General features: G+C 43.0%; 2 protein-coding genes across 2 annotated transcripts; both read right to left on the bottom strand.

Moving 5' to 3' along the window:
* Positions 1-3,599: 3,599 nt before the first annotated feature.
* LOC127015795 (alpha-fetoprotein-like) lies at positions 3,600-17,305 on the bottom strand. Its single transcript, XM_050895957.1, is given in 17 exon segments — positions 3,600-3,644; positions 4,629-4,761; positions 6,273-6,496; positions 7,285-7,423; positions 8,622-8,719; positions 9,357-9,489; positions 10,413-10,627; positions 11,262-11,391; positions 11,971-12,068; positions 12,939-13,086; positions 13,631-13,833; positions 14,793-14,928; positions 15,156-15,216; positions 16,660-16,786; positions 17,079-17,252; positions 17,254-17,277; positions 17,279-17,305. Coding segments are annotated over 17 exon segments (2,115 nt in total).
* An 11,614-nt stretch (positions 17,306-28,919) lies between these two features.
* ALB (albumin) lies at positions 28,920-41,446 on the bottom strand. The gene is made up of 15 exons (XM_050895956.1): positions 41,362-41,446; positions 39,757-39,817; positions 38,802-38,934; positions 37,654-37,868; positions 36,790-36,922; positions 36,123-36,220; positions 34,930-35,059; positions 33,792-34,006; positions 33,114-33,246; positions 32,161-32,258; positions 31,863-32,001; positions 31,122-31,345; positions 30,462-30,594; positions 29,361-29,417; positions 28,920-29,114 (listed from the first exon to the last, which is right to left on the bottom strand). The coding sequence occupies exons 1-14, from the start codon at positions 41,444-41,446 to the stop codon at positions 29,367-29,369; spliced, it is 1,848 nt and encodes a 615-aa protein (XP_050751913.1). The 3' UTR covers positions 28,920-29,114; positions 29,361-29,366.
* Between the last annotated feature and the right edge of the window lie 18,244 nt (positions 41,447-59,690).

The raw sequence follows: 59,690 nt of genomic DNA, 5'->3' as shown, positions 1-59,690 counted from the left end.
AATGGAAAGTCTGTGTGCTAATTGAAGCTGTTGTGGTTGGGGCAAGGGGTTTATTTTAATGTACAGTCTATCATAATCCTGCCCAGGAAAATAATTACGGGCAAGGGAGCACAGAGGGGAGAAATAAAAACAATTCAGCAGTTAAGATGCATGGTATTAAATAACAGTTGCCTTGCAGGTGCAAATATAAGTTCCTTGAAGCAACAGAAGTATGCACACAAGCGTCACTGAAATTTCCCCGGGACCCATTCAAATACACGTTAGCCAAGTTTTAGGAGGTCTGAAACTCACCCCAAAGCATCACAGGTTATGCTTGCAAGGTAAGGTCAAATTTCAGTGAAGCCTGAAGTAGACCACAGTCACGTTCTTAGCCAAACCGAAGCAGAAGCTGGCAGTTTCAGCGGTGTCATGGATGGAGTTTTGCCTTCCTCGGAAGCCAGGCCTGTTGGAAGCACCAGCTGGTCTGTCGAAGCACTATGGGAATGGTGCTAGAGTCAGAAGAGCAACAAAGCTCTTTGTCTGGGTTTCTGGCTTTGTTCTGCTTAAATAGCTCTAAGGAACAAATCAGAACCCATTTGCAAAGGAATTTTCAGATCGCTTATTTCCCTGCTCATGAGTTTGAGCTAAGTCTGCACTCATTAGAAAACAGCAAGTGCTACAGCGATCTGTGCCTGCACTGCGGTGCCTGTTTTTCATTTGAACCAGGAAAAAGTATTTAAGTATTCTTATGCAGAATAGGCTATTGCTGTTACATGTTCCATTGCGTAAATGCGTGAGGAGTTGTATGAAGGTGCAGTACGAAAATACTGGAACACGAAATACTCATAATTCCTTGGTCTGAGATTAAAAGAGAAATGAATGCACAGACCATGTGGAAAAAAGAAAGTGTTTTCAAGCAGGTTTTCCAATCCTCTGTGTATGTACACAATTCCGAAATTGAGCCATTTTTGCCATTGTCTGATGTTAAATACTTGAATCCTTTTTATTTTACTTGTCCTGCTGAATTGGGACTGAAAGATGCTGGGAAAATAAGTATGGAACATAGCACAGACCATCTACTTTGGGTTTTAAGGGCCAGTGAAATAAAGCTGCGACTTCGCTGTGGTGTTAGTTCTTCGTGAATACTGTGCTCGTTTAAATGAATCGTTTCTGACAACTACAGACAAGAACAGGGGAAGAATTTATTCCAAAGCATTATTGGATATTCAAGGTAACAGCAATGAAAAACAGAGGTGACAGAGGAAATGGGGGTTGCTTTTGAATTCAGAGCCTAAGTTATTAACCATAAAGACAGCAATGGAGTATATATCTTACTTGAATTTGTACTGCCAGGCTACCCCATGAGAAAGATCTAAAGTCATCACTGGATTTCAAAAAAAAAAAAAAGCTGAAAACCCAAACGACCCCCCACATTCCAGAAGACTGATCTTCATCAGAACCTGAAATCTTAAGAAAACACAGTGCTAAGAGAAGCCCCAGATGGCCATCTAATCATTGTTTTGGTATTGAAAACATGGCTGATATGCAGGTAAAAACTGTTAAGTATTTGTGTGTGTCTCACGGCTCCCCACCTTTCCCAGACAGTCGCTCCGGGTGCTTTGTTCCCCTTTCCGGGCACTGACTGGCTGCTTTTTGTCCTGGGATCAGTCGTCTTTGGTAGACAAAGATTTCCAAGTTCCTGCAGCCTTTCTTATTAAACCAGGCAACCCCAATCTATTTTAGCTTTCCTTTTCGTGTTTTCTGGATCGTTGACTGTTACCGTTGTTCTCTTTTCAGTGAAATGCGTTCTAGAAGTGAGGTACCCAAGATTTGTCCTAATGCTCCAGCAAAGTCCTTACCAGAGGTGAGGAAAATGAAACCGTGATACACGTGTTACGTAGCTTGTTCTTTTATCTGTTGTTCTGCTTACACCCCTGCTATGCAAGCACGGAGTTGGACTTTAATTAGCAGCAAACCATTGGTGACTCTTAGCTTGTGATTTGTTATAACTGCAGTGTTATCTGCTCAACTCCCTAAAGAGTAGTTTTCCTGCACTGAAATGGTGCAGCTGCTTAATCGTACCTACGTCGTATGTTAAATTTGTCCTCATAGAACATAGCTGGTTTCTTCTGGGCTATTGCTGTAAATGTGCCAAGAGGATTTTGACATCTGAAATGTTGTGAAGGGATTTGCAACAGTGTGTCTCCATCTTGCTGTCAGCCACAAATCTAATGAATGGCTTCTCTTCTCGTTATTTATATCCTTAATGGAAATACTGCCTAGTAGTATATACAGGATAGATTCCGGTGGGACTCACTTCGGTCGACCTCTTCAGTCTGACTCTGAAACCTTCTCTCTGGTGGTAATACTTTACGCTGGATTCGTGTTTTATGAGGCATTTGTTTGGGCAATGTTTCTTTATCTTACAGATATTTTGAAATGCTCCTAGGGTAACTACTGCTAGGTACATCCACCGAAAGAATCTGATATCTCGGGTGTCCTCCTTGAGCCAAAGGTTTCCAGAAAAAATATTTCTTTCTTTTAGTACTGTTTTTGACATATGATTTTTAACATGCTTTCTAATTTCTTTTAATGTTAAAAAAAAAAAAAAAAAGTCAAACCCCAAAAGCCGTTTGTGTGTTAAACCACCTGGGGTGGAAATTTGGCAGCCTCCCAGTGCCTTCTCTAAGCATTGGTCTGCTGATCAGGTGTTTCAGCAGTCCACGCTCAGTCCTTTCCGTGACATTTTGCTCACTGCTCTTCTTCCGCACCCTCTTTGGGATGCCCAAGAGAATCTTTTTCTGTGCTTAAAGGCAACTTACAATTCCCCTAGAGCAGCCCATATTAGGGAGCGAATGTGTTGTGTTTCAAGGGCAGAGCTATAAAAATGCAAAAATAATTATTTGGTGACTGAAAAAATAATTTGAAGTGGTTACAGGCAGATTTTCTTAATTTGATCTTATTTGCGTTTATGCTTCGTAAACTTAAGATTTAAAACGCCTTTCCTTTTTTTGGTGTCTGTGACTATTTGGTATAAGGAAAATAATATTCCATAACATAAGACGGTGGCCACATCTAAACCCTGAATTTGCATCCATTTAACTTATTTTTCCGGTGGATTTCTTTAAGGTGATGCACCCTCTCTCTGGACTGAAACTGGCTTGAAGTTACTTGTTTTGGTTTAAAGTTTACGTATCCTTGATCATTTGGAATCAAAGTGGTAGGAGCCAGATACAAAGTTCGCGTACAGGTTTCTCCCCCATCTGAATAAAATGGATATGCACGTTTAATTTTCAGGTAAGCTGAGCTCTGCGAGCAGACCAGGCTTACAGTTCCACAGCTCAGCAGATTCAATGCGGGAATTTGATGTTTTATTCTGAGGCACCTCTTTTACCTTGTTCACAGCAGCAGATGGGAGAGTGGCAGAACTGTAGCTGGTGTAAACCGTCATGGCTTCATTAGATTTGTGAGTAAAGAGCCACAACGTAGTTTTCTCTGCTATGACAAATCATACGCTCCTGTTTATGCTTCATGAACATTTAGAAAAGATACGCTTGCTGTTAAGTTTGTGTGACTTCCTATCATTCGGCAAGTATCTTCCAATATGCTATGCAAGCTCTTTATGCTGACAACATTTTTTCACTTCTTTTTATAAGTTCTGGACCCTGAAAAAAAGCAAAATATCTATGAGCAATAGAGTCAGGAAGGTGATGTACTTGTGAACAAGTTAAATGAGTCCGGCAGCAGTAAGTAATGTTTTATAATCTTTGCAAGTTGTGTACAAACGCTGTATATTCAGAGTGCATATACATATTTCACTATGTTTAATATACATTTTGCTTTTAGTGTTCAGCTCGGATTACCTTAGAAGATTTGGATTTGTTGGAAAAATACCTAAATACACTTCTATTAGGAAGAGTTAGTAGAATGGTTCTTTGCAGGTATGCTGTTTGGGTGTATTCAGAGGTGGAAATTTCTGATTAATAAAAGAGAATTTTCTGTGTTTTATCATTTAAAGCAAAGCAAGGCAAAGACTTGGGAAAAGAGAGAGCAAGGCTCAAGGGTCATGGATGGTTTGTTAAAGGTCAGTTAAGGAATATATGGGAGAGAGAGGAGAAGCAGACAAAAGCAGATTTACTGGAGGGTAAAGAGAAGCCACAGTAGCTCTGCAGTATGAAGTTCAGTGAGCTAAAATAACATAGGAAAGAGAAGAGGAAAAGAGAGGTAGGGAGAATAAACAGGGAAAATGCTTTGACCTAAAATGTGATATATCCTTTCTCTCCCTATTGCAGAGGAACTTTTCAAGAGAAATCCAGTTGAGAACTGTTAGCCAGGGACAGACCTTTGCCCGTATCCTTCAACAGGGCAAGTCCCAGTGACTCCCCCGAAGCAACAGATGTAGCTGAGCTCCGTGTCTATCAACTGCTGCACATAAACACGAGACTAATCAGGTAAGTTCTCTAGTGATCATTCAACTGGTACACATATCTACTTGTGCAGGCCATAAAGGTTGTCTTTGGAAATGTAAATGCAGGAATTCTGGCTAGCCAGGCTTTGTTGTTGCTGCTTAATGGAGAGATTTACACTCTCGCCTGTGCTCCATGTTTCCATTTTGATTCAGAACGTATGGGTGAAAACAGAAACAGTACCTCTTTCACAAAACACGCCTCACGGTTTTCTTCTTTGCAGCACTGTTCCCTCATGGCAGTAAAGGCCGCCGTGACGGAGGTCAGCTGTTCCTGTGTGATCTGGGGCTTGTATTTGATGAGGTTGATGAGCATTCTGCAAGAAAAGCAAAGCAAGCCCTGTGAAGCTGGGAGGTAAGCACACGGATTACGAAGCACTTCTCAAACAAACAGTCCTGCAAAGTCCCTGCTTGGTTACTGCCCGCTTCCTTTCTACAGCTTTCTCATTTTTATTCGCCACCCAGATACGTATTTGCAGCAGGGAGCAAAGATGCGCCCCGTTCTCCTGTGAAACAAAACATCAGTGCTCGTTTTTGGAGTTGCTGCACCACGAATATCCATGAATAAACCGTGCAGTTGGTTTATGTGTTGGGCGCCACTCCAGAGGGTCCAGGACAGTATGGGTTCACCACAGCACAAGTTAACGGCTGGCCTGGTTTCGGCTGGGACAGAGTTAACTCTCTTCTTAGTAGCTGGTACAGGGCTGTGTTTTGGATTTAGTGTGAGAATGATGTTGATAACACGCTGATGGTTTAGTTGTTGCTAAGTAGTGCTTATCTTAAGCCAAGGACTTTTCAGTTTCCCCTGCTCTGCCAGCAAGGAGCTGGGAGGGAGCATGGCCGGGGCAGCTGACCCCAACTAGCTAAAGGGATATTCCATACCATGGAACGTCGTGCCCAGTATATAAACGGGGGGAGTTGGCTGGGAGGTGCGGATCGTGGCTCTGGCATCGGTCAGCGGGTGGTGAGCAACTGTGTTGTGCATCACTGTTTTTTTTCTCCCCCCCCCCCCCCCCTTTTTTAGTTATATTCCTTTTCATTACTATTATTATTATTATATTTCATTATTACTATTGTTAGTATTATATTTACTTTAGTTATTAAGCTGTTCTTATCTCAACCCACGAGTTTTTTTTTTTTTTTTCCTTTCCTCCTCCCCACCCCACTGGCAGGGGGAAGGGGGAAGCGGCTGCGTGGTGCCGAGTTGCCGGCTGGGGTTAAACCACAACAACGGCCAAAGAGTTTGGGATTTTTTTCCCCTTGCAGTGACAGTGGAGGGGGAGGCCAGCACACAAGTTTTCTCTGGCCGAGGCTACCAAACACCACAGCTTTTCAGAGGCTGAAGGAGTGCGTGGGATGAGGAAAAAATATATGGGCTTTCCCGTTCTGGGAAATGAGCCCTCATTAAGCTGTAAAGGCCATGCCGTACTTGAGGCAGTAGCTTCCTTGTTCTTCTGGTATCTTTTCTTGCGGTGCTTTGAGCAGTTCCCATAAAGGACGGTGGGAGGGCATGTTTGTCAGACCTACCTTTGCACGCCTATTGCTTCCATTCCGGTGGGGTGTATGCCAGTGCAGCTGCCCACCTCTGAAAATGACTTTCTTCTAATCAAAGGCAGGTAAACATAGGTTGAACCAGATAGCAGAAGAAACTGGGACTAGTGTGAGAGGAAAAAAAGGAGCTGGGAAGAGGGGTTGAGGGGTGTGTGGCTGTTTTTCCAATGGCGTATTGCAGAACGAGAAGGCCAGACAGCGGACAAGGGAAAGGTGAGCATTGCCAGGATAAGAATAAGAAACAGAGGGGTAACAGAGTAAAACAGGCATGTCTTACTCCTGCTTCTTGTGCTGTAACTTCTCCTCTTCAGTCGTACACAAGTCTTCGTGGAAAGTGAACAGACCAGGAGTCAACGATAAGGGCACATAATTCTCATCAATTTCTAGTTTCCCCATGCATGGCCTCCTGAGAGCATAGGAGCTACTGCAGCAGTGGCAAACTCCCGCGTTTATAGGATCGGTCAGGTGTCTTCTACATATTTCTCCAAGCACGAGATCCAGCTTTACCAAGAGAAGTGAAAAAAACAATTTTACGTTATTTTTTTTCTTTTTCAAAAACCCCTGGAATACATGCTGCTCTTAGTGAAGTTATAAAAAATAACTGAGAATTTTAAATTAAACCTTGTTTGTAAGGTAGATAACAGTTTAGATTTCTACTGAATGCTCACTTTTGTCAGGGTAAAAACGGCTCAGATTTTTCAGAATAAATATGTATATGCAGTGTTAGGGACTGTCCTTTGCGCATAGAAGTGATGCGATTTCTTCATAAAAGCACGCTTGCGTTTGATTTGTTTCAGCAGCAGGCTTTTTGTAGGTATGTTCGGCTGTTCTTGCGAATGTGATGTACAAATGGGTGGCTGGAGGACAGGCTGAAGCTTTTTAAGCACTTTGGCTTACGGGCCTGGAGAATTCTTACAGAAGAGCTATACAAAACTGATCCTTTTCATAGAGCCCTACAGCTTTGGGCATCTAGAAAGGATGAACTCGGACAAGAGATCGTTAGCTTCAGAGGGAACGGGGTCGGACTGCCTGCACTGCGTGACTGTTAACTGCCTAGCGCTAGCCTGACAATTTCCTGATCCTCCTGTAGTTTAATTCAAGCATTAACTTCAGTGATGCTGAGTTATGCTTACTTCAGGCGTGGAAGTACGTCTTCAGGCCAGCTCAGCACCTCAGTGAACACTCTTCTTGTTTACCTTTACTGCAAGCTCTTCGACCCTGCTGGCAGCAGAATTTGTGGCAGAGTTTCAAGAAGAAGTAGGACCAAGATACGGCAGAAAAACACTCACGTTTTCCTCGGCACAAGGCAGTAGCTTGTCCTGGCTTAACTGGCAGCATTTGGAGCCGATTGTAGTCATTTGCTTGGTGAATTTTATCAGCTCTGCGGATGTCAGCTGAGGCATCTTCTTGGTGAAGCTCATGAGCAGCCTGAAATGATAATTTCTTTAATATTGGTGTTTTTGTTCCACCAGGCAGCAGCGAGCAAGCCACTGCCTTCGCGTGTGTGAAGCTCCAGCCAAACCCCACAGAACGCTCATCAGTACAAGGGCAGGACTAAGCCTGGTGTTCATAAACTCACGTAGGCAAGTGTAAGCGTGCTCTGTTTGTTTGAGCTCTCTCCTTTTTCTGACTGGTCTCTTACCAGGTTAAACCAGTAAAATTAACGATAGTGTTGCCAGTTACATGTTGGTGGGCCCTCGTGCCAGATGGTACATATGTTTTTCCTGTGTTACTCATTTCCCTGGGAGTGTAGGGAGCTTGACTAAGAGCAAAATTGAACGCGAGTGACTTCTTGGCAGACTAGATGAGGTCAGAAGATAAGCTCAAAAAAGTTCACTTGTGTTTTCTTTTTAAAAACCTGTGCTTATTAACCGTCATGGCCAGGAAAACCTTAACAACTGATACAATAGGCAAAAGCAGCCCACCAGGTTTGATGGAAACCTCTAGTTCCAAAGGTATTCTAAAGATCAAACGTGCACGGGAGTGCAAAAAGCCCAGTATATCTCCCCGGAGAAGGCTAGCTGAAGCCTAACTTCAAGTATGCAAGCAGTTTTGAGGTTTCATCGAGGTTGCTTACATACTTTAAGTTAGGCATGTGCTTATTAACGTTGCAAATCAGGGCCAAAGTTCCTGCGGGAGGCTTGTGCCTGCACGTTGCATTTAAGCACGGCATATGGTTGAGCTAGTCCTGTTTCGCTCTGTCTACTGTAGTTAGATTTTTGTTACAGTTGTTAATGTTTACATTGCTGCAGGAGCTGGATAGAGCAAAGTCCTTTGCAAAAGACACAGCGACTGTCTTTTGGCCAAATTTATGACTCTTAAGTGACAGCTCACAGCTCAAAATGCAGCTATAAAGCGAGAACATCATAGGAAACGTGGACGGGAGATTGAGCGAGTTATCACTTTGCTGCGTCATGAGTTGGGTTAAGGAGAGAACTCACGAGAGGCCAGAACATTGTCTTGGCAAAGAGGGGAAAAAAAAAAAATCCTAGAAGCTGTTAATATATTGGTCCAAATATTCAAGCGGTGTCTTTTAGCCTAGCTTTTTTGACATGTGTGGCTTTGCTCCAGCCCGGGCTGTGCCCAGCTGGTACAGGAATAACGTAAGCAGATGAAAAAGTAATACTCGTTTTGGAAATAGTAATCTCCTTTCTCCTTGTAAATGTCACAGCTTGTCTTCATGACACTTTCAGTTTCATAAATATGTTTCTTCAGTTCTTCCTCCTGAAAAAAATAAGTTCATTTGAGGAGTCATTGTATCAGGGGGAATGCAGAATGCCCTACTGCCTCATGATAAGGCCTGCATATCTATAGCTACCTCGCACCTGATATATACCACCCGCTTGTAATTGCATTAGAAAGTCTTCCTCTGTCTGAAACCTCTGTAAACTGCCTGGATGTGGTAAATGTCCACCTTCAATCACCTTGAAATATTTCATTTTGCTGGTGGAAGGCCAGGTCAGAGACACAGGGTGGCTCCTAACTTCAGATATTTACAATGCCAATGTCTTTACCTGAGACAATAACCATAAGCTCCTTTAACGTTTACAAGAGGGCACTTGGAACTGCTAGGGAGCCCGAAAGAGAGCAGGGCTCACAGAAATGTTAGCTCCGTCCCTTTGCCCGGCATCTCTGTCTATCCGTGTTAAATCGCTTCGCAACTGAAGATTGCGAAAGCTCTGTTGATGCTTTTTCTGTACGGGAATCAGTCGGGCCTTGCAATATTTGTTGGGTTTATTACGGGAGCTGCGGGTACTCGCTCTAGACCCGGAGCAGGCGTATTCGCTATTTAGCCAGAATCAGTCAGGTAGTCACACGCTGGAGTCCATCGGTCGGTTGTGTGAAGCCCGACGGCACCCACCCCTCTGCTGCAGCAGCCGTCTGGAGCACCGGTTTGGCAGCACTCGGTCAGTAGGTCCTCGTATCCTTTACCAATTCTTAAAAGCATTTGAGCGGAAAATTCAGGGTGTCTCCTGGAATATTCGTACAGAAACCTGCAATATGTGGAGCAGCAGGAATTAGAGAGAAGCCAAAACAACTGCCCTCAAGAGGTCGGGGATGGCAAGGACAGCAGCGGGGCTTTGGGGATGGTTTTGTCTGATGGAACAGGGAGAATTTCACAGCATCTCAGCCTGGGACTGAACCTGAACAAAACGTGGCTGACCGAGCACAGCGTTGCCTGAGCAAGTCCTGCGTGTGTAACGGTCCCAGCTCAGTGTTACCTTGGGTCGAGCACAGCTTAGAGCTTTGTGGGGCTTGGGGTCTTGCTCTTTTTTTTAATCCTATCTATCTAAATGATAATGAAATAATTCCCGGTAACAGACCCATTTCTCAGTGGACGCTGAAAAGATTAGCTCTGCTGAAGCAGTCGCGCCCAATCGATTAGCTGCACTTCTCATAAATACAAGTGATGTATGTTATTTGAAGCGAATTCTCTGTCTTTGGGACTCGATGCTGTTCCTGTTGCAGCCTGTGGCATTCTTGCCCAAGTTTACTACTGGTAGGATCAGGGCTTCGTTGCACAGAGGAAGACGGCTAGAACAGAAATGGACCAATCCTGTCTGAATCGAGACATGAGTCTGACTTAAACAAGTGGTTTTGAATTCCCACTTAAGCGCGGGTCAAAGCTATGTTTTGGGCCTGAGATCAGAACTGATAGTACCTAAATTTCACATGCGTTTCTTCAGTTTTGTCTCTGAAATAGCCATCGTGCCCTGTTCTCCATTTGTTCCCGTTCCACACCTTCTAGGGTTGAGCGGTGGTTTACTAAGATCAACTTGCACAGTATCGCATGCCTACGTGCTCACAGAGCAGACAAATCTGAGGCTGATGAGCTGGGCTTTAACGTCCCCAGTGTCATCTTTTGACCCAAGTACTGAAACAGCAAAATTGAAGAGTAGAGGGAGACCCACGTTACCTGGCTAAGTGTGTATCTTTTTCCTGGGCAAAACGTTCACATATTCCTTCGTCTTCTATAAACTGCCTGATGTGGGGGGACAAGTCTGCAGGTTTGTCATCGTTTTCGGCGTTAACTATGCATTCACTTCTTTGTAACAGAGGCTTTTCACAGCACTTCTTGATTTTACTTGATAGGGTGTCTTGGTTGGTGCAGACATAGTGTAGAATCTCTTCCTGTAAAGCAAAAAAGGGAATGAAGGAAGTTTTACCGGATTTTGGTCCTTTTTTTTTTTTTTTTGATCTGTGTGTTTATCTCCATTTTACAGACAGAGAAGGTGACTCCCAAAGAGAAGAGGTGGTTGGCTGAAGCTGCGCAACAGACGTCTGGCAGGACAAGGAAGAAGAGTGAAGTCCTGTTGATCTATTTGCTGCAGTCCCTTGCTTGCATTTGACCCATGCTACTAGGTAACCACTTAAACTGAGAAGTTCGCTGTCTAGCTAGCCACCACAGACAAGCGGTGAGATAAAATGCGTTGGGTATGTTAGAAGAAGGCAGAGAACGGCGGGCGGGCGGATACTGTGTGCTGCCAAAAGTTGCACAGAAAATACGTGGCACAGCCGGGAGCTGCAACCCAGTCTGCTGAAACAGCGTTAGGTCATTTGGGTCACACAGTGATCTTGCGGCCCTTCTTGATGACTTCACACAGGGAAAAGTCAAATAGGAAAATCAACCAGGTGTTTAGACTGAAGAGTTAAACTCCAGTTTTGGAGAGCAATCGGTACAGCACAGGAGGGAAAAAAAAAAATATGAAAACAAAAAAAAATGCATTCAATTTCTACAAACATATAAATCTTAAATGAGTTTTACCCTATCATGCATACAGTCCAGCATGTCTCCACGACAGCAGTCCTTGTGCATCTCAGCAATATCCATCACAAGTTTGTTAACAGTAACAAAATCAGCTTTAGGGAATTTTTGGCTTATCTGAGCAAGTTTCCTACAACGAAGAAAAACAGTTATTTGTTTTTATTCTCAGTGTGAGACTGTGATAGCTATCATCATTTTTCTGTGGAGGGGGTATCCAAACTGCTCAGGAATGGTCTCTCCCTGCTCCCACTAGAGTTAACAAATAAATGTCCCTTGAAGCCAATAGGTGAGATGTTCAGAGTTATCTCAGGATCCTAGGTGAATTCCAGTGTGAGACAGTGGAAAGAAATGTGGGAGGTGAGCAAGAAATTTCAGGAGCAAGCTTGTGTCAAAAATGGTGGAGAGATGGGAGTTGTATTTTGCTCGCAATCGCTCTAACTTTCGTCACGGAGAAGTGCGTTCGTTTCAAACTTTGGGTTTAGATTTTGAAAGCTAATGGCAGTTTGTAAGGAAACGGCGACTGCTGTCATGCATAAATTTCTGTTCCTCATCTGTCTTCCTTATGAGGTGCTACTAGTGACCTGCACGCAGAAAGGACAGGGCTGGTATTCAGAGGCACTGTACCGTGCGCAGGTGTGGAGCCACCCACAGCTAACATGCAACATCCACGCTTTATTTCAAAATAATGATCAACATGGGGAAGACTCACAGAGCCTTTAAGGTCCTTTCTCCAAACTTCTTCAAGATTCCACAGGTGTGTTCCTGCCGCAGCCCATCTTCTTTTACTGGCCTCACCACCTTTGGTGCCTGGTAGAAAGAAGATGCAGACCGTGAAAGTGGAAGAAAAGACAAGGCTTTACGCTAAAACTAGTGCGGCGATGGTTTTTTAAAGAGGGATTTTTTTAATAGTGAAAGAAAAATGCTGTCCAAGCTGCCATATGAACTAACTGTTGTGCTTGCTGTTTAGTCACCAGCATTTATTCAGTAAGCGTTCTGTGAAAAGACACCAGAACCCTTTCAGGCAATAGTTCAGTGTTTTTAGCATAGGGGAGGAAATCGTCGTCTGGGAGCTACATGACTGGCTTTGCATTACTGTGAGCGAATGTTAAACTACGCCATCGCTCGCAGCCCAGCCAAGCTGCGCCAAAGGCGCATTCAGCCGTTCAGCCAGGGCAGGCTCTTCATCCTCATCTTCCACCGTTACAGGTAGTTTGCTCTGAACTTCTGACGCTGGTTACGTGCGGGGCATGTCTCTGCAGTGCAAACGCTCGGCCGAGCAGGCGATGTGTCATGGGGCTATCAACAGGAAAAAAAAAAATCTGACTTCTGCACTACACGTAGCACCACGTCCTCTCTCGGCATCCTTACGACAAGTCCCGTGCGGGCAGCAGAGTTGGGGTGGGCAACGATGCTAGCGCAGGGCGTGGGGACTGCCTTGGGCCCCCTGTAAAGCTGCATCTGCCCAACGCCCCACAGACGGCACTTTCATTTAGGAATTCAAGCTATAATTCCAGAGAGTATTGAAGTCTGATTTCAGCCTGTCCTTAACAAGGCGAATTCTAGCATCAGGCTGACATGCTGAAAAAGAAATGGCTGATAGCTCTGCTTCAGTATTTCTTTAGCTGTAGGAAGGTCCCTGGTTGCACATTAATAACCGAAAACCCTGCGATGGCATACCTGTCTCCGAAAGCATGCCTCCAGGTTATGAGTGGGGTCTTCAGCGCTTCCGCAGCAGTTCTTCATCATCTCATCATACCGGATAGCGACAGAAAGGATTGTTGGGGCATAGAGGAAAGGATGCCTGCTGGAAACCTCATAGATAAAACTAAAACCGAGAGAAAAATGTCTTTAGTTTCCGAGTCTGTCCCTGCACGCAAGGGGCAGCAGTGTTGTTGCAGCATCTGCCGTATAATAAAATGATAGCTACTAAAAGTGATTGTTTCCTTGTCATCACGACAAGCTGTGTAGTGTGGTGTTTGTCTTGGAAGATTCTGATGGGGCTGACGTTGTCCCGGAAATTGAAGTCTCAAATCCTGCCGGTTGTGGCTTAGAGGCAGCAAAACTTCTGCTTGGCTTTTAAGGACTAAAGGGAGGCCCTTGGTTTCAGCTGAGTCCTTTGCATAGATTACAGGAAAATAGGCCAGATGGTTTGTCATTTGGACCTCTATCCAAAGCAGGAGGTGGAGAACAGGCTTCACATAATGACAACGACAGCTAGATGACTTACACAAATAATTCGCATTGGGAAGAAAAACGAGTATGAGGTTACAGAGGATCTTAGACTGAACTTTTTGGTTGATACTGCATTGGCTGTCTCCAGGCTCATAACTGTCATATCTAGGCAACGAATCTATGGTTTATTTACTTACTATGCTGTTAATGGATGTTGATGCTGTGAATGATTTTTGCAGGCAGCTTCAGCATTTGGCCTTTCAAAAGGAGAAATGAACCCTCTCGATGAATTTTTAAGGGAGAGGAAGCAGTCATTTCTTTCCGGATCCTGTTTAGCACAGCAGTCAGTAAACCCGGGAAGATTTTCCTCCTGGCATATTGTATCGAGGAAAATCCTGTCCTGTGAAAAATTAGAAAAAAGTTACTTTGCGTGAGGATTCTGTTTTACTTCTCTCAGCTCTCTGAGGAGGCTACTTTAAGCCAACAAGCCCCGACTTATGTAAACTCACAGTTTCTTTCTTTATTACCTCCTGCTTTGACTGCAATGAAAGTCAGACTGACCTCTGAAATCCGTAAGTGATGATTTCTCAAACTCTGATACCTACAGACTGACTTCGAAGCGGAATGGTTTTCAGACACTCTGAACTCCTAACATTATTCGGACCCTTTTTCTTGATAACAATCAAGATGACTGATTTGTATACTGCGGCTTGCGGCATAGCAGCGTCTAGGTGTTCTAATTACAGTCAGGTTCGTGCAACGCGCAGTGTGTTGTTTTTTGTTCATCAAGTAGCGGTGCTCAGGTCCAGCTGTCAGTCACGCCTCAGGTGGGAACTGTTTTAATTCAGGGTTTGTTTCAGCGTGTCTAACAAATCAGAAAGGAGCCGGGACGCAGACTGACATTCATGTTTCACGATTCAATCTGCCAGCTCCAAAAGTGTGTGGGAGCAGACACCGTGGAAAACCAGGGCTGTGAGTTAATGGAGTGGAGCAAATGCCTGTAAACATCGCATTTGCTAGAAATACCTGATTTGGCTTCTCCTGAATTTCGTTGCAGCAGCCGTAAAAGCAGAGCTTTCTGAACATCTTTTAGAAAGATACAGGTTGAGGATTTCAAAAGAGGCTGTGATATTTGGGGTGGGGGGAGGAGAGGGGCTGTGTTTTCCTCCACTTGTCTTGAGATGCTTTATAGGTTGGAGCCCGGAGAACGAAAGAGTCAATAGGGCCGAACATGCACGCACAAGGAAGTCGCGTCTCAATCACGCATTCACGCCTCTTTGGAAAAACGCGTACCAGGGCTCCGAAATTACAAGTCACTTCTGAAAATGTTTGCCACGTTACAAGCATAAATGTGCTTACCAAAGGCTTCAGACAATCCGGGTTGTCTCTGGCCGCAGCAGCACACCTTTTGGCGAGGTCTGTGACCTCTTCGGCCATTTTAACTGCTTTGCCAAACGTGCCTCCTTGCACGTACTGAGCAAACATGATCATGGCACTAGGAGAAGAACACACAGCGTTAAACCTGTTGCTGGCTACCTAAAAACTAATCATAGAACTTTTACGTGCGAGACAGTAAGAGGATCCGTATCGCCCCGGGCTGAGCTGGCGCGGGCTGGCAGAAGGGCTGAGCGTTTGACTCACGGTACACGTTCATTTCCGAATGACACAGGGATGTTCAGTGGCAGCACATCTGCAAGTAGACGCTTTACCTGGACAACTTACATGGCTTTAAAATTATTCTCCTGCAGCTGAGAAAAACGTTGGCCAATGCTGGTTTTGTCCTCTGAAAAACAAGATAATTTGAATAAAAAGTGTTTATTAAGTGCTTGACCAAATACCTTTTTTTTTTTTTTTTTTTTTTTTGGTACTAGAGTCTTGGAGAAAGATAATTCAGTGCTTGGGGTGCTAGCACTGGGAGCGGGAAGGCATGAGATTTAACTTCCTATTTGACTTAAGCATGAGGATGTGAAACTATTTGTTTCTGACCTGCAATATAATAGGGCCAATGTAATTTCCCTGCCTAAAAGCTGGAGGGCGTTCAGCTACTTTGATGATACGCTTCACATGATGAGGTAAGCACCCTACAAAACACCTTTTAACCTTGCCTTAGCTAATGAAAGGTGTGCTTGACCGCTCTTTAGCTACAGATGAAGGATGTTCTGTGCAGAAGACATGGGATGAATGGAGGAGGACATTGGTAGGCAAGGCTCCTCAGAGACTCACAGGGCTGCATCCTTCTGTCCATGTTGTGAACTGGCCCAGAGGAAAACAAACGTGTCCAAGCTATATGAAGATCCTGCGCAAATATTTTCCCTTTGCCTCTGGGCCTTCATTAATGGGCAAACCTACATGCACTAATTTCTTGAGTTCCTTGTTTGTCAGCGAATAGTCCGAGAGATTAATTTTAAAAGAAGGGGCCTGTTCCCAAATCAAGATGTCTCATCCTCGTGTCAGTAGGGCTGAGATCAGTGTAAAAGGATCAAACACATGAAAGAATTAAGCCAGCTTCTCCGTCTGAGTAACACGGGGGTGTCAGTTGAGACGGTAACATGAGATAAGTAACACAAACATCGCTTCTGTTTTACACTGTTGGGTCATTTAGTGCATGTGGAAGTCCCAAAGAGGGAAAAAAAGTTGACTAATGGTAACAATATGTAATGTGAAAGAAGCATCTGAACCGCACGCTGTTGGAGGTTCTCAGTTGTCTCATTTTAGGCGCTTAACCTCAGTGAGAAGCGTGGTCATTGTAGGCTCCTTCAGTAGTCAGTGAAGAGAGCGTAAGACCCCTCCAAAGGAAAATGCAGAGCAACAGCGTAACGTAGCTACTCTGCATAGCCACCTGGAAGTAGCATCCCTCTTGGGACTTCTCTGTCTCGCTTCCTCGTGCGCTATGGAAGGAGGCTAGAACAACTGCAGGCTTTACTTCAGCCGTTTTCAGAGTACCTAAAATCAGTGGCGCAACCGCATCCCTGTGGATTAAATTCCCCTTGGATACGCTTCCTCTCAGTAATCGCTGGCCATCCTGTGCTCTACATAGATTCTGAAGCCATAAAGAAGCAACACGTCTAAGGCTGATCAAAAAAAATTTATACAGTTTTGTTGTATACCTTTGATCCATAAGAAAATAACCAGTGGCAAAGTGAGCTACCACATAACCACGCATGCTAAGTTGCAGCCATCAGTATTATACAAAAGAATAGAGTGAAAAGATGAGATATATCCTTACCTAGGTCCCGATAACTTCTAGGCAGGGCTTTGATTACAGTAGGGCTCACCAATAAAATGACATAAATTATTGTTCTCCAATTCATCCTGTCAGATTTTGGCAGGGGCCTGGGGTGAGCTTGGTTCATCTGTGAAAGGCAGAAAGAATTAAGGAGAAAGAGCTACTTTTATACTCTCCCAGACGGTTTCTGGTTAATCAAAACCCTTGTGCTGTCGTATATAACATTAGCCCCTTCGGAGTCTTCCCACAATAATTAGACATGCCATTATTTGCTCAGTGTGATGAACTCACCAGCTTGTTGCAAAGAAAGGACCTTGGAGATTCTTTTTTCTCCTGAAATTCAGGCAAATAGACGTGTTTAACTTATCGCACTTCAAACAAGGAGTTTAAATGCTCTCTGGGCTTTTTATCGTGCATACTGATCTCATCTACTTACACATTTGTTCAAAGGTGATTGCTGCGCAGAAGATGATGCCTTCGTAACACACTGTTGACTGAAAAACCCCAACTTCAGCTGTTAAGCTGATCTCTTTGCGTCCCTCCTTGCTGTACAAGCTATCTCTTGCTCCCAGCTCCTGAGGTGTCACGGTGAAAAGGCTGAATGAAGTACCCCCTACAATATTTTCGCAGCGTTCACAATTACCATCAAAATGTCTCCGCATCTTGAAACAAAATCAACTCTGAAACTGTAGAACGAGGGGGAAAATTCCAGTTAATACAGTTATTTTCCTGACTTCTTTAAAAGTACGCTGTAGGCATCAGCATGATACAAATGACAAATTTTTGGAGATAGAATGGCTTTAGAGAGCCACAGGTATTTGTGACAGAGGTAGGTGGGCAAGGATACGTCTGTTCGGTCTGAAGGAAGAGGCAAAGACAGACCTTTTTCTTTCTGTAGAGAGAAAATGGCAATGCTCCTTGTTCCAAACTGCAGGAAGGCGATGAGGGTTGCTCGTTATCACATGAGACGGTATCAAAAAGAAAAAGGATTCCGAGCGGGAAGACGGGAGCATGGTCATCAGAGCAGCAGATCTGAAATCTAAGGTGAAACCACATCTGCTGAGGAAGACACAAGTAAGCTCTGTCACACTGTTAACTAAAAAGCCCCGTAGGAAACGGAGAAATCTACTTGCAAAAAAGAGGTCTGGAGGTTACGGACCGTATTTCTATGTATGTCATCCTCATTAAGTGCATAGGAGCAGCTCGGAGAAAGCTTTTCTCATCCAGCTGTTTCCAAAAAGCCGATTCCCTTACGCTCTCGGGAGCGAGCGCTGCCTCACGTCTGCCGGTTGCAGATTCCTCCCTCCGGCCCCCTGGGCTCAGCGGCATCCCGGGTTGAGGCTGCCAGAGCAGCGTCCCCGCGGGGGCAATCTGGGGAGCGGCCGGAGCATTCCTGCTTCCGTTTCCCCAGAAGCAGCAGGGAGAGGTGCAGATTGATCCTCTCATTTTCAGACTAACACCTTGATACAACCTTGCTACTCTAAGCTATAAAAATAAAGGAGGTGGGGGTGTATTCCCTGAGGTGGAGCTGCAGAAACAGCTGAGACACCGATGTCAGAGACTTTGTACAGCAGGGTCTTCTTTGGCCCAGAAAAATGTGTTTCAGAGATTATGTACGTGTAATGTGTCATCCTAAGTATTTCTGGAAGCTGCACTTTGCTGCTGCATTTAAAATCTTTTAAATTAAATTTCTCCATTGCCCTTTTCCAGGCTCAGCAGGATGGTTAACTACTTTTCACTTTTCTTTGAAAATACTTGCCGTGATTTGGATGGCAATCTGCCTGTTTACAGCACACACTCTCTCATTTGCAGGAGAGAAATGTACGTACAGTGTTGAACTGGAAAGAAAGAGTGTGGCAAACACTAGAAATGAGATCCGATGAAGAGCTGAGGTCCTCGTTAAGAGTTCCCGTTGTCCTTCAAAGGACGGAAACCACGTTGACCTGCTCAGTTTTACATCTATTGAGGACCCAGCTGTTTCTGGAACTTCTTAGAAACGGCCTTGCAAGCTCAGGATAGAGCTAAAAGCAGCTGATGGCCCTCAGGGTGTGGAGTTGTGAATTCCCATCAGGTGGGGAGGGTTGGTGGGGGATGCTCAGTCCACTCTTGAAATGCCCGGGCAGTTGCACTCTTGGAGCCCTTTTGCTCTGTGTGTTATGCAGCGGAGAGGTGAGTTAGTTTTTACTGGATATTTCTTTTTGATGACGTTCACCAATTTTAGGGGAAGGTCTCTGTGTCTGAGGCGGGTGTGCGTTCCCCATAGGTTTCAGTCATTGATGATCATTCTCAAACTAGGTCAACAAAGTGCAAACATGTGTGCCCAGAGCTTAGCTGTTTTGTTTCTGTTCTTACTAATGAGAGCAGAATTTCTGAACCCTCCTTTCGCCTGGGTTGGTTTCTTCACGATTGTATCAATGCTTTAATTTTCTTTCTTGAAGTTCAGTCAACGGTGTTTTGGTGATGTGAGTAGTACATGTGTGGGATTCAATGATCTCTTTTCTTTATACTTGGAGAGTATTATTCTTGTCAAATCCTGAGCATTCATGCTAAAAAGAGTCATGTTCATAGGAAGTTCATGCACCTGGAAGAACTCAGCTTCTTCCCAAGTAGTAAGAAGGTTTGTCTTGACAAAAAAATCTGAGCTGCTGTGGTGTGATACTTGGAGTTATTTTCCCTGTAAGTAACTCCAAGTACCAGGATGTGCTGAGTAAGAGGCATGTTGGAACTGTATAAACTCTTTTATAAAGAAAACATCTTTTATGTTCATGTTTTTAGATGGAAATACTATGAGAGGAGGCTGGCTAGACTTTATGTGATCATGTTTTTTTGAAAATGTCTTGGTTTGGTACTGGGGTGTCCTGCCTGGAGAAGACGTGATACAGCAACAGTTATGAAACATGAGTTGGTGATTTCCCCCTCCTCGTTCCCGGTGTTTCTCTCTGTTGCAGACCCAAATGACCTGATGAGTTCCTTAGGCAATGGGATCCTTTTCTGATGCTGGGGAGCCTGTTGCAGGCAGCTAACCTCAGCACAGTCCTGGTGCGTGTGCACCGCTGGCTCATCTGGTCCGTAGGGCACCAGCAGTTCCCCAGCTCCCATCTCTCTCATCTAGCGTGCAGAGCTGTTTGGTGGCGGCAAGAACAGGTTTCCAGCACTTTCCCCCCTGCCTCGGAGGAGCGAGGCATCTCGGCGGGTTGCCTTGACCTCTCTTTCAGTGCGTTAGGCTGTGCTCTTTTATGACCCCGTGAAGAGGACGTACCTGGCTGAGCGGTTGGTTTACATTTACAGAAGTGATCCAATTATATTCCAAAGAAATGCATACTAGTTATGAAGTGTGACAGTCCCAGCTTGTGTAATCTGGTTCTGCTGAAGGCAACGTAATTATCCCGATTCACACTGGCTGAGAATCTCTGCTAAATTTTCTGATGTTGCAGCTTTTTTTTTTTTTTTGCTGGTCAGCTGGGGCATGAGCTGGCCGGAGGAGGACTGGAAATAGCAGTGAGAAGTAGCGTGCTTTTAAGAACTGCAAATATGTTAGCATGTAAAGGACAAACTTTTGTAATTTACCATGTTTCTGGGAAAGCGGTCTTTGCTGGTAACTGAGACATCATTTGCAGTATCGTAAATACGTGAAGATGGAGCCCTAGGAAGTTTCTCGGCTAAATAAAACCAAAAACATGAAAAAGAAAGGGGGGGAGGGACGGGGAAGAAAAACAAGTTGGAAACTTGATAATGGGGTAAGTTGCAAGTTATTAATGTTTCTGTAACTTCTGTGGATCCATCTCCCCGGAAAGCCACACAGTAAGAGTGTCTCTTTAACCTAGAGGTTATTGAACCCTCGTTATTCAAACCATTTACCTGCTCAGCCAAGAAAAATGAGGTTTAGATCATACGCTGGAGGGATGGTCTGTTGTAACTGGGCCCTTTAATACTCTGGGTCTATGTTTCGCTCCTGAGGTCTCCCTGCGTAGATTTACTGCTCCATTGAGCAGGAGTATGATGGTTTTGCTGCTTGTGAAAGCTTGATCCATATCTAATTTAGCTCTGTCTTCATAGGACTGAGCCTGCCGCTTCCTCTGTTCAGTAAAGGCTCGTAAGTCCTGTCTTACCTCACGTGCTATTTTGGCTTTCCAAGGAAAGGGAAGAACAACATAAAAGATGATCATTAGAGAGTGAGGGGTCGCTTGTGCAGTTCTTCACTGCCTTCCTGTAAATAGTTGTGTCAAAAGAGGAAAGTGAATAAAGAGATGGATTTATGTGTGTATGTACATATATATTAAAAAAAAAAAAATCCTAGTTCTTTTAACTCTTTACTCTGTCAAGATTCTAAAACTGAGGCAGTCACAGATTGCCCTTGAAAAATCTCCTCCATGGGGAGTTTCATTTTGTATTTTAAAAAAAAAAAAAAAAGAACCCAGCTGGTCTGGAGGTTGGGTGATGCGTACGGAAACAGCCTGTGTTGTCTATAAGGCATCTAGCACGGACTGTAAATATTGCGATTGGCCTGTCTGTAATGACTTGAGCTTATGGATAACCCTTATTGATCAAGAAATACACCCGATGTGGAAGATGCAGCTTGCACTTGTGGATCCGCTGAGCACGTTTGCCCGCAGCGGTAGCGGAGTTGCTGTTAGGATGGTGGGTGGCAGCTGAACCTTCCGCCTTTTTGGAAATGAGGAATAAATCCCTGCTGTGAACAACAAGAACCTGTAATGACTGATTTAAAAACAAAAGGTTAAAAGTATTGTTTTATATGCTAAAAATGCAACAAAGAAAGTCTGGTTCACTTTTGCAGGTTTGCTTTGTTTCGTTTTCATTGAAAACCGTGACCTGTTCCCTCCTCGTCTTCCAGTAATTGCTTTGTGGTTGAATACACAGAATTTTCTAGGGAAAGCCAGAACCATTTCAGCTTTTCCATGTTATTCAGTTAGTTAACTGCAGATTCCCTAAGGAAACTCACTTTCATAGAACATATTTGAGTCTTTCCTGCAAACATCTAGCTCAAAAAACAACAACAGTTCTCCGTCCTCTTGTAGGTGTGTGTGAATGGCATTCCAAGTGCTCTGAACCGGGATTACGCTCAGCTCCTCCTGCTAAAACACACTGAATTTACCATGTGTACTATGGCAGCATGGGCCGGATTCAGCCGAATTCACGTGAGAGCCTTTGGCTGGAGTGTTACAGCTGGAGGCTTACTGAAGCAGAGCAGCGTTTTGTATTTGGCTTTTAGGGTCTACCTGGAAGCTCATGGAAGAGAGTGGAAGGTTTTCTCTTAAGATCACTTAGCGACGGTAGGACAGTCGGCACTCGCTGCTGAATCTGTGCCTCAGAACTTAAGGTGTGGCATGGGACATCTTATAGGAAACTTTATTACCTGTATATTCAGCCAGTCTTTTCCGGTGTACGTAGCCTGGAGGCAATACAGGGAGGAAATCCAAGTTGTTCACTTCATTGCTGCAAATGATTTAACATGACTTGGCTATGCTAGGAAGTCTGATGGTAAGAATTGCTTTTTTCAGCCCCTGCGAATGACTAATTACATCAAAATCATTTATGAACTTCTGCTTGACCTGGAGATTATTTCCTGAGTGGGTTTATTTTGCCGAAAGTGCGTGTCTTAACCTCTTTTCTGACTCTATATGTAGTCCAGACCTTGTTATTTTTAAAAGGCTTTATAAATTCATGGACTATCAGGACATGGAGAAGTATGACTTGTTTCATGAAAAACGGGCAATTTTTGACATGGCATTCGTGTATTCTCTTGTTCCCCAGCCGTGCCTCTTTGCTGATGTCTGTTGAAAAGATGTACCTGGTGTAACGCAAACCATAATTTGTGTAGCTAAAAGGATCCCGCGCAAATTCATTTAACTTGAGGGAACGAAAAGATTTATGTATGATGTCTGGCTTCTCCTTTTTTTTTTTTTTTAGTCCCTCTCAGGTGTTTTGCGCGGCCCCTTCGGTTTGATATGAATGGACTGTTTTTCCTTGAGTCCTTGTCTTTGGGAGTCTTCACCCTGCGGGTGTATAAGCCTGTCGGCACAGGAGACGGGATAACTTCTTGCGGTACAGGTGGGAGCATGCCCAGGCCACGCACGCCTACGTGCTGCTGTAAGTTGGCAACAAATGCCTCTGTCCTTTGGTTCCTCTGAGTCACTTGGCTGGGAACGAAACAACTTTCCTCACCGCTTCTCTGGCAGTGCTTCTCTCCATCCCGTTTCTCTCAGGGCTTGCGAGGACACGTTTGCTGCCGTTTCGTGTCAGAGCGGCGCGTGGCTGGAAAGCGCGCCGGGCGCTTTGCGTGGTCCCGGTGTCGGAAATAAATTGATATGGTGTCCCAGGAGGACTTGTCTGCGTGGGTGTTGGTAGCGTAGGTCTTTTAGCCTGCCAACACGGGAGAAAGCTTTACTTTTCATTACAGTCCGGATCTGTTAAACAGATTTCCCTTTTGAGAGGCAGAAATGGGCGGACAACGGAGTGTCCAATGCAGATCGCTCCCAAGAGGGGCTCCAGGGAAGTCTGGTGTTAGCAAAGCGGGCTCTCTTCTTTGTCCTGGTGCCCCAGCTGTAAGACCTAGGCCGTTACGGGGGCTGGTGAAGCTCACCAGACTGGTGGGCTGCCGGTCCTTCAGTGTTATTGCATCTAAGGTCAAGCACTAGAAATCTTGCCTTGTCTTTAGCTTCTTTGATTCTGGTAAATTTTTCTGGAGTACTGCAAAGAGAAACAAGAAGGAACAAAGCCTGTCAACAAACGGACAGATTACATCTCCACGTACAGGATATATTCATTTGCTTCAGACCCTATAGCCCACTGTGCGAGATAAATTCACACAAAACTCACAGCCTTTCTTGCGTTGTGACTTCTCTTTCCCTTCGTGCCCCTTCTCTTGCCCTTGATTGTTGCCGCGACACTGACAGGATGCTGAAGGAGGGATGGCTGCTCTCCAGGATGTCTGCAGGCTGCGTAATACCGTGTGGGTAGCAGGGTGACAGAGCTGTCCGGTGTTCTTGAAGGGGTTCAGTCAGTGACTGACACGCCATGAAAGGTGACCTTATTGCCCTAACAGATGTGATTGTTATTTATACGTGGTGAGGGATTCCTGGGTGACCTGTTCTTGAGGGAATTACTCCTGAGCTTCTAAGAAAAGATCCAGCTTTCATCCATATTTGAGGCTATTCTCCCAGCTTCAGTTGCATGAAGCTGTGCCTTTCTCCCAGGCACGTTGTTAAGCAACAAGAGCGTAAGAGGAAAAAGCAGCCATCCCTCTGCTGCTGCCTGCTGCCGTGGAGCTCCGTGGCACTGTTCCCACGTCCTCTGTACAGCAGGCAGTCAGCCTTTTACTGCAGTCTTTCAAGTACAGGATGTCAAGCTTCTATCTAAAGTGCAATTTGGTCACCTCCGTGACGTGAGGACCGAGTTGTACCCTGTGAGTTTTAGCGCTCAGATTTCCACCTTGCCCTACTCTTCCACTTAATTCCGGGAGCATGGCAAAAGCAAAATACACTTCTCCTATAGAGTAGAAAAGAAACATTCTAGTAACTCCAGGAGCTATTGCTCACCTCAGAGGCCATCTCTTTTATAGCAAACATTTTTGATAGTAAAAAAAGGAGAGAAACCAGATACCTATTTCGGACTTGGAGGACTGACACCTCTATTCAGGAGTTCAAGTCCCAGTCTAGTTCAAGGGGTGGTGTTGGTACTGGCATGGCTTCATCAAGAGAACTGAGTGTCTGCTTTTGCTCTGTAGAATGCTTTCCGTCACACCATCATGAAATGGTTTCGTTGGATATAACCTTGTTCTGCTTTAGGTGAGGATCATTTCCAGGAGAGGCTCTTGCACTTTGTGTGCTCAGTGCAACGAACGTCCTTCTGGAGATTCCAGACTGAAGCAGTTATCGCCTCCTAAGAGGGAGGAAAGAAGTAATCATTGATCCTGGGTGGTTCGTGGGTATTGGGAGGGGGATCCTGCAGCCCAGTATTTAGTGTGACAGCTTTAAAGGGGAGACGTTTTGTAGAGGCTGCTGCATACATGTTTGTTACCAACACAATATGCCCTTTACTGGGAAGCAAAGCCTATATGCCAGCAAATTAGGAGAGCATGAGATGAACCGACGACATCTGGAATGGAACAAGTAAGAAATTCCTCAAGTTAAAATCCTTTGCCCCCAACCCACCCTCCCCTTAACTTCCAAAGCAAAACACTCCTGCTTTTATCTATGCTCTAAATCCCACCGTGAGTTGATTGCAACCGAACTGGACACAACAAAGTACAAAGGGTGACATTTACAACTTGTCCTTGTCTTTATCTGGCACCTGTAGGCGTGATGGTCTAGCCAAGTGGAACACCACTGCTGAATGTCAAAACAAGTTATCTTAATACAACACAATCACCGTTATCTTAACGCAACGCAAACTTAGGTTGCAGTGACCTGCTTACGCAGCACTTTGGAGGAAGGCAGGGAACTTGCTATGCCTGCCCGCAGGTAACAAAACAAAATGCATGCACTTTCGAGAAGGCCCCGATTAATTCCTTGCAGCTGCTTTGTGAAAGGCACTTCTCCCAAGACATTGAGTATTGTACAGCTGACTCTGGGTCTAGTGGAGTTGTAGTTTTTGGAGTACCAATTCTCCCTTGACTCCCGGAGTCAAGTGTCTGGCGTTGCCTTGTCCGGGCTTTCTCGTCTGACGGAGTCATCCTTTCGTTGGGCCCCTTTTTGCACTGGTAGTTCTCCTGAGATGACTCCCTTTGCAGCCTGCCCCTCAGGTGTGACTCTTGTGGCGGCCCCACAGAGCGCAGACAGCTGTCACGTCCAAATCCCCTTCTGAAGCCAACGCTGCCTGATATTTCGTATCCCTTTCTGAAAGGGAGGGGGATTTCCCTTGGTTCAAGTGCACGTAGTGGCTCTTTTTGCCTTGCGCTTGCAAAGGGAAAGTTCTTCTTCCACTCCCCCAGGTTTCTGTAAGGGTCCGTTTGAGACGCTTTTTCCAGTCGAGGACCCTGTCTCTCAGTGGAATTTTACCCCGTGATCTTTTTTTCCTAAACAGGCCAACACTGCAGTGGGTTGATGGCTCCTATCCCATCTTCATCTTTTCTCACAACTTTTAGGTTGTTCATGTAATAAATAAGGTTATGGTTGAATAAATAATTTTGAAGAACAGTTGTGAAACCCTGATAAGTAGTCATTGCAGACTAGAGCCTGTACTTGATTTTTTTTTTTTTTTGAAAGGAAGAAAGAAAAATATGTCGACTTTTCCAGTTTTCACATTTTCCGGTTTTCCACAGACTAACGCTCTGTCTGTGTGTGCGCTTTCTTGGGTTCAGGATGGAAGCACGCACAGTAGGGTTGAGTTCCCTGAACACGGAAGCTGAGTGTGACATCTCGCTGGGTAGCTGCAGTACTGTGGGGGGTTGGCTAGGATGGCGCTTTGCCTGGAAAAGACCTGTGACCTTCCGGAGTAGTAGATGGAGACCAGGCAGGTTACCTAGGCTATCTCAAAGGTGATTGCTTTTAGGCTTTGCTAACCTTTAGAGAGGATGTATGAGAGAGAGAGAGATGGGCATACAAAAAAAAAAAAAAGAAAACGGAGAAAATAAAAACCAGCCTGCGTATTACTGAGGCGTAACAGTAGATCACAAACTACAACTACACATCCATTTGTTATACTGTGCTGTAGAGGAAAGAGAAGGCAAGTGGGGCGTACAAACGGGAGCAGACTACCAGGTATGTAATTCCTCATATTACTCAGTGCCATGAAGGTCTCGCTGGTTTAGATCTTTATCTGGTACCGCAGTATCGTGTTGTTTCCTGGGACAGCATCTCCAAGGGAAGGCGTCTCTGTTTTTATCGAGACAGAGACCGTCAATGTCCGCCTCTGCGGGGCACATCCCGTGCCAGCAGAACTGCCAAGGGAATCCTCGCAGTACGGGACACGGATGCTTACCGCAGCGCTCCGGCTGAGGGGGCACGAACTCAGCTGCTGGCAGGCAAGGAGAGGGGCCTTCAAAAAAACTCGTGTCTGCCTTAAAATTGACGGGCTGGTTTTTGTTTTGTTTTCCCCCTTGCATACTCAGGAATACTTGTGAAGTTTTCAGTGAGTTCTAGGGACTAGAAGGTGCAATCGAAGGTATATAAAACCTAAAAGACTCTTGAAATAACCCAACGAAAGCTGCTGCGTGCAAGCAAGTCGCAGGTGTCATGCGAACAGTTACCGTAACGGTTGGCCTTTCTGACATTTGCAGCCATCGTTCAGGTTTGGTAGCAGGAATTTAAATACGTTCCAGGTAATTCGGGGGAGGATTCCCTACCTCTTCAGGCGGCACTTAAGCGGTTAAAGAATACTTTTGTATGAGTGCAGTCTTAGCTACTGCTGCAGGTGTGCTTATTCCTTTTCCTTCTGAAGTCAGACTCTACAAGGAAAAAAAGGAAAGTCACCTTGTCACAAAGAAACCCCGATGGACACAAACGTATCAGTTGTGGAAAACCACAGCCCAAAAGAGAGCCCCAGGAATACAGGGAAGATTGTTCAGCATGGGAGCAAAAGCTCTTAAGAGGTAGTTTTCAAAATCACATCAACACCGAGGCTTAAGATACTTCTTTAAGTGCTGCAGCTTGGCTGCGATGCTCTATCTTTATGCAAGCTCAAAGATACTGTGATGTGCAAGACTGAGATAGATGGGTTCCTATGAATTGTAGAAGTGCGGGTGGGGTGGAGGGAAATCAATTCTTTTCACATATTTTTGGTATATTGATATGCAACTCGGTTCTCCTCTCTTGACACATTGCTCTTTTCAGCATTGATACATGATAAATGCAGCCTGGCGATCATTTACGTATTAATTCTGTATCTCTCTGGAGGCAGCAAAATTACAGACACATTAATTGTAAACACTTTTTCAATTACTAAATCTTAATGGAATCCTTAACCTGCTTTGTATTTGGGATTATTCAACGTGCAGTTGCAAAGCCGTAGCAGATGTGACAGGAAGCTAACCAGCACACGTAAGAACCGTGACGTGATACGGCGTGGGGATTAGCTGGAGATCGAATGAGAAACCCACGCTTCTTGATAGATTTGTGGGGCTAGTGGCGATTTCTGTGCCTCAGAATCTTCACCGAACCTCCTCCTCGGACAAGCTTAACTTGTTTTAATTAACTATGGCTCTGCTGTCCTAGAGCAGGTTAGTTGTAGCTGCAGCGAATGACTGTCAGCTTTTTGGATGGTGAGTTAGATAATGGGAATAATCTTCAGAATCACTGTTGGTGCTCCCTTAAACTAAGGGAGAAGGTGCTTTAACTGCAAGTGACGAACGGTCCTTGCTCAAATCCACAAAACTTTAAAGCTTAAATGAGATGTTTGTGAATGCCTTGGGGTCACATAAACTCTTCTAAACCCATACGTAACTATGACTTACAGGGATTGAATGTTCAAACCTTTCAGTCGTAACAGGATTGATGATTCTTCCTTTTAAATTTTCAACCCGATGTCTCTGAATGTTTCATTTTGCGTGTGCTTCTATGGTTCCGGAGAAGATTCCCAGTTCACGAACTACAGGCACAAAGAGTTTCAAGGCCAAGAAAACTGCCCTTGTGAAATGCCTCATTATGCAAGGGCTCTTCTAACGATGCAAGGGTTATGCAAGGGTCCTTGTTAAAGTGTAGCAGATTTGGGGGTTTTGTGTTCATGGACTGAAACTACATGTGTACTAGAGAATCACGCCGCTTTAGTGGCATAGAACCGACAAATTTCTCTCTTGGGAGCTTGCTGCCATGAAGGGCATGATTTAGATGGCGGGCTTTTCAAGGGACATCTCTGAAGTCAAAAGCTGTTTTAAAAACAACTTAAGACATGAAAAGAAGTGTCTAAAAGCAGATCTGTTTGCAGCTCTTAGCAAGTGAAGAGATACTTGATTTGTGGCTGATGTAAAAAAAAAAAAAAAAAAAAAATCTTTTTTTTCTTTTTATAAGAGCTCGTTGCTAATACTGAACAGGTCCTTTGAACGTTCTTTTAATATGTAATTATAATTGCTGAAGTAAAGCATAAAATGAACCTGTAATCAAATCAGAGCATTGAAGTCCAGCGATTTAGTCTGGACTATAAAGTCTTACCACCTTTCATATTCTGTCGTACACACTTTCCAAGAGCAAGAAACAGAAAAACCCCCGACGGAATCCCTGCCCATATACACTACTTGGAGTAACCATTTTGTGTAGGCAGCGCTGCAGAGCTTTGCCTTATGGTAGTCACCAGCAGACAAGGACAGATGCAGATGTATAAAGCTTTTATTTATTATTCATTTTTTTTTCAAAGTAATAGAATTGAAAAGTTTCTGGAAAAGCATGTGCTTTGACAAAACAGTGAAGATTTATGAAATACTCATTCTACACCAAAGGAAAAAAGGTAATGGGCGGGAGAAGTTACACAGAAGTATTTTTCGTCGTGTTTTTCCCACTGGCAACCTAGATCGGAGAAACAGAAAGGATTATTTTGTAAAATGGTAGCGTACTAGCAATACTTCAACTTTCTGTGTGCTGGGTAATGGCAGAAAGTAAACCACCCCTTAGAAAAAGCAAACGCCTGGTGGTTAAAGGGAAGCTAGGTGCTTTTTTGAGTTCAAGGAGTTCAATGGGTGGGAGGGTGGGCAGAGAGGGCTAGCTAGCTAGCTAGATGACCTGATATATATATGCATTATTGCCGTTACCTACCGTGTGTTAAACGCCGATTCCTAATGTGGCTCTGCTCTGGACTATTAGGTTTGCACCCTAGAAAAAGGAATACAAACGGTTGTGAGAGAGAAACCAAGGGAGCAAAGTATGCAGTGCTTGAGCAGGAACTTGTGTAAACTTAAACTTGTGTCTGCATTACGGTTCGAAGGGTAATTCTAATGGTGCTTCCTAACCTTACAATCTGTGTGCTCCTGTACGTTGGGTATTTTTCAGTTTTGCAAAGGCAGAAAATAAACTTTTAGAGTGAAATAGAGACAAAATAATTCTTTCCTAAGTCCTCCTAATATATTTAGCTATGCAATACTTGGTTATAATATATAAATATTTGGTTATAAATAAAAAAGGATTCAATCAAGAAGCAGTTTAAGATATTAGTAATACAGTTCTGGGCCTCAAATGATAATGAGGTTGCTGTTGGAAACTGTCACTTATGCTTCCTGTAAACGCTTTGCGCTTGCTCAGCAATATGGCTACAGATAAACGTCTCCTGTGGTTATTTCAGAGACAAGTAAAGGTTGAATGAATGAATATATTTGTGGTTGATGAGTTTGGAAAAAAATGGAATGACTGTTCGTAGGACACAATCAGCGGGACTCCCCCTGCCAATATATCTGTATTTGCCAGGCGTCTCTGATAATTGATCCAGGTGCACTTCTTACTGGTAATCCTTCAGAGTTCTATAACGATCTGTAGCACAAAAGGAAGCTTACGTGTGCTAGAGAGACAGTTGAAATTCTACACATACGTATTTTTCAACTACAGCTGGTAGATATTCAACTCTTCTGGAGAAGGCCCTAAAGAACCGTATCCAATTGAGAATTTAGCCGTCCTTTGAGCAGATGACTGGACTACGTTACCTCCAGACAACCTTTCCACATGAAATTGTTCAATGACTATAACCCGTACAGTCAAGATACAAGTTCTGCCCTGCAGGCAAATCTGTTGTTAGGGCACACGGACAAGTAACCGTAGCAGTTTTGCAGAACCACTTTTGTAGTGCCTGGTTTCCTAGTGAGCTTCCAGTTTCCTGTACATGTTTTTTGGTTGGTTTGTTTGTTTTTGAAAGGAGATAGGAAATACCTCTTCCCCAAAGCATGTGTCAATATCTGATTGCTTGCAGCACTTGTCTACCATGGCAGTGAAACCGTCAGCAATTGTCTTTATTTGTTCTTCTGTCATCTGGGGCTTGCGTTTGATGAGGTTGACAAGCAATCTGAAAACAAAGCCACAATACACAGTTAACACTACCTGTTGTAGTTTGATCTCCCCATTTTAAATATGCCGTTTTATGCAGGTACAGCTCATTTATGAGGGTTTTTTTGTCGTGGCTAGAGGAGTCGGTGCCTGTTTGTGGCTCCAAACTCCCAGTCTACCACAACTATCTGTTGGCTTTTTGTGATCCCGGTTACAGGTGCGAAAAAAATTATTGAAATGATCTGTCTGTTGTCTTAATGAAGTACATGTTCAGACTTGCACTGGCAGTGGACCTACGTGAAACTGGTCAGCTAAGACACTGATTTTAGTTGAAGAAAATACCCTGTTTTACATCTTCCGAAAAACATGACGTTATGCACTGACCAGCTCAGTACAAACACGTAGTTCCATCTGGTTTTCTCTCTGTCGCTAGTGAAGTCCCAGTCAGGTGACAAAACAGGGGGTTTGTAGCTTCCTTCTGCCCTGCGCCCCCCCTTAAGTGTTACACTTGAGAAGGTTTTCTACAAGGTATTTCTTGTAGCTTACTTCATATGCCCTAAATCCCGTTCAGCAGGAGAAGCCGTGCACAATTTTTCATCAAAGTTGAACATGTTAGGGTCAAATGCCGGAGGCACGTATTTGGTATCTACTCCCATGGCCGTGAAGCACGGTCTCCTGTAAGCATAGGAGTCGCTGCAGCAGTGCGAAACGTTGTCATTTATAGGTGTGGTCTCCTGTCTCCTGCACATATCCTGAATCACAATGCTCAGCTGAAAAGAGAAGGAAAGAAGGACAAACGTGAGTTACACCTGCTACAATAACAGAAGCAATATGCGGTGTTCGTGTCACAGTAGCGTAGCTGGAAGTGGAAGCTGTCGGATCTAAACACCTGCTCGGAAACGGCATGGTCTTAAAATTTCAAATAAATACGTATTCCTGGAGTCGGGCATTTCTTGCTCTGCAAACAGTCTGTCCATTGGGCTACAATCGGTATGGTTTTTTAAGAGACTGTTTAGCTTTTCCAAACGCAAGCTGCCGCAGACTCGACTTACTGTTGCGTTCTGAGGGAGAGCAACGTTTAGCTACAATTTTCACAAGCTACCATCAGACAACTATTTAGGTTCTCACGTCCATTAAAAATGAACAGACTTCGAACTCCGTTAGGTAGATGCTTAGCTTGGGGTTGGTGACAAATCATTGTGAGTTTGCTATCTCACCAGAATCCAACGTTTTTGAGAACAGAAGAAATCTCCAAGAGAAGAAGAGAGAATACACAAAGGTACTCACATATCGCTCAGAACAAGGTAGGCGTTTGTCTTCGGGAAGCTGGCAGCACTTAGTACCAACGCCTGTCATTTTCTGTCCAATTTCAAGCAAGGTGTCAGTTGATACCTGAGGCATTTTCTTAGTGTAGCGGATCAGAAGTCTGAAAAAGTCATATCAAAATGCCTGTTTGCTCACATTGGAAGAATGCTCTACTGAGCTAGACGGCTGAAGTGAAAATAGAAGCGAAGACCAAATAAATTTGCCCAAAGCAGCCAGCATCATTGTTTGCGCTCAAGAACGTTTATCAGAAAGTACTTACGCTTTAAGAAAGTCTGGCTCGCCGTGGGTAGCGAGAAGGTCGCAGTTTGTCTTTACAACATCCTGAGTTTCTTTGACATGTTTGTTCAAATCCTCTTGCTGCAATCAAGTATAAATTTATTCGTAACGTTAGAGCAGGACATCCTGGTAACAGTCATACAAATATACCTTTTGACCTCTTCTAAATCTTATTAGCTATAAGATACCCATTTTGCAAGGCCGATTGCTTCCGTATAGCCTGGATGGCGTAGGGAGGCCTTGATGCTCACATGAATCTTAAGTTCTCACAGAAATTCCGTTAAAAAGGCAGCAAGATTTTGGAAATTTAATTTAAATTAATTACCCATTGGACTTACTTTCTAGACAATAGGGTTTTTTTGTTCGTTTGTTTAAAGTGGTTGAGTATTTTTGAAGTACAGGATTATCAACCGTGAGGGGAACATTCTTTCTATCCCTTGGCCAAAGCTGTCAGTGACTCAGCTTGTGCTGTGACGCGTGTGCGATTCGGCTGAAGATCAGGAGACCCAAGTTTAGGCGTCTCTCTGTGAGCTGGCCGTGCAGGTTCCCATCGTAATCCATGAGCGGCCATACTCAGTATAGGCAGTATATATGTATACTCAAATATACAGAATAATTCAGCTAACCAGCTATTAATCATCGTCTTCAGGACAAGCAGAATCACTTCTGAGAGACAGAGGCATCAGGCAGTTGAGTGAGACTAGTCTGAAATTCCGTGAGGTGACTAATGAAGTTACTCTGTGATCTGAGAAAACTCTCTGTCCTTGTCAGGGGCCCTGGACTGCTTCATTTCCTATCAGAACCCTAACTTCCCCTGGGATTAGTCTCTCAAAACGCTTTCTGTCTGCTCTTCCATAGGAGCTTCTCAACCCCGTCGTTTCGTGATAGGTACCGACCAAGCGTTCTAGTTCTCTGCAAACAAAGCTTTGCACCTACAGCGTTTCCGTAGCACTCAGCAGGGTTGTCTGTTTTGCAGCACTTCTCCAGGAGTGTTTCATATCCCTTAGCAACTCGCAGAATCAGCTGCGTGGAGAACTCAGGGTGTCTTCGTGAGTATTCATAAACAAACCTGAAAGACACACAAGCTGACAGAATTAGAGCTCCCGAATAACGTGCCGCTTTCTTCACGCACAAGGCGGTAATTGACAATGACAGTTCCTCAGATGAGATCAAGTAAGGTGGACGATGAGCTTGGAATGCTGTTTGCTGGTTTCAGTAGAATTTTTCGGCTGTTCCGTTGTCTGCGAACAGGGCAGATGTGAGAGGAACAAAATAGTTGCCCAGGACAGAATGCTTCTTAAGCAGATAATGTATGTGGGCATGCACAAAGGTCTCGAATGAAAGAAAGGCACCGATTAATTCAGCTTTGATAAGTAGGATAACGCTGAACAGAAACAGTCACGAAGCATGAATGAGAAACTAGGGGTTCGACTAGGGTTGAAGCTACACTAGTTACATCGGACTTCCACACGGTCATCTCTTTTCTCCGTATGCTCTTGAAACACCCGAGGGGACGGTTTTTGCAGCGGTGCAAAAGGTCGTAGTCCAGAACAGACAGAGGACCATTTGCAGGAGCATTCAAATACAAGCACACATACTGTTGGCGGTACTTACTCTGACAAGAACGCGTCATGGCCTGCCTCAAAGCTTTTACACACTTCCTTATCTTGTATGTATTTTTCAACTAGTGAAGGAAGATCTTCAGGTTTGTCATCAAAATCTGCTTCGATAATGCACTGGCTTCGTTCCACAACTGGCCTCTCACAGCAGTCTTTGATTTTACTTGAGAAAACATCTTGTTTGGAGCACATATAGGTCATAAGCTCTGCCTGTAAAATTAAAACATATTATCAGACAAGCTATGAAATAATAATTTAAAGATAGATTAAGTCATCTCCTCTCTCTTTTTCAGACTCTTCCCTTGTCATTCAGGTCACCTGTTTACTTAGCACTTTCCTAAAGAAACGCTGTCTCCATACAAAGGGAAATAATCGGAGGGATGCGCTTGTCCTGTGCACATCGAGCACGATGTTCACGGGCGCGAGGGAGAATGCTCTTCCCTCCCTGATCTTAGAAACTTTGAGAAGACAAACTCTGGAAAGCCAAGGGAAGTCATTGAGTAGTCTGTCACAAGGATGCCTGATTGATCTTGTCAGTCCTGTCAGGTGCCCAGCTCTGATAGAGGAGAAAACATGAAAAAGCCCACAGATTCGTAAAGCCAGCACTGGGCACGGGCTGATTTAAAAAGCGTGTCTAAGTTCCAGTCAGACAGGCAATATTTAACTTGGGTCGCTATTGCACAGTTTTGCTAATCCTCCCATGCAAGCTGTTCTCCAGAGTTCATGGGCACGACAGGAAAGCTGGATTAACGGCATTACGCATAACAGGAGAGCAAAAAAATTGTGGCCTTTTTGCCTCCGCTTTCTTTTGCTTTGTGTACGATTGACTCGAAGTCAGTAAATACCATCAGACAATCTCCCTGATAAATGTTTTGATTTCAACCAAACACACACGCTATACTGTAAGTAACAGCTCCTTGCCCTCTATGATCATAAAGGGCTAGATCCAGAACTGGTCCAAAACCTAGTTCCAGTAACAGTCAGTTGAGCTGGCCAGGAGTTTTTCAGTGGCCGAGGAACCTTCCGGCAGTGTTGAGTACAAGTTCCCTGGACTGCATGAATAGCTGCACAAATTATAGTCTTCCTAAACGTTTTTCAAGTACGTAAACATTTTTGAAAAATGCTTAGCTTACCCTGTCATCCATGCACTCTATCATGTCCCCTTCACAGCACTCTTTGTAGATACCCTTAATATCACTCAGAATTTTATGAATTTCTGAGAATGGAGCCTTGGGATATTTCTGGCTCAGGACAGCAAGTTTACTAGGTGGAAAAGAAGAAAAATATGCTTGTTAAAGCTCCGTGTTGAACAGAAACCTTGCAAGTCACTAACACTTATGATACTGTAGATCAGCATTGTTTAACTCATTCATTCTTCTCATCTAATTTCTGGTGGGTAGAAAAAAAAGGGCATCGACACCTGCCCCAGTAACCCAGTGCTCCTTTAAAACAGAAAGAAACAAGTTTGTGATTCTTTTGTTCTCTCTGAGCTGTTTATGTAAGAATCACGCCCTAGAATTCTCCATCGCTCTTGAGGGACTGTAAAGCATCTCTAGGTTACTTAGCACAGATGTAGATAGTCCTAATTAAACCTTTAAATCAAAGCTGACTATATCCAGTAAGGTAATCCTAGTCGATGTTAGGGTATTAGACTAGCTGCAGAATGAAAGCAGTTCTCTGTGCTTAGGCAAGCGATCCGCTTAGTAATTGCAACAGTCTTTCTGAATCGTAAAAATGCACTTTTGACAACAACTGTGATTCTGCCAAATTTGACTCTCTGATTGCTTTAAGGTTCAAACCAGCACCTCACTTTGCTGATTACCCACGTGCCTATCGCTAAAAGCCGTAGGCATCGGAACGGGCCGCAGCTTTGGCAAAAATGTAGATTAAACTCGCTGTAATCTCTGGTTCTGAGTGACGCTCCACCAGTTAACTCTACATCTTCTGGATTGGTTCTAGAGACGGTTTCATTTCTCTGTAACTCTCACGACTGATCTTTTTACTAGTACTCGCTATCAGCCTGGAATACACGGGTTCCCCTTTGCGTCCAGTCTTTGTGCAGAAACCTGCTCAGAATTAAATTCTACATTTCAATAAATAGGCTAAGAAATCGCTGTCGGCCTGGTGTTGAAAGACTGACCCGCTGATCTCTATTCTGTTGGACAACGGTCCTCAGCCACAAGTATGCTAGGAAGTACCGCGAGTGCAGTTTTCAAACTCGGCGTATCAAAGTGAATCATATATACTGATGTTTTCTTCTCATAGTAGTTTCGGATTTAGGTTAACAAGCCTACTTCTTATTAAAAAAAAACTGATTGGAACTTACAGTGCTTGGAAAGTTCTCTCGCCAAACTTCTTGAAGACTCCACAAGAATACTGCTGCTCCACGCTTGCTTTCTTGGCTTTTTCTTTTATGGCGCCTGCCTATAGTAACAGGATGCGCATTGTCACGTGAAACCGATTACATCTAATGGACTGTGAAAAAAGCAAATCTGAAGATCCCACTTCAGAAACACAGCGGGTTCTGGTCCAGTTAGCTCTGATGAAAAGCCAAGCCAACTGAGAATTCCTTAGGCAGCCCTAACCGGTTCGCGATCGGCGTTTATCTTCTAGTCTATACGCTATACCTTAGCACCCGAGTGCTGCACGTTATTTGGATTCGGCGCGTCTGCGCAGTACTCGTAGCTGCCCGATAATGTATTAGCGAAGGGACAAGAAGACAAGCGTAATTATCTGCAGTTTGATTCTTTTGTTTTGTCACTTAAAATCAAAATATGAATTTTTTTACCATCTTAGTTTCTACGAAGCCGTATACAAACGCTTACTGAAAGCCACCATGAGAAAGCACAATTTTGGAATTATAAACCGTAATTTAACGTTAGCCTTTTAAGGCCACTTCTGGCTTTAAAGAGGATTGCTGCTAAGATCAGGAGAGACCTTTATGTGGCAGACAAATCGCTTAGTTTTCATCCACAGTGAAAAATCTGACATACCTTTTCATGCAAGCAAGCACCGACATCACTCTCTTTGCAACAGCTTTGAAGGGCGTGTTCGTAATCAGCAGCCACACTGAGGATTGTTGGGGCGTACAAGAAGGGGTTTTTTCTTGCAACAGAATAGATGAACCTATAAGGAAGAGGAAAACAGAAGTTACAGATTCCAATGACAACAGCAAATGGCCTTAAATCTCTTACAGCTTCTATAACTTTTATTTCTAGTTTAGAAATGTTAGGAAATACTTTCCTAACACAATGCCTACTAATGCGAAATGCTTTGCTAAATCTCCTTGTTTCCAAAGCAGGACTCAATAACAATGACGGAAGGATGAACACCTTATATTGTCAGCCACTTAGTTTGATGTACATATGCTTTTTTAAAATGCATTGTCAAATACTTGAAAATTCTGATTTTGACTGTGAAAAATTAATCTATGGACACTTCACTGAGATTTTATTGCCAATTTTTATTCTTTTTACTGTTATCTTTCTTCATCCTTTCCAATTACAACGGGGGTAGTGGGAAGCCGGAGCAAGTAAATTATTAAATCAATATTGGAAACACTGTGGTTTTTCAGGGTTTTTTGGTGGGGGAAAAAAAAAAGTCCCCCAAGATTTATAAAATGTGATCTCTTAAAGCCTATTTTTGAATGGAAAAACCTGCTCTAACATGGAATGAAAAAACGTGATCAGAGCTTTGGATATTTAATGATTGAGCAACTGTTTTATACGTGCAGATATGAGGTTGAATACTTGCAACTTTTGCAAATGTTTTGCATGTCCACACACTCTGTATAGCTCGGGCATCCCTCTTCTGCATGCCTAAATACTTAAACAGTACAAAATGGCCATTTTTCTTACTGTCCCAGGAATGACACCCGGTTGTCCGCATACTCCTTGCAGATCACATCGGTAGCTGGTCTTTGGTACGGCTGAACGAAGTCTGGTTCGGGAACTTTAAAGGACAGGAAACACTCATTTCTTTCAGGATCAGCTTTAGCACAGCAGTCAGCCATTGCACCGTATGAGTCGCGGAGCTTTTCTACTTGGCAGATTTCATCCAGGAAAATGGTGGGCTATAAGGGAGATGCTGAGGGTCAGAATTATTGTTTATAGACGGTGTAACGTACATTCTATTTATCTGTAAAAGAAAACCCAGACTAAAAAGTAAATACACTTTTACCAGATAAGATTTAGACCATAAATCAGAATAATCCATTGTTTTCAACACAGCTTCATAAAGTTTTATTTTATGTGGTCGAATATCAAAACTGCTGCACTGCTTTACTGAAAAAGAAAATTAATTATAATTTAAAGTACTCTGTGCAAGACGGTGATGTCCTTTTACTTATAACATGACTAAACTGAATTTTCAGATGAATTGAAGCAGGACTTGATGTTCTACTTGATGATCGGCTTGGGGAACTTTTAGGGAGAACTAATGTAGTCATGTCATTTGGTCTGAACGTTAGAGCTCGCAAGAACACAAGCACCTAACTTTCTGAAGGGCTGGGCCGAACCTGCTAGACATCCAGGGACCTTACGTACCTGCAAACTTCTTTTGTTACCTGATCTTAGAGGAGGTGTGGTTTTTTTGTTTTGTTTTGTTTTGTTTTTTTAAAACTTCTTAAACTAAGTACCTTAAAGTAGCACACAGTCACCCCAGTGTGAAAACCTACACGCCTTGGTCACTTTAATACCTAGAATTAGACCTGGATTTTACAGCTGGGGTGTTTGTACTAAATGCTAATGTTTATTTCCAGGCAATGCTAAACTTAAGGTGCTAAAGTGTGGCACAGTATATGGGTCCACAGATCATCTAGGCACTTCTGAAAGGCAGAGTTTCAGAACCTGACAAAACCAAGTTCTTTGTTTCAGCACTAAAATCTGAGCGTTGGCCGATGACAACAGCGACACCTGAAAGGATCAGGTATAAATCCTCAAGGAGGACAATTCTGGTAGCTGCACAGAATGAGGAGAAAAACAATACCAAAGGATTCGCCGCCTACCAGTGATTTTGTGCACTCAGGAGCATCCTCGTTGGCCACACACTTCTGTGCCAGATCAACAACATCCTTCACCAGCTTAGACAGTCCCTCATAAGAACATCTCTGGAGATACTGGGCAAATGTGATCAGGGTACTGAAACATAAAGCACATTTTGGAACATGGAGGGAAGAAACGTAACAGTCAATATTGTCGAAGGCGCTTCCGGATTCAAAATTGTTTGTTCAAATGACGTGCACAAATGCGTAAACAGAGCACCACGAAGAGCGTAGTACCGGATCCCATATCCTTCCTCTTCTCACCTCCTTTCTGAAAAATGTTTTTAACCTTACTTCCCAAGAACAAAAGTCTTGAATAATAGATTAAAAACAGAACAGAAAAGACCGTGATTTGAGTTTTCTGCCACTGTTACCAGCATATTCGCAAATGCCATAAACTAAGCTGGGTTTTGCCACTGTTACAAAACACGATCTTCAGGCTGCCTTCTTTCAGAAGTCGTTACGTTCCTGCCGGGGCCCTCTGCCGTTCCCAAAACCAGTTTCAAAAGAAAATCATTGAATTGTCTCAGAAAACCTGTCACAGGTTTGGTTTTTTTGAGTTTGGTGGTTTGGGTTTTTTTGGTAATGTCTCAATCCAGCATAACTTCTCTCCATCCTAAGGTTATCAAAACTGTACGACTCATGCCTATTTTCTTTTCACATAAGGAACGCAGGTTTTCTCGTAAGGTTTGCGGGGAGCTCTTTTCCCAGAGAGCGAGAAAGTCATCGTGACTTTTGCAGGTCTTAAAATATTTGTAGGCTTTGTATACTAACAGTAAGAAGGCTAACTCAATGTCATGCTTCAGTGAGACACGTACGCTCTTCGCTAGCTCACACAGTGTGTTTTAGTTTCCCTTTTTTGTCGAATATCAACAGAGATGGAAAACAATCAGAAAATGTAAGCTGAACGTTCACTTACACTGCCTTAAATGTCTCTTCCTTCAAATCATTGTAGCGATGGGCGATCTCACTCTTGTGCTCTAGGAAGAAAACCAAAGAGAACAATGATGCTCGCTCACTGTCACGTTGGCTGTGCTAGACCCCTTAAAGCATACGTTCTGGGCACCTTGGGCCAGATTTTCAGAAGCGTTCGGCGTTCACCCAGCTCTTAGACTTAAGGGAGTAATATCATTGTTTTGGAACTGCCCAAGCTAATGGTGAGCGCTTGTGAAGTCCCACCTTTGGGTACACCATCCTGGGTAATCTGTACTGCTTTTCTGGGCGCTTCAATCTAAAGCTTTCTGCAGGCCACCTTGAACTCTTTGTTGTCTCAGATGACCATTCTTGTCCGTTTGTCTGCAGACACCTAACTCTTACGCACGCTAACCTTTCTGAAGGAACCCAAGCATGTGATTTTTAGGATTCTAATACAATATTTACCTCTGTAAGCACATACTTAATTCAAAATATTCAAAACGACTGCTGTAGCTTACTGTTAAGGGTTAGCAAACGTGTCCTTTGCATAACCGACGACATTATCATGTCTACACTACAAATAAAGGAATGCAGCTGCAGTTTGATTAGAGCAAGCCTTAGTAGAATTTTCTCTTTTTAAACACCAAATTATTAACTTGGCTGATTCATATTCTTGTTCCACCCAGTGCGTATCAGCTGTGCTCTTCATAAGAAGGAAAGCAGATAAGTCCCCTCACTCGGTCCTGATGGTAGCAAACACAGGTAGCAGTTACACCTCGCTCTTGGCGAGAAGACTCCCGCAAGATTTTCCCAACGGATACTGAGGCATGTGGCCACGCTAATGAATGAGCTAGAATGGGGCAGTTGTTTTGTTCTAGAAATACCATTCAGGAGCATTTAGAAAACATGAAGAGTAATTCCTTTACCTAATGGAATATACCTGCTTTGATAATAAGGGTTTCGGTGCAGAAAATTGTAATTTAAAGACTTTTTGCTGTTGCTTACTGGCATTTCCAGCCAGCTCCTGAAAACTCAGTTTTGTTAAATTTGGGTAATTTCATGTTTCAAACAAAAATCAAAAAGATGAGTGGAAAAACTTCTAGGACTGCCTGCAGAAATATTTATTTGACCACGGTCTAAAGTTTTATAATACAGGGAGAAATGACACAATGCGGAGTTTTTGGCTAGCTGCCTTATAGCCCAGACCGAGATGTAGATTTCTGGATTTTTTGACCTACTTGTTTGAAAACCGTTGCCTTTAATTCGTGAGGAGCTCGCTTACGAACTACCATTCAAAAGACAGCACTTCCAAAAGCACAGTGCATCCGCTTTCTCCGTGCCGGAAAGTAACAGATTCTGAATAATCAACCTCTGTTCATGCGCTACACTGATGTTGCAAAGGGACGCCACCAAACTTACTTGCCCAGTTAAGTTAAGTTGTCCTGAGTGTTCTACCCATCTCCTCAAGACTTCTTCACTTAGTTTCAAGTCAATCAAATTTTTCTGTTCTCTTTGGATCAGGCTTGCAAGCATTGTTCGTGAAATTGCATTAAAGACATTAAATTGCTACAACAAAGACTGCAAAGACGACTAATTAATCCTTTCTTACCTGCGTCCCGAGCAACTCTTTGCAGATTCCAGGATCTGGCAGAGCTTAAGAGGAAAATAAATGAAATTAATGTTACCCACTTCATGGTTGCAGATTATGATGTGGGCTAAATTGCTCAGAAATGCTAGGAAGATTGAAGGGAAAGCATTTGCTTATATACCCTTTCCTACCTCTGTCTGTAAAATATTAACCGTAGAGCTGGCATTTGTAGATTTCCATTTGGTCTGAAGAAGATTACAAAACTTGGACTGTTCTTGCCAAAAATGAATTTGATATTATTTGCTTATTATGTGTTACTGTGGGCCTTTTTGTCCTGAAAAGGTTGAACCTTCCAGCACCCAAATAGATAAAGTTTTGCGTAAATTTCCTTATCAAATGACAAACAAGGAGTTCAAGGCATCAGACAAAAAAGTCATCAAGTCTAATCCTATAGCCGGGCTTTTTTTCTTTTTTTTTTTTTGCTAGTATTTGTTCAAAAGCAAACCGAGTTGGTATTGTACAGTAACAAATCACCCAGACACGACTCGGTCCACATACTCGCTTGTAGTTAGAGAGTTTTAGTTTTAAATCACTTGACGAAGATGAGATCGCTCATCTAGACTTCGGTATAAAAAATACAGGTTGGTAAAATACAGCAATGAGCACAAAGATACAGGTAAACGGCATCTCCAATTTCAATTAGTTTCTGAATTCTTAAAGAAACAGAAGGTAAAAGTGTGGAACGGGTACCGAGGAATCTGAATCTCACAATATATGTAGCTCCAGAGTGGAAGAATTTCATGCAGACAACGGCTCTGTGTCAGTAAGTTGGAACTGACACTTTTACACGGTATAAGACTGCGTCTCACTCCAAATTCTGGGACGTACGCTTAGGGTGACGTCCAAGAGGAAGGCTGCTCGAACAGCCAACGGGCTGACTGGAGCACCTGATTTGTTAGGTCCCGTTCTGGTTTTCTATGGGTACCGCCGTTCACCACAATCCAGAAAACTGCCAAATACATGTGTAAACATTTGCAAGAGCTGTCACTTCATAATTTTTGCAATGCCTCGTTTGCGCTGACATCCTCCCAAGAGTAATCTCTTAATTAGGCACCGCTCTCCTCTTCGAAAATTTTCTGTTGATTAGTCGGTAACTTAGGAGATCAGACACAGGGAGAATTGTGAAGTTTGCACAGAGCCCCGGGATGCGGAATGAAATTGAAGTTATTTTTCCAGAACGCTCAGTGAGAGGCTTCAAAAAAACCTCCCAAGTATAAGGTTGGATCCTTACTGAGTGCAAAGTGATGTAGTTCCACAGCGGGAAATACTGTGATTCACTTTTAACGAATTTCTCTTTCTGGTGGCTGGATGTCAACCCACACAACTATTCTCGGTGCATTGCTGGAGGACGTGCTCTGCCTCGCAACTCATCGCTTCCGGCAGCAAGTACCCACCCGGTATAGCTTAGAGCGAGGTCTTCTAACGCTTCCTTAGTCCTTAAGGTTCCCTTTTCTACTCCGTGTTTGGTTTGTTTTTTTTTTCCCCCAGAAGTGGGCAGTTTTACCACAACTCTGTATTATTCCAACTGGGAGTAGTATGAATAATTCAGTTTTCTGGAAATTTGACAGAATATATTAAAGAAAAAAAAGACTTCGCTTTGCTTCTGAACTTGAGTTTTTAACCATGTCTTACATCAAATGACGTGTCTAAGCATAAAATATTTGCAGGCAATTTTCATTTAGAAAAATGTCAAGGCAATGCATCTTGTCTTTCCGAAAGACCATTCTGTTCTCCATGAATAACCACATAAAACTGAGACGAGTTTACAGAATAGTTTGACACGATGAAATTTGTACTAGCTGCTGCTTTTGCAAAAAGTTTTGCATTTCCCCGGGTCTGCTGCTGCTATCTTTGTAGGTGAAGAATAGCATTCTTGTTAGGGATTTAAAGGAACAAGGGTCTATTTTGGGTATTAAAGGTTATCTGGGTAACTCTTACATGAAGCCAAATTTGCAGCAAAGCACCCCGGTTTTGTCATAATGTTAGAAATAGGGATTATTTTCAGGTGGCTGTAGCAAAATCCCAACTTTCTGGAGAAGGATGGGAATTACCATGAACAGTCAGCACCTTTCAGACCTGTGCTGCTTTAACCTAACCAAGTCCCAGGAAAGAGCTGGTTAAACACTTCAGTCTGTAACTGGTTTTACTGACCGTATCCCTCTGTCAAAGAAGAACCCATCGCTAAAATGTGGATCTTTTTGATTAACCTGTAACCTTCAGAATGGCTGGAGACTACCTAGCATTTTGTTGCACGGTCCCTTAAATCACTGACATTTGGATATATCAGCGTTCTGAGTTTGTCAACTTCTGCACGCGTTTTGCGTTGATAGAAGTGGTGAGAGGTGGAACGGTGGATACAGGGGCTTAACTATACTTCTTCCAAAATCTCAGATAAAATGAATGCAAGGAGCTCACTCAGCAATCTGACAAGTACCTTCTGACCCAATGAAAGCCACTGTGAAAATGGAATATAACTTGCCTACAAACATCAGCTTGATTTACCTGCGTCTCGAACCTGTGTCTCCTTTCAGATCTTAACAGGGAGTTCAGTGAGATATAAAGACACATTGAGGTGTCTTGCCGATGACCATAAAGTGGCTGTGAAAGGCAACCGGACTGGAACGTTGCCCGAGTCAAAGTGGTGAAAAAATGCGGTAGGGGCAAATCACGCCTTCGAAGAGCCCTGGAAATGCTCTCAGGCTGTATCAAAGCAGTCTTCAGAAAATGACAGCTAAGGCCTGGGAGGGGAAAGTATTTTCTGTTACGCTGAAATTTAGCACAAGAAAAGGCTCGATATGTAATGGTGCATCTTGAAAGCTATCTGGAATTTTCCCCCGCGGCATTGTGCAGTGTTAGCAAGAACGCTACTGGTCCCCTAGAGTTAATATGTAAGTTTGTAATACAGGGTCCATGTTTATTTCTAGATATCTTCTGTTGTCTGTCCTGTACTTCATGCCAACGTTTCATATAACTGCTGAAAGAGAGATCTGAACTCCAATCCTGATGTTTGTTTAACAATAATAAATATTATACTGAGCTTCCTGTTACTCAATTCTTCCATACTGTGTTGAGTACACTTTCAACAAAGTTGTCCTGCTATTGCAGAAAGGAACGTATCAGTTGCATTTTAAGACGCATGCATTTTCACACGCATTTACGCCTAAAGTTACAGATGGTAACTAGTGTTATTTCAGATGTTGGGGGACCAAAGGACAGTAATTCTAAGAGTAATTGACCTGGAAAAAAAGCACGCATCATTTTTAAGTGTTCCATCATACCGTGCTGTGCAAAGTGAAAGAGTAGATACAAAGTGGATTGCTTTGTTCTCAGGCTCCCACTGGAGAAATACTTTCAGGGATACCCACTTAACCAACTTCTGTTTGCATACGGCCAGGCTTCGTTTTGTGCCGTGTGCTCTCTTACGCTGGATACAACAGAATAAGGATGAAGAGATGCTCTTAGGGAATTTCTGAGCCATGAATTTTACAATAACACCTCCTTTATCAGGAAAAACGCACCCATTTGCCTCTAACGTTCAGGTGGTTTGCACTTGAAGGAGATTGCAGGAGAGTGGAAAGCATTCAGAAGCTGAAGGGAAAGCTATTCATATTTCACTGGGGTTAATGTTCCTACTAAGAGTTACACATATGCGGACCGAAATGTACTAAAAATAGTATGAGGCTTTTGAGTAACAAATTTGACGTATCATTGTAAGAACAGCTGCCAGAGCACTTTTGGAAAGTAAGTCCTTTTCAAAGCGATCTCGCAAAAAAACAAAGACTGTTAGTAACCCTCTAATTTTGTGGCCCTCCATTTTATTTACTGCTGTTTCTTCTTTGTTTTAAAGACCAAAATTTTTGTTTATGTGAACGGACCGTGAAAGATACACCAAACCTAGAGACGTTCATGTGCCAGGATCACAACTACTGCCAGTAAGCGCAGGGCTGGTTTGGAGGTGGTTTTGTGCTTTTTTTTTTTTTTGCTTTGGCTTTTTACATATCTAATGATAATACGAAGGAGGGCAGCCAACTAGCAATTCTTTTCCTTCTTCAAAATCAAAAATAGCCTTCTGCCAAAGCGGATGGAACCAGCAAAAAGAATGCTGCTTCTCATCTGTCTGCAGGTGGAGGTGAGATAATGCCGAAAAAGGTGTCGCCATCTCCTATTTCCAGTCCTGTCCCTGCAGACATGTGGCTTAGCTGTTATTTTTTTTCCATTGGACAGTAGCTCATTTTTTAAATAACTGTAATTATCAGTATATTTCTAAATAAATGTCTGTAGTTCTGGACATATGGTCAGGTACCAGTCTTTTCCTGCTCTGGTGCATTATGTTTGCTATTCTTATCGCTGATGTTTGGCTCCCATGCAAAACAAGTCAAACATCTCAAACAGATATATGCCTTTTATTTGAACAGAGATGGACTCATAGATATAAAACGAGCAAGAAGGCCCATCTGATGAGCAAACATAAACGTAGAAAGGATTTGATCGCTGTAGCAGAATAGGCAGAGACCTGCTAAGGTGTAGCTAACAGCATTCCATGACAGGGCATATCTTCCGGGCACATTCTCAGTTCTGATGCTACGCCGTTCATCTTGGGTGATCAGCCACTCGTCTGCAGCTTTACAGAGTTTTCTCTCATTAGAATAAGCATTTTTAAATCAACCAGAATGACTATTCATAGCCTGACTGCACCTAAATAATTCAAACACCTAATTCCAATAAGCTCAATTTGTAATTTACTGTCTTATTCCTGTAGTCCTCTGCTGGAACAGACTCTAGACCGCAAATCTGCATCCTCAACACCTAAATAGTTTTGCAAACCTGAACTTCACGCCAAAATCCGGAACACAGACAAGAGCGGCCAGAACATGCAGGATTCGGTACCTACTTCAAAGTGAGGGAGAAAGACCTCAGGCAGGGTAACATGCAGACCTCATTGTCCCCTCTATGCTCTCTCTCTATCATCAAGTTTGTCTGGAAAGCAGACATTTTTTAAATTATGCTGAAAAGCAGACCCAAAAAACCGGTTTCGTATCTGTATGAAAATGTTTTGTATATGTATTGTTACGTACGGTGGATGTACGTTTTCCAGATTGCAAAGTTAAGCTTGAATTTGATAACCTGATTGCATAATTTGACATTATACCTTCCAAAGTCCACCTCAAGACACACCCCCCCCGCCGATATGAATGACTCTGGTCTTTTAAGTTATTCCTTTCTTTTCGTTTAGGTAGTCCCCTAATTACCTGTTAACAAGGCATTTACCGTGGCAGGTTCTTGCACAGCATGCTAGCCCTGAAGGCCTTGGGAAGGCCTCGCAAGCAGATGGAGGAGAAGCCAGTGCAAGTCAGTCTTCTTTCGATGTCTTGTTGACCACGTCTCAGTAGGCTGCCTATTTCACTATGCTCTATATTGTCAATCTTACTGTTTCTTATTTACGGGACTATAAGGATTTATACCTTCATTAAAGTGAATTCAGTGCTGCCTTCCCTGAAGAAGCGGGTACCTGTTTGTCAGACGCTTACTTTCAAGTGCACAGTTTGAAAATGATTCATGCACGGTCTTCTGCTTGAATTTTTCTTTGAAGCTGTTCGCCTCTTGGTTACATTAGGCTTCAGACAATACACGCTTTCCCTGTTCTTCCTATTTTGTCCTTTACTTCACAGGCAATGGTAGTGATATTAAGACTGCCAGCATCAGGCTTCTGAGCCAGCTTTGTCGTATTCACTGTGTATTTCTCTGTTGCTGTGCTCTTTACTACAGTATCGAGAAGTTTACCCAGTAGTGTACCTTTACCGTTTGACTGGCTGTGATATAATGAAGATGCAACTACATGTCTGTTTCTAGCCAAGTTGCGCCAACCGGCTCCAAAACAATTACTGTAGTAGGGCGGTGAGGCGCTGGAACAGGTTGCCCAGAGAGGCTGGGGATGCCCCATCCCTGGCAGTGTTCAAGGCCGGGTTGGACGGGGCTTTGAGCAACCTGGTCTAATGGAAGGCGTCCCTGCCCGTGGCAGGGGGGGTTGGAACGAGATGATCTTTAAGGTCCCTTCCGACCCAAACCGTTCTATGATTCTATGAAATGCGATGTTGCTTTGCTTACAGTAAGCACTGCAGCAGTATCTGACAATACGTATCACTTCCAAAAACCTAGATAATGGTTTACGGTAATGAGATAATTTCTGTGCGTTCTTAACGTATACTGAGCTCTACTGGCAACGTTGCACATTTTCATTGTCTGGCCCTGGATTTTCCTACGTATGACATAGCTATTTACCAGGTCTTTCATCTCTCTTATAGTTATCTGCATATGAGAAGTCAAAATGGCTCTAATGTATATTTTCAAGAATAATTTTCCTCAAGAATATGTGTTTAATAGTATATTGCTTATGTATGCTGCCTTTTTTTCACATGCAGATCTTCCAAGTATCCTTAGGATGCTAGTAGCAATTGTGACCCCCTGATCAGAGCTTATTCTTGTTCCTTCAAGTTCCTGCCTTCAATCTCCTATGTAGTTGCTTTAAATGATGCTTTCCCTTAGGAAGAAAAATGCATTTTTCATAGCTTTCTCTTCGTGATCTAGGACTGCTGTGTGAGAAGTCATCTGTATGCATCTCATAGTATCTCAGTTTTAGCTCTGCTGTTCCAAGAACATCATGTAACAGTGTTCTGGGGGTGTGTAGGGTACTCTGTAAAAATGCCTTTTGATTATTTACAGTACTTTCTGAAGACTCTCCTTCCCCACTACGCTGACAGAGCTTATTACACACGCAGGTGACTGCAAGATACTTCAGTCGCGTGTACATTCTTCTGTGGGTATTAGTAAGATTAATGTGAAAGCTCCTGGTTGCCATATTTCTAGAAACAATGTCCCAGTCCCCATCTCGGCGGCAACATGCTTTGCAGCTCTGTACTCATTCACGTGGCAGAACATCACTGAATTTCAGAATGGGCAAGATAGTCCCTACTCTTTGCTTTATCGTTTAGATGAACTGCGTCTCTTGCATGTCCATCTTCTACTCATCCTGGGGGCTTATATGCACTAGGCTGACATGGAAAAAACCATGTTAAATATTTTTTAATGAAGGCTTTGATACGATGTAATAACATCTTTTAGATGTGGGATATCTTCTCTGTTGGTTTTACCTGTTGAAAGAAAGCTGCGGGTAAGTTAGCAAGTACATCGTGTATGGTGCAGCAACGAGCCAGAAATCACCTTGTTCTTCCATCTTCCCTACTTACGTTGAACAAAGAGAAGAGCCTGAGTTCATACCTTGCTACGCTTCTTGTTATGCTGTCTTTACATCTGAAATATTCTCCGTTTCGGCATTATTCTCTAAAGTGTTTGAGTCCTGTTAGTGAGTCTCGTTGCCTGTCCTGCTTTTCAAATCCTGTACATTTGATCCCTAGGGCATTCTACTGTCCCGACCAATTTGTCTCATGAAATCCACAATGTGGTGATGTAGCTGTTTTCCTTATCACGTAACAGTTGCCAATATCATCCTTTGGCAGCAAGTACCAGAACAGTTTTGTTTTGCCTTACGGATTGTAGGCATTTCATATTGACTCCCCTATAAGGCATTAAATTGCTTGAATCTATCCAAACATACAGCCTTCAATGTCTTGCGAGGGCTATCGGCTGGCAAGTTCTGTGACTTCTCAGAATTAGTCTCTCTCTTCCATGTCCCTGTGACTTTTTTTCTCTGTCAATACGAGTAGGTAGTCCGCAAAGTAGATGAGGTACCGGCTTGATCGTTTTATCCATTTCTAGTTATAAGGTCCCTCAAAAAACATCAGAGTGATGTTTTGGTATGAGTGAAGTGCTCATCTAATTACAAAATAGATGTAGGAAAGAATTATCCTAGGTGCAGTGTTACTCAGTTCATGAAGTCCTTATCAGAAAGAACCTTTTGCTTCAGTATTTTTTATAAATTTCTTTGATATGCTATCTGGAATTTAAATTGTTGCGGTGGTGTGATTGATGTTTGTTTCATGATACAACCGTCGGCGATCTTTTTTCTTCCTCTTACATAATTCTCCGGAGGCCTTTGGAATCCAGTACGTTCACTTGTGCCCTAGAAACTTTTTGGCACTCCGTTTCCAATTTCCACGCTGCTGCTGCCTGAGCTTTGCAGCCTGTGTTCTTCTGAGTGTTACGATCCATCTGGTTTTGGTGTTTTGTATCCCGCTGCTGTCATATCGTGACAGAAGCTCGTATTCTCAGCGGCTGCTTGCATTCTTCTTGAAGGTGCCCTTTGAAAACCGTTGGCATAGCTGATATATATGGAACCATATACATTTCACTAGTGTGTTTTTTCAATAGCACACGAAGCACTGATTTTGTTTAAACTCTATTTTTATTTCTGCGCTTCACTTCCCACCAGTTTTGATATATTTTGCATGGGTTTTCCTGTTTGATAAACTGTTGTTGAATCTGTTCTACTTATGCCTATGTTCAGCTGCGAGCTACTTCGTGTATTTCTAACGATCCTAACAGATCTGCTGTAAGTTCTCTGAAAATTCTCACTAAGAGTCTCTGCGGTTCATCCTTTTCACCAGTCTGTCTCCGTCGTGGCTATTTCGTTTCCGATAGCTAATAAACGGCATTCAACCTCAAGGAAATTGTTGGTGGCAGTGTGCCTAGAAAAGTGCAACTGCAGTCAACTGTAGCTTGATGGTCTTTGGCAGTATAGAAGAACCATTCAGTGAGCACAGTTCAGTCGAGAGCCAAAGCTGAAAGCTTTTGTTTGGCAAGAGATTGTTAATATTTCTTTCCTAGGTTTGACGTACTTCAAGTTTAGCAATGAAAGAGATATTGAAAACTTCTGAGGAATGGCAGGAAATGTTTGGAGGATTTTTTTTGTTTGGAATTCCTTTAAGGCATTTCTCTGTGACCTTCAGTTTATAAAAAACATGGCTACAAACTTTTTTGTAAGTGTAAGCAGGTGCATTTGCTAAAATCAGAAGAAAAGCACGTTGAAAACGAACTAATGATTCTGGGAGCCATTGGTTTTGCTCCCAACTTGAAACACTTTGAAGAGCTGATTGCTGTATGTCTAGTGGGGCTGTAGGACTTCTGGAAAATTTCTGAGATTTTCCACAGACTTCCCCTTTCTGCAGCTGACGCACCCAGATGTTACGGCATCCCCGACAGCCTGTGTCCCTCAGCACTGCTGACACCCTTGCTTTGTCCTATTTTTCATTTAGTTTCATCGTAAACTTACAGTTTTCCCATTCTGGCCTAAAAACTGCAGAGCTAATAAATATTTTGTCTTTCATGTCCATCTCCATAGAAACAGAATCTGTGTTACTGCTACAATTGTTCTCTGATTTTGTGCTGGTTTTTCTGTTATGGCCTCTGGATTTTTTTTTAATGTTGGTTTGTTTCTTGGAAAGATACTTGTTTATCTATTTGAGACAACTTGTAAATGCTCAAGCATTAAGGAGAAAAAGAGAGTGATCCTGTTCTCATTCTTTCCTCCATTTCTGAGTAAGCAATTCCTGAAGGTAAAGCCCTCACACCTTTGAAAAATGGGAAGATAGTTATTTTAAATGAAGCCCTGGAGCAGGGGTGGCGTTTTCTGCCTCAAATATCCCCTACTGCCTCCAGAGTTTCTTTAGCTAAGAGTCAGGGCCTGAACTGGCACCTTAATAGGAGAACAGAAGTTTGTAGAGCCATTTGCAGGTCCTCGTCGCTGGAGGAATGCTTATAGCGCAAGAGAGGCAGACGAACGTGCGGGGAAGAATCCTTTCCGTCCCGTACATACTGAACAAAGTTCTATCACGGTTGTATTCAAAAATGTTGCTCCTTTCAGCACTCCTCTCAGAACCCAGGTTTTCAATTTCCTCAAAGCCAGTATTTGGATAGAGGTAGGACTCACCTCCTGACATCACAGCAGGGAACTCGGAAACCCTCAGAGCAGAGGGGTAAGGATGAACAGGAAGAAACGGGGTCCAGAGCTCTGCAGCCCGCCAAGCAGGCCTGCTACAGCTAGGACTGAGCTTGTTCCGTTCTTTTGAAGTAGGCAGGTTAAGAAATTTTGAAACTTGGCACTGTCATTTACTCACTGACATAAAAATCCACTTGCGCATATTATTCTGCTATAATGAATTCTGAGGCTCCATGAATTAAATGTGAAGCTTTCTGTCCCTGCAGGTGAAATCCAAAACCACGGTGAAATATTTCAACATTTTTGTCTTAGCCTCAGAAGCAAAGTTCAATTAGTCAAACCTAAGCATGTGTACTTTTCTGTCTGAAAAAATCAATTGTTTTTAACAGCTAAAAGCTTTTCAAGCAGCATTCAAACAGACCACATTTATTACGTGATCTCTGGCTTGTAGTTCCAGGTCCACTACTACCTTAAACGTGAATCAAACTCCCAATGATATTACCAGCACGTAATGATCTCTTAGAAGAGAATTTGATTTGCAGCAACAGCAACAAAACGTTGTCTTTCTTCTGGTTGCCGTTTTCCTTCATATGTTCTCCTTTACCTGTATTTGTTACAAAATAGCATGCAATACTGGAAACCTGGGATTCCCAATGTTAAAGAAGTGACTAAAAAATAGTGTGAAACTGAGGAAATGTTGCTTGTTTTGTTTGTTTGTTTTTTCTTTAGAGTAGTGCTTGCAAACTCTGATTTTCAAAGGAGACAAGTCATTTGGGGTACCTAATTTGAGAGCCTTCAGGAAGATCTGAGTTTGAGAGAGAGGTTCCTCAGTACATTCCAAGAATCAGAAAAATTTCCTCCGAGACCAAAAACTGTGATTCAGCTTAGCAAAGATCCGTACGGTTCATGTGGTTCTCTTAAATAAGTAATAAAAAGATTGGTCCAGACAGTCACATCAAAGGAATTAAAAAGAGGCACCAGATAGATCTGTGGTTTTGCAAAGTCCGAATAGCTGTGGTTTGGTTTTTTTTTGGTTTTTTTTTTTTAAATGTGAATGCTAACCCGAGAATCCTTCTCAAGTCATCAAAAGAAATATTAACAAACTCTTTGCACATGAAGCTTTTAGTGTTGTCTTTTGGATCAATTAGCCAGTGGCTATACTCGCTAGGCCATTCCTCTATATCACCCTCCAACCCCACACTGGCAGTCCTTGACATTTGCTTTCTGTTCAAATGCCTTTTATTCTAATACCAACAGTGGTTCAATATTGCCAATCAAGCATATTCATAATCTATCTATAGGCCGCAAAAATAACTCATGAAATTAAATGAGAAGAATGCATTTAGAGTAGCCCTTATCTGGCTCCTGCGTTTGTAAGCGAACTTAGGTTTCTGTCTTTTCTCCATGACTATGAGTGCCAGAAACACAGAGTGGGATTCGTTTTACTAAGCTTCAGGTGTCTACAGTACAGGCACCTGAGCTATTCTCACTGCAAAGAGACTCGAGACCTCCTGTACAGTCAGTGCAGATCCAGTCAGTATAGCCACGGAGCGAAGGACGCATGTCATCTAACTGAAAGTAGGTGCTTGATTTAAAAAGAGAGGAATCCTGCCCTGTGTCCCTTATGGTAACGGGGGATCCCCCTGTCCCTGTTCATAAATAGCTAGTCCTATTACCCGATTTATATGTTATATCTGTCTCCTGTGTCTTAGTAAGTATTTTCCATGCCAGGGTTGCCTAAGGCTGCCAGTTTCCTGGCTCCCTGGGAAGGGAAGTTGGAAGCTGTGCAAATTATATGTTGAACCAAATTTCTCACAGTTCCTACTGGCAGAGCAGAGCGCCTAGTGCCGAGCCAAGACCTAGGACTCGGCTCCCGGTGTAAGAACGGGAAGCCTGAAAATGTTGAGAGCCTGACATGAACACAAGTCTCACGGTCTCCAAGGTTCTGCTGCACGGTCGGGCACTGTAGCCTCATTGCTGTCAGCACTTGTAAGAGTTTTGGGACGGGTGCTTTGGCATCCCAGAAGACTGATGGTCTTGGCTCATTTGACTGGGTGCCCCAAAGCTAGAAATCCTACAAGCACAGGGCCTGCCTCCCTGCAGGTTTGTTAAAGCCAGTATGGTTCTCTAGGAAAACTTTGGATTTCATGAAAGTTTATCAGAACTCTGATGTTTCCAGAGAAACACTTTGGATTCAACTAATTGACATTTTAGGTGAAAACTGTGCAATAAATAGGTAGACCAGGTCTACTTTATGTCGTAATGGTTGCTTGATAAGAAATACCACCAGCACATCGTTGCTCCTACTGAAGACAACAGTAAAACTCCCAACAGGAGTCTGAGCTATGGCAGCACCCAGTCCGTGGGAAACTACCCTTCTGAATGCATTCGTTGTCCCCGGGGATGGTGTTTTGTGATCTACAACCAAAGCGGTTCAAAAAAGAGTGGATGTTTAAAATGCTCAAACCTTTCAAATGACAAACATCTTTTAATCTGCTAACCCTGACCTATGTCCAATAAAAATTCAAAACAAATTAACAAATTACAACACTACTACCCTAGAACCAGTACTCAACGATGACCTACACGGACAAATGCCCATTTCTCAGACTAGGAACGACAGAGTCCAGCTACTGTGCCTGACCTTGATGTCTCTTCTCAGAGACCAAGACCGGCTGTTTGTGACAGACTTAGCCTTTTAGAGTGGTTATTATTTTCCTCTTCAGACTTCCAGGAATGTGTCGATGAGGCTGTATTAGTCCCAGCGACACTCTCAGACACGTAAGCCCACTCCCACTCCACCTCTCTTCCAAGTTGTAAATGCAAAACCGAGTGTTGAAGTCATCCCGCCAATCATAAGGAACAATCTTAAATCTAAAAACTTGAAAGGATTGAAATAGCGATCCAAAAGATGATTATTATAATTCCTGGAGATCTTACACTGGCAAATAGACAAAGTTCAGTATGTCTTAAAAAGACCAAGCCTCACGTTCCTTGCGTACTTCATTTCTGTCAGCAAATCTGTACAAAAAGGAACGCAACATAAGCAAAACTGGATGTGCATGAGGAAGTGTGGTTTCAGTTAAAATCCTGCATACGGAAAGCGCAGGATCCATCGTTATTGGCAGCGTCAGTTCAGAATGTTCCATGCCGTTCCCACTAACGCAAAACAGAACAAGATTTCTGATCCTGCAGGCCCCATTTTGCCTTACACTGACTGTCCCACAAAACTGAATGGAGACTAATGCGACGTGAATTATACCTGCAAAACTGAACTGTTTTGGTAGGCGCCTGATTTCATGCAATAGTCAGATGTGAATAAGAAGATACCCTGTAAACAGACCTTCCATTAAAAAGATGACCATTTGAACTCAGTATAAAATCAAGAGAACAAAAAGATACCAGTTTGTCACCAGGTCTGCCTCTAAAATTAAGATATCATCTCTATGGAAATTTAAGAATGACTTTTTCTTTTTTAAGACCTGCAGACCCAGACCCTATAAAAGATTTGTAGCTGTCATGGGTTTAGAACAACAAATGCGGAAGCCCTTGGCTAGTAACCTTCCCTGTTTTACTGATAACATGTATTTTTGTCAGTCCTTATAGCATTTATTTGTGAAACTTTGCACTGAATTTTCTGTTCTTTGGAGAAAACACACGGTTATTGTACCATGTGGCAACGAACAAAAACTCCACTGACACGGACTTAGGTCATTTTATCTTGCCACCCACAAAAAGAAAACTTCATGATCAAGCCGGTCATAAAATTCAATACAGAACGATGTAACACTGGAACTAAAAATTATTGTGTGGAGAAGGTGAAATTTAGACTAGGCTTCCCAAGGAATTTCTGTGTAGTTTGTTTTTGGGTTTTTTTCCAAAGAAAAAGACGACTCTGTTCCTTGATTCCTGGTTAGCAAGTAGGCAATCTATCTACTTCCACTTCTGAAAGGAAAATCAAGTACTCCCTTTCCCCTTTTAGTGTAGAACTGCACTTTAAGTTGGGTAAGGACAGATTTAAATGAGACAAATCAGGGACTCCTGTCTATTGGGCACTGATATTGCCTAAGTAGCTATTTGACAACTCAATAAGGTTATCAGGTCCTCAGTGCAGGATTTTGAAATATATTCAGCATTGCCCTAATTCTGGTCATGTCGAAGTCAGTGCTAAAACTCATCTGATTCGCTGGAAACCGAGTTAGATAAAACTGCGTGCTTTTGAAAAGCGCAGTGCTTATTTGCCCCAGTTGCGACCAGAGAACTGGATAGCTAAGAAAAGAAGAGGAGAGACTGCTGAATAATCAAACTTTTTTTGAGTAAAGTAACATCTAAAATCACAGATTCATTCAGGTCAGGTCAAAATTAAAATCTTTATCCTGCCGCGAGGTCTGCGCAAGCAAGCCTTTACACCAGTGGATCTTCAAAGATAAGAATTGCAAGTACGCTTAATTGTGGGCACAATGTATAGCCCCATTGAAGTCAACAATGTATGCAAGGTTAAGCTCCAGCAGAGACACTGGTTAGCATGAATGGCGCAGAAACAGGTTATTTTACGCAAGTGGATACAAGCGGGATGCTGTTCTTCATGCAAAAGGCTTTTTATTAGGCCTTGGTTTTGGAAGGTAGGGCTTTAATTTACAAAACTGCCACGAGATACCGTATCTTGGATCTTTCCATACGGACCTTAGACACTCTCTACAATATTTTTAAGGAAGTTATTTCACACCAAATTACACAAATATTTTTAGCCTGGTTAGCGGAAGAATGGGAAATGTCCATGTCACACAGCAAAGAATTAATATAGGTTTAATTAACCTCCCGCACGTGAGGCCAAGCAACCCACTCGAAACTGCAGGTGAAGACTAGTGCAGGCGGAACAGCGGTAATAGATGAAAAGGCTGTTGCAATGAGCTGTGGGAAAAGTACAGGCTGGGAGGAGCTCTGGCATAAATGCAGAAGGCACAAGTATGGACAGTTAAAAGCAGGTCTAGCTCAGGTTATATTGAGATGAGTCTAAAACCGATGTTCAAGCCTAATCCTTGCCTAAAAGAGAGCTCTGGCAGAGAAAGCTGCTATGTGTCCTGAAGTGAGCAGGTATCAGCGTTGGGTAAGAACTAGCCTTGGTTAACATGCAGCAAGCCCTTCCAAAGTCCTCAGGCGGGAGAAGTATGCCACCTGCTGTTACCAAAACTCTTTTGCACAGAGAAGCCGGGGACCTCAACGTTGAGAAAACCGTAACGTTCCCGTGGGCGAAGAAAGGGCTACTCTTTCAGTTAATCAGAGACGTCATTGCTACAAACGATTTCCATTTAGTGACTAACCGTTCCAGGATAAAAAGCTTGTGAGGTGTTTCTCCGTACTTTGGTACACTGGTGAAAGATGCTAAAACAGAAGAATGCCTCAGCAACACCTAAAAACATCAAGATATCAATTATTTGTGCCAGCCTGACAGGTACTGCAGCAGTCAGGCCATGCTATTACACCAGGATAAGAGTTTGCTTTCCGTTAATTGTACTTTCTTCCCTCTTTTACTCAGGCTGCTGTAAGTAAAAACCATTGAAATCTATAATTGCTCATTACAGGTGGCTAGAAATGATCAGACTGATACTGCTGAAATAACCCTGCAAACCACCTATTATAGCAAATGGTCAAAGATAGAAGCATAGGAGCAAAACCAGAGAGAAAAAGCATTTGCGATGGATAGGTCCCATTCTTGGCTTTGCCATTAACGTTCTGTGCGACCGTTTCTACTTCACTAGATCTCTTTGCGTCTGCTGCCTGTCTTAACTTTTGTAAGATTTACCGGTCTACAGCACAAATAATCGCGGTCAGGACTGCCCATGAGAAAGCATCTGTATGGTACCAACAGAGAAATCCTGAGGTGCCCGAGAGCGGCAGTGTTCTCAGGAGGCTGAGCCTTTTTGTATTTTCTTCTTTTAAGAACTTTGCAGAAATATTTGTTACTTTAAACAGTTATATTCAACCAGCATCAGATGGTCAGGGGCATGACGTGTCAATGAAATATATAAAGATGGTGCCTCCGTGCAATTTCCCTTTTCTTACTGGGCCGGCAGAGCCTTTGGCATTCTGCGCTTTGGCTGTGCAGGGAGCGCTACCAATACCTAGCAGTACCCTGACGGGATAAGGCTCCTCGAAGAAAGGTTGTCCGTTCTTCAGTATAAAATAGCACTTCAATACGTCATGATTTTATCCATTTTTTTTCTTAGGGAAAAGATTTAAAGAAATGTAAATATTGTTACTCTATCTGAGCTACGCTGTAGCTAGGAACCACTGACTTTGCCGGTGTTGTTTTATATAGGTCTGCAGAGCCAGCGATTCACAAACCACATGGCTCTTACCGGTCCGTTTCTGTGAATACGCAGCACGCACACAACACACACAAATATACAGGTAGTTAATGTCCCTATCATCACAGCATCTGTTAAAAATGTGGTCACTAAGGGATTAAGGGATATCTTAAACGAGAGAAGGAGAACAATGTGTAGTGAAACTAGCATTCATATTCATAAATCTCCTGCATTCCCTCTGGTAGCAAAAACATTTAGCTGCTTCTTGTTTGGCATTGGGGAATACACACAGCACAAGATATTTGTCAAACACTGAGCAGAAACCACAGGACAGGGAAGCATCTGATTTTCTCCTTAGCTCTAAATCGTCGCAGTTTCTTTTACAGCTAAGCTGCCTGAAATTGAACTTTATTAGAACGCTGTAGGGAATGATCACGTGTTTGTTAGAAAAGCAAAATGAATTCAATTTGAACTACAAAAATAGCTTATACAGTTACAAGAAAGGGAAGAAGTGAAGGATTCAGCTATGAAGTTGTCTGTTGATTTCTTAAATCGTCTTTCTTCCAGCCAGAAGGTGAGATTTTCTTTTTTCTTTTTTTTTAAATTTTTAAAGAGCTGCAATTTTGACTCAGACTGCTTTCTTAAGCTCAGAGTTCTCTGAATGCATAGATGTCACAACAATTTCATTTGCCCAGTTGTCACCTAACGATTACAATTATTAGTAGCTAAGTGGCACGTTGAATGCCCCTAAAGTCAAATGCTTTGTAGGAGACATCATATAAAAAAAGCTACCACTACCACACTAGCCGATTTTTTTGTAACGTACTCATTCCGAATTTCAGCTCCCTAACACCATGGCTGAGTCAGGTATCATCACGTAGCTTTTTCACATTATGGATGAAAACTGTATTCTCAAAAGAGACGCTTCCCCAAATCAGCTCCTTGTAAGGATCTGATCCGCTGCATTCAAACTTAGATCTGGGCCAGCTAAGCACCTGGCTGCAAGCTGCTGACCACACTTTGACAACGCTTTTTCTGAATGCAGCTGAGGAAGAACGCGGCTGAAATGGACCTTCCTCTCTGTCGTGGCTGGAGGCCGAATGGCGGCATGCATAGTTTGGAATAGAGTCTTCCCTAGCTTGTCAACACTCGAACCCAATCGCAACACGTAAAAGGTAAAACCATCGCACTGATTAGCATGAGTACCTCACGCTAAAAAAGTATTATTTTTGCAATAGCTGTCTCAAACGTAATCTGTTTAACAAAACTCAGGTGTCTCTGCTTGGGACTGACAGTGCACACAGGCGGTTAAGTAATGTACCTTATTTAGAATATTCTAGCACACAAAACAAAAAACCACATCTAATATTCCAGTGACAGTCTTAGAAAATTGCCATAATGAAGTGTATAACAGAGATCAGCTCTCACTGGGGTTTTGATTAATAACGAACAGAAAACTTGACTTGTCGATGAATAAGGATGTGCTATTTATTTGGCACTCCTATTGCAAAGTATTTGTGTAAGACTTTTGGAAGTACTGTTATTGAAAAATGTTTTCACTGTCCTTACACGGGTCTTTTTAAAAGTTCTTTAAGATACTAGGTAACACGGATAAAGCATAGCATTCCAAAAATTACGAACAGCTTTTCTGGCTAGTAATAGTTACTAGCTAACAGAGAGGTGTGCGAGATTTGGAATTAGGGTACGTAAAGGTTACACGTAAAGTGCTTTGCTGAATGCAAGTAGGCTGAAGCAGATGTTTTAAATCTCACTGAAGTTAAGTGGCATTTAAGAGCTTCGCCGAACATGGAGAGACTGTAGCGATGTCTGAAGGTAAGCTTGTGAATTTGTGTTCAGAGTGACTTCTGGAAAACAATGTTAAGTACTGAAAAGTAATAGCTTGCGTATAATCGAAAATCACACACTTGAGAAAACAAATCAGATGTTTTAGGCTGAGCCTGTGCATCGAAATTCATGAATGAGAATAAATGATCCAGATTTACCTTTCAACACACTCATAAGCTCGCTCACCAGACATCTATAGGTAAATGTATATTTTGACTTACTGCAGCCCTCTTTTCAAGTACTGT

The sequence above is a fragment of the Gymnogyps californianus genome, chromosome 4 (assembly GCF_018139145.2).
Source record: "Gymnogyps californianus isolate 813 chromosome 4, ASM1813914v2, whole genome shotgun sequence".
Lineage (NCBI taxonomy): Eukaryota > Metazoa > Chordata > Aves > Accipitriformes > Cathartidae > Gymnogyps > Gymnogyps californianus.
Note: the sequence above shows the minus strand (reverse complement) of the source record. Positions and strands in the feature narration are given on the sequence as shown.

What these genes read in the sequence shown, in the direction of transcription:
- ALB (XM_050895956.1), bottom strand. Translation starts at nt 41,446, where the DNA reads ATGAAGTGGGTAACATTAATTTCATTTATTTTCCTCTTAAGCTCTGCC. An exon ending in GTGCTTGCTTGCATGAAAAG is followed by an intron (nt 36,221 to 36,789) that starts GTATGTCAGATT and finishes CTGTTACTATAG; the next exon opens with GCAGGCGCCATAAAAGAAAA. An exon ending in CATGACGCGTTCTTGTCAGA is followed by an intron (nt 33,247 to 33,791) that starts GTAAGTACCGCC and finishes TGTGTCTTTCAG; the next exon opens with GTTTGTTTATGAATACTCAC.